At 36.7% G+C, this 72,089-nt stretch overlaps 3 protein-coding genes across 5 annotated transcripts in view; 1 reads left to right on the top strand and 2 right to left on the bottom strand.

The window, feature by feature from the left end:
* The first annotated feature begins 13,121 nt into the window (after positions 1 to 13,121).
* On the top strand, positions 13,122 to 20,065 carry fsta (follistatin a). The gene is made up of 6 exons (XM_046841995.1): positions 13,122 to 13,422; positions 15,087 to 15,278; positions 15,678 to 15,896; positions 16,423 to 16,647; positions 17,053 to 17,286; positions 18,882 to 20,065. Exons 1-6 carry the CDS (start codon positions 13,329 to 13,331, stop codon positions 19,010 to 19,012), a joined length of 1,095 nt encoding a protein of 364 aa, XP_046697951.1. The 5' UTR covers positions 13,122 to 13,328; the 3' UTR covers positions 19,013 to 20,065.
* Positions 20,066 to 21,955: 1,890 nt separating this feature from the next.
* On the bottom strand, positions 21,956 to 42,730 carry ndufs4 (NADH:ubiquinone oxidoreductase subunit S4). The gene is made up of 5 exons (XM_046841996.1): positions 42,610 to 42,730; positions 38,011 to 38,086; positions 22,867 to 23,039; positions 22,259 to 22,332; positions 21,956 to 22,159 (listed from the first exon to the last, which is right to left on the bottom strand). Exons 1-5 carry the CDS (start codon positions 42,684 to 42,686, stop codon positions 22,056 to 22,058), a joined length of 504 nt encoding a protein of 167 aa, XP_046697952.1. The 5' UTR covers positions 42,687 to 42,730; the 3' UTR covers positions 21,956 to 22,055.
* An 11,067-nt stretch (positions 42,731 to 53,797) lies between these two features.
* arl15a (ADP-ribosylation factor-like 15a) overlaps positions 53,798 to 72,089 on the bottom strand; it is a 72,309-nt gene continuing 54,017 nt past the window's right edge. The window contains exon 5 of one of the 3 annotated variants that reach the window (XM_046841352.1): positions 53,798 to 55,023. In XM_046841352.1, coding sequence (XP_046697308.1) covers positions 54,871 to 55,023 — 153 coding nt within the window. In that variant the 3' untranslated portion in view covers positions 53,798 to 54,870. The remainder of the gene's footprint in view (positions 55,024 to 72,089) is intronic. The other 2 variants (XM_046841351.1, XM_046841350.1) reach the window with 2 other exon arrangements.

The following is a 72,089-nucleotide window of genomic DNA, read 5'->3' as shown; positions in this document are numbered from 1 at the left end:
TCGCTCTTGCCACCCGTCGGACAACTTGGGTATTGCAGCTGTTCTGCCGCCCTCTTATTCAAGAGGAATCAATTTACTAATGAACATACAGTGCCAAGTCTCCATCCTGCTTTAGCCAAGCAACACTTAATTTCTTTAATTACACAGTTTATTCATTTTCTTTGCTTCAGCACATGCCCCACCATGGGTTGTTGCACAGAAATGTCAAGAATGGCGAACTTCAATCAGAGACATTTCAGTTCCATTAAATAATAACCACTGAAGCAGTCGGAGTTCTTAATGAGGAGCGTCACGCAGGGTGCCATGTGTGTGTTTTGTTCTTTAATTGTTTACTTTAGCCAGCAAGCTAATTATAGATTAGTGCTCTGTTTTTTTTCTGCTTTGCAGTGGGGATAGCAATTGTAGACAGGAGCTTGGCTGTGTCAACAAAGCCCTGAACTACATGTACACAAATAACCAGAGCCCAATGTCTGCAGCTATACACAGTATTAAGGTTTGCTCTCTCAAGAAGAATGTGATGCAAAGATTTTTATTCTGTCTGTAAAATCTATTCTGGATTCTTGTATTTCATTTTACAGAGATGCTAGTATCAGACTTGTGTAGTACCAATGCTACATTTAGTCAGGCAATGAATGAATTGTTGAGGGATATGTAACCTTTAGGGACCTTAAGCAACATCCTACTGGGGTCCCAAGCATCCACTTCAATCATCAAACAGACAACAATACTCTCACCACACACTATTAGAAACACCTGTACATCTGCTTATTCATGCAATTATTTAATCAGTTAATCATGCAGCAGCAGTGCAGTGTATAAACTCATGCAGATACAGGTCAAGAGCTTTAGTTATTATTTATATCAAGTAGAAGAAAAAGATAAAAAAAATCACCTTGCTGAGGAGACAGAACAGAGCAAAATGTCCCAGCTAGATCAAGATGATAGAAAGGCTACAGTAACCAAATAATCACCATTTATGAACATGGTGAGCAGAAATGCATCTCAAAACACACATGCTGAATTCAACAGCAGATGTCCTCATCAGGTCCCACTCCCATCAGTCAGGAACAAAGGCTAAAGTGGGCATATACTCCAAAAAACTGGACAGTTAAAATTTGGAATCTTAAAAATTGACATCTTGTTTGGTTTAATAATGTATGTACAAAATATTAGCATAGACTAGCTAATGTATTTCTAATACATATTTCCTAATTCTGTGTTTCCTAATTTCTCAAATGCAAGCTGGCATGATAATAAACCTGACCATTACAAACTAGCTGAACGTAAAAATGGAAACGGCTAGCTGTCACAATACAAACTGCCTCGATAAATACAAAGTGTACACAGCAGCAGATACATTACAACACTGTGTGCTAGGTCTCGTTTTCTCTGTCACATCAGTTTAAACTTTCCGATGTTTAAAAAAACAGAAGGCAGATTTAAAGATACTAAGATTTTATTACAGTGATAAAGTAATTAAGTTTGTTACCAGGAAGTTCAGAATATTTTAAGCTATGTTTGGAGATACGTTTCCACTCTGATGTTTTTTTTTAATTAATTAATGTTTATAAGTGGTGTATTGGTAGTATTTATGGTAAAAGATGAGTTTCCATTTTCAATTTTTTTATTCCTTTCACCTTTAAGTTTCGTTTTCTTGCCTCATTCCATGTATTAAAAAATGTTGACATTAAAAATTCTGGTCAAATTTCCTGGAATATGAACCTTCAATTTAGGAAAAATTCTCTTTGGTGACATCAAGAACGAATAAAATTATTTATGCCTGAGTGTATCTTATCATGTGGTATATCACAGTTCTGCTTCCAAATGCTAATTAGTAACCGTTTGGCTTTTGTAATAACCCTCTATAGCACTCCAGAGGTCTGTGCCACACCATTAGAGTGCATGCATTATGAATCAGAAACGTTATAGAACAAAACCATGTCCTGCTCCACCTGCCTCATCTTCCACTGAGAGTACAGTGCAACTTTCTGATAACAGTGTTTCAGTTGATGAGCGAAGGGAATAAAGAATTCATCTTGCCACAAGCCACACTGCTGATGATTTATTCATGAGAATGCCCAAGCTGGTGCCGCTGTTCTGTGTGTGATCATGTAGACTAGAACATCTCATACACTACTGCACTAAGTAGCTTTTCTCTTATAGATGGCTAAATCATCTCATCCTCGCTCATCACAGATCCCAGGCCTAAGCCCCTATTGATTGATTAATCACTTCGCCGATGAACTAACAAACACTGACCTTTTGAAGTCTGTGGGGCGTTTAGCTCCCCAAAACGAGAGGAAAGTCTGTTTACCACATTGATTATTTAATGGAACATCAAGCGTCCACTTTTGTCACATGGTGAAGATCAATAGGATCATACATTGACAATACATTGACCTTCTGAAAGATAAGCAAACATCAGCAGCTTATTGCACTCACTGACATGATTCCATCTTAAAATTTATGAAAGCTATTTTCTTGGCACTTCATATTGATCTACAAGCAAGACTAAAGAAATACAAATAAATAAAAACATGGTGCAAGATTCAAGATCTTATATTGGACTTATATTAAACAATAAAAACACTTGGAATTCAGAATGATTTATGAGTCGTAGTCTAGTCTTTGTGTAAACTCTAAAATTGGTTGGTTGCTTTTAAAATGCAGGGTACAGACATGATTCTCCTGAGAAAGTCAAAGAAGTGTGGAAAAATAAAAAAGGTGTAAGTGCAAGAAGTCTTTTATCACACTTTACTTTGGTAGAATTGAGGTAAAACTTCTGAAAACTTAAAAGGCTGTATATAAATGGCAGAAGTTTGCATACTATCAACATTACATTACCAAATTTTGTCATTCTAAATATGTATTAATGTTACCTCACATTATCATTAATTAATAATTACCTGTCATTTTCTGTAACATTATCGCACTGATCTAATCCGGCATCATATTAGCCATTTACTATTACAAAATGTACACATCATTGATAGGATTTTGTCAAATACAACTAAAATACCCTAATAATGTTGCAGTCTCCAGCAAATAAATATTATTTTTATTGCACATGCTGAATTAAAAAATGAAGTCAGCATGTTTGCTTAGCATCCTACCTCCACCTTGTTGATTTAATACAACCATGATAAGTTGATAGTGTGTAGAATTGAACTAGGTTGCAGCGATTCTATAACAATAATTTGAACGATCGGATATCGGATACACGACTTCCCCAAATCAGGCCACTGCCTAGAAAACATAAATTAGACTGTCCCATCTGGACAGCATGCAACACAAGGCCTCACTTTACATCATCATCTGAACTGAATGCACAAGAAAAGGGTAACAACAATATCGCCGATCCATACTTCTGTCAGTGTCTGAACACGAGGCAGCAGACTTCTGGAGCAGAACAGGCTTTCTCAATGGACGTCAGCTCTGTTCAGACAAATAGGAGATGACACAGAACATAATGCACCAACTAGCTCCGACAACCGGGCCTGAGTAATGGCTCGTAAATTCAGGAGCCCCGGAGCACGAGCTGTCAAAACTCTGCAGTGCACAAACGGCTAATGTTTTTCATCCATTTTCCCTTACAGCTAAACTCAGCCAGCCAGATCCCAGTCAGTTTCCTATACCCCCCTCTCTCTCCACTCCTTTTTTTATGTTCTCTCTCTTCTCTCTACCATTCCAGCCTGTAGTGCAAGTCAGCCAGCTGTGCTAAAAAACATTTGCTTTATAATTAATCACGGCAATACAGTGGCGGTCCAGCGCACCAACCTCCCACTCCCTCCCATCAAATTCAAATCAATGATACAACCCCGAGCTCCCTGTCGATATTTTCCAAAGTGCAAAAAAATGCTCACCCTGGTTTGACCCAATAATGCACCCTGAGGGGGAGTGACAGCGGTGGACCAACACAATAGCGACTTTGCCTCCTAGCACAAGCACAGCACAGATTAGGCCTCATTTTCAACTTTCTGTTATATTTGGTTTAAGCTTTATGCTGGAAGTGAAGCAAAACATAGAAGGCAACTGCTCAATACTAAGCAATGGATGTCCTATTGATTCTGCAATCACTTTCTTTATAGGCCAATTGTATTCATAGCATTTGATTATATTTTAAATTAGGGACTGTTAAAGAGAAACAAAAGGCCCTTCCTAAATTCTTCATAATTTTGCTACATATATAAGTAACCAAGAGAGGTGTTTTGCCATGTATATAAAAATATGGAATAAATATTTATAAAAATATGGAATAAATACTTTATTTCTTTGCAAATTTCACAAATATATTTGAAAACATGTAGACGGTACATCTGATCAGATTGAATCTAGCTTGCATTATCATGTTGACATGGCCTGCAAGACATAATGACCTTTATTCCGAACCATTCAATTCTATAGTTTGTTGTACAGCAGGAAATGGAGTTCTAAGTGTTGCTGAAGATGGCATTTGAATAAAAAAAAGGGTATATCTTAGATTATTAACTGTATTGTCTGTTATTACACAAAACACACTGCATAGAAAATTTTAGTTTACACCGTATGTGTCTCTAATTGTGATCTCATCGTTTTTACAATAATTTTTCATGAACAATAAATTCATTTGTCCAAAGCTTTCCTTTATTCTTGTTTATTGAATGTTGATTCAGCATTATATTTTAGTTAATGCACTTGTATCAGTTTGAGTCTGTCTAACAGTTATTTTTAGCTTTGTTCGGTCCCAGACGTGGGGAAATTTGGTGCATTAGAACAGAATAGCAGTATAGTTTATTAACAGAATGTATTGTTAGGATGGTCTAAGATTCGGATTGGCCAATGTGCCTCCGTGAGCAGGTATCGTTAGCCGAGCACAAGGCTCTAAGCGACTCCAGGACCATAATGAATGATTAATTGAAAAGACGGAATGCTTAGAATAATCTATTAAAATTAAAGAAGGAGTACAACCAATAAGGTGATCAGCTTTAATTAAAGATTTTCAAGTTAAATCTTTATTATAAATTGGAGTCAGATTAGAGGTTAAAATTGGATTAATATAACAAAGTGCAATCCACGCAAACAGTCACGCAAGAAGGATTAACACACAGCATACCTTCACCCACATCAGTGGATTCCATCATTGGGCCATTGGGTGGGCACCCTACAGTATTGCCAGTAAGCTATTTATGTAAATGTGATATAATGGATTTGTATGTGGAGTATGACATCAGAAAATAAACAAATTGTCGATCGTAATTATTTGATTATATGACACATTATTGATTAAATTATAGATTTGATAATACGACAACCAGAAGTCAGTAAAATGTATAATTGTGACCTTTTTTTAATAAATAAAAGCTAAAAAAATGCACTTGATCACTTTTTACAAATCTTGATGTCTCAGAGATTCTAATGTGTTCCCAGACCATTCTTATAAATCTGCAATTGTCATATGTTTTTTTATGAAGTAATAACTCATTGTATTTAAAAAGCCATGGTAATAAACCCAATAATCATAAGGTAATAGAGCAAAAGAATGCAGGGTTACAAATGTATTTAAATGTACAGTGACAATACTTGACAAATGAAATTATACATCTGTTGTTAGAGCAATGTGGGTTTTCTGTCCTAAAAACAAACAAACAAACAAACAAACCTTGGTGTGAGGAATGAATGAGAGAATAAAGAACTTCTGAAGACGTTGTTTCTAGTGGCAACATCCTCTTGTATTGACCGTGTCCAGCAAGCAGCTGACGGTGATTGATTTTAGCTTTCGTTTCCAGTGAAAGGGGATCCTTGTGGAGCGTTGTGGGAATGCTTTGGCTCACTGATCAATGCTGTGGGTAAGTCTAGTCGCAGAGCATCAGGCCGACACGGTGTCCAAATAGCCCCCGACCTGCTTCAGCTCATATTCCAACCAGAAAAACAGATCCACACAAGTAGAGGTTCAAGTCGATAAATCTGCTTCTTATTCCAATAGACAGACAGACAGACAGACAGACAGACAGACAGACAGACAGACAGACAGACAGACAGTAAATTTAAAATGAATTATATTAGTCACCTCCTGTTTATTCAGACAGATAGCACTTTTATAAAAAGTAGTGATGCTGTCATACATAAAATGCCAGAATGCAACAAATTGAATGCTACACACTTTTTTAAAGACTCTCAAATGAAAGACATTGTAATTGCGGTTTAATGCTGCCATCTACTGAGAGCCAGAAAACCTACAGATTTGCACATTTTTGGTGTCGAATTGATTCCAATGAGAAAAGAAAGCTGTAAATATCTAAGTGCAGGTCTGTAGAGAGCAATAACAAAGTGTTTAAAGTTGTATATTTCATATAAAAATTAAATTAGGAGTCAAACATAGTTATTAAACTTCGACCAATGCTGAAATGTCTTTAGAATGAAGAGTTTCAAGCTAATTTGTTTATTTGTTTGTTGGTTTGTTTGTTAGATTTATTGATTTATTGATAGATTGATTTAAAGAGAGAAACTTCCACAGTGCTGCAGAATTTTTTATTATAATTGATCAGATGTTGATTAAACAGTTGCTCTGAGAGCAGTTCCTGCAGCGAGACAAAGGAAAATGACAGGACATTTACATTACTAATACATTCTTAAGCGTATGGTAGCAAGAGAATTGTATGGCAGACACTTTATATAACTGTATTTTTTAATAATGGAAATGCTTTCTGTAGGAAGTCGTTTGTTTAATATAAATAAAAGGAGTGTCAGCTGATGATGAAGTTCCTTTACTTTTTTTTTGTTGAAATTTTGGGTCATTCTGCTATAAGAATATAATTAACTTGGTGTGGTAACATGCTTTATTCAGATTTGTGGAACATGTGCTTTTTCAACATTCCCTCCACATGTAGTCCCCATTTACTTTTATAATAAACTCACTCTTCTGGGAGGATTTTGTGCAGTCAGCATTCCAATTCATCCCAAAGATGTCCAATAGGGTTGAGGTTAAGTGAAGGTTCGATGTTCCCACATTAAAAGACATCCTAAACAATTGTGTGTCTCAAAACTTTGTGGTAACAGTTTTGGGAAGAACCATGTTTGGCTGGAAATATTAAGTGTCGTAACACTTTTGTCCATGGTTTATGGATGTGGTGAGGGAAGACATGCAGGTAGTTGGTGTGAAAGAGGCAGATGTAGAGGACAGGGTGGTATGGAGACGGATGATCCGCTGTGGCGACCCCTAATGGGAGCAGTCGAAAGAAGAAGAAGAAGAAGAAGTAACACTTTTGTCTATATGGTGTGTATTTGTTAGAAATCCAAAAATAATGTCTAATACATGGGATCATCAGTTTCAGTCTAACACATTCAGCTGGGTTGATGTTTTCTCTGCTCTAACACACATTAAAGCCATGTGAAAATAAAAGCATGTATTTGAATCCTATAGGTTTATGTACAAGAACATCTGACTCTTATTTTCTAAACACATCCTCAGATAAAAAAAAAATTTAAGAGGCTAAGTAGTAGTCAGGTGCTGCTTATCAAATGCCTTTTAGTAACTGATCGTCAGCAAATGTGACTAGTTCTATAGAACGCAATGTTTTAGCAGTTTGCTGCTCTGGAGCATTCATGCGTGTTAACACACTGTCAAGGAGGAAAGACATCAGTAATTACCTTAGAGATAAGCCATTATTGCTTCCTATCAAATTCTGAAGGTTAAAATGACCATTTTCAAACAATTTAAACTCCTCATTCTAAATTATTATTCAGAAGTGGAAAACATTCAAGACAGCTGCTAATCTTCCCAGGAGTGGACATCCAGGAAAATTCATTCCAAGGTCACAACACTCAAGGTGGTGCTTAGAGAAATTGCAAAGAACCCAAAGTTACTTCTCAGACTCTACAGGTCTTAGGTAGCATGTACAATGTTAAAGTCCATGCCAGTACAATTAGATAAAGAATAAAGAATTATGGTTTGTTTGGAAGGGTGGTTAGGAGGAAGGTCATTTGAAAGGGCTGTCTTTTGAAAGGTTGAGCAAGTTGGAGATGTTTTTCTATAATGCACAGCACCACTTATGGCTAAATCGAACCCTGCATTTTAGCACAAACACCTCAAACCAAATGTCAAGCATGGCAGTAAAGGGGTAAAGATTTGGGCTTGTTTTGTAGCCACAGGACCTGAGCATCTTGCACTGATCAAGTTGGCTATAAACTCCTCTGTATTCCAAAGTAATCTTAAGTCAAGTGTCTGATTTGCTGTAGCAAATGTGAACTTATTTTTTATTTTTACAAATAGTTTCTTGATTTTTGTCAAAATAAAGAAATGACATGGTATCAGGTGTTCTTCATTTCTAATGCTAAGACCTAATAAGAACCAGATTAATTTTATAATATCCTGATAGATAAAATCATAGAACTCAGAGGGTGTATTCTGGACAAGCTGATCAGGAGGGCCAGCTCAGTCCTGGGGATTTCTCTGGACAGTGTACAGGAGGTGGGAGAAAGGAGGATTGTAGCAAAACTATCAATATTTCTGCAGAATGACTCTCACCCCCTGTATGAAACAGTTTCATTGTTGAGCAGCTCCTTCAGTGACAGACTGTCTGAAGAAGCGATACAGAAGGTCTTTTCTCCCTGCTGCTATTAGACTTTACAATCAGAGCTGCTCCCAGTGAACCAGTCACCAAAATACACACTGTTATTATTGTTTAACTGTGCAATAATAACAATAACAAAGTATCTTAAACAACACGTGCAATAACAGAAATAAGAAAAATAATAAATACATTAAAAAACTTGTAATATTACCTGTGTGCAATATTACCTGCAATACATGCAATGTTACCTGTGTACCTGGTGGTCTCTTTTTTTCCTTATTTGTATTTACACATTGTGTTGTGTATATACTGTATAATATATTATGTGTCTATTCTTTTAGATATTTGCATTATTTTTTCTTTGCTGCTGTAACAGAGAAATTTCCCCTCTGTCTTATCTTATCTTATCTTATCTTATCTTATCTTATCTTATCTTATCTTATCTTATCTTATCTTAATCTTATTTAAATTTTTACAAGACTGGTGGGAAAAAAAAGTTACCAACCCAAATGTGCCACTAGATGTCAGTGCTGCATTACACCAATTTTTGCCACAGCCCCCTATGTTTTTCTTTTTTTATTTTGTACTTTAAGTAAAAAAAAAATCTTCTAAATTCTACCTCGTAATGAGATGTACTTGGTAAATCCTTTGTAATATATATATATATATATATATATATATATATATATATATATATATATATATATATATATATATATATATTTTTTTTTTTAAATATAAATGTACATGGATAAAGACCTGAGATCTATATTAACACGAGGACATTTTCACAACTCTTACACACACACACACACACACACACACACACACACACACACATACCAGCACAGTTTGAGCCCCAGGAAGTTAAAAATAACCAGACTATAAAGTGTAATATCTAGCATAGCAACTGATCACACTAAGCCAGTTGTTCTCATACTGGAAAGATTTTACATGTTAATTAATTTAGGCTGCTTAATGTAGTTCTGCCTACAAATACTTTCTTCTTTGAGTGTTAGTAATGTATGCATAGCTTAATTTAATACACAAGGCATTTTTAACATCACAAGAGACGTGATTTTACATTTCTTGTCATTGCTATTGCGTCAGAATGGCTCCTTTTGGAGGTGGTCATAATGTTATGCTCGATCAGTGAATATCTTTTTAATTATTTATTTTTCATTTTTAATCAGTATATGTTGTATAGACAACAGTTTAGAACTTCTCGTTCCATCATCTTTATCATCATCTTCATCCTATGCTATGATTTCCTGTACATTAAAATGAAGTTCTAGTAGGTCAGTTGTGCTTGCTGTTCACTTAAAGCACAGATGGGGGAGCAGCATGACTCCTGCACTTTCCCCACCTCTGCTCCTGCCCATATTATTGAGCATTTATAAAGCTGACACTGATTTTTACTCTGCAGCAAAACCAAATGTTTTTTGCTAGAACCAGGTTCTAATCATGTTCTAGTGGGCCACAGTGGTGCATCGTTTTTGTTTAGTGCTGGATCAGATATCCTGGGAGGAAGAGAGTCTGTTAACGTTGTGAATGAAGCCTTCAGGCTAAGTGGCTTTACAACTTTCCTCCAAAAACAAGGTGCTACAAAAAAGCAACACAGAACTCACTAAAATAAAGCAGTCCTGCCCATAGGACTACATAAAGTATGCATGTGGAAAAGTGTTCAAACAATGTAAAGGCACATTACAATAAATGCAAAAAAAAGACTATACAGCAGGTACAATGAGTTACTGCAGTGCTGAACAATGTGAAGTGTAAAAATAATATGAATATTTTTTAAAATACTTTGCAGCATTTTTACTGCCATTAGCTGCAGCTAAGGAATGTGCAAAGTTGCAAAGAAGTCAGAATGGTTTTGGGGGGTGTGTGTGTGTGTGTGTGTGTGTGTGTGTGTGTGTGTGTGTGTGTGTGTGTGTGTGTCCAGTCCCTGTACATTGATGAGTATGAGCCAGAGTTAATAATCCATGTTCTGAAGAATAGAATAAACTACGATAGTCACAGGAAAGTGGTTGCCTGTTGGTGCGTTTTCCTTCTGTAAAACACAAATATCACCACAATGTACAGGGACTCGACACTACTCTAAAGTTTTTAACATTACTCAAGCATTTGATTTGTGGGTACACATTGTTTGGTGGTGTGGATGGGAGAAAGATATTAAGATATTAATATTTTGTCCAGAACTGTAGGTAATCTTGTAGATAATTGTCATAAGACATTGTGATATTTATTGCAGAACTACATAGATCTTACATGTGCCATTACCAGAAAGCTTTAACACTACAAATGTTTTGCATTATACAGTATATAAGAATTCTTTTAATTATTATTTTTTTATTTGCTGAGGATATTTGGCTGTTCATGCGATTTTAATTGGAATACTTATTGCATAAATTGTATCAAGAATTAATTTCAAATCCAGATGTTTTAAGCAGAGACAAGCATGGAATTTGCTTAAAATTTGCTCTAACCTTGTAAACTTTACGCTGTAAGTGCAATCCAAATCATTCCGTCAAACAGGATGTTGTATTAAAATAATTAATCACCACTTTCATAATTGATGAAACTGACAATATTTGTTTGTATTCAGTTTCTGGATAAATATTTAGATGCAAGATTTTTAGGACTGCATGAGGATTTTCTTGCATCATGTTTATTGTTTCTTAAAAACTATTCTCAATTCATTGCCAACTTTCTCTTTTGTTGTTCTGGTTTATCTAGGCCAATTTTAATGTAGGACAGAAAGAGAAACTTTCTATGGCACAGAACAAGAACTAGGAAACCCTGCCCTAAGCAACTCATTTGGACCCTAATCGACTGCATTGCATTGTGGGATTTCAAGAGTGCACTAGATGTGTTCTTTTACACTTTCAGACAGAACATAACTTACCAAAGTTGTTTCTTAGGTACATGGTTATTAGGATAAAGAAATAGTTTTGGACATACAGGGACATAAAATACTGACTAGTTTCTCCAGCCTTTTTTTTATTGTTTCATTCATTCATTCACTCATTCATTCATTCATTTTTCCTTTTCTGCCTCTCACACCTTGCCCTTTGTCATTTCAGTTTTTGTTCTTGACAGATTTTCTTAGTCTCCCATTTTTTTATTCTGTTTTTTTTTGCCTCCCTTTCCTATTTTCCTATCTTTTCTCTTTGTTTCATCATTCCTTCATCTTAGATTAATGTGTCTTTAGTAATTTCTTAATCCTGGTTAATGATTGCAGTGGAACCAGTAGCATAAGTCCATTAAATATAGCGTCACACTAATAGATTCTTCATTCTCTGATTGATTTATTTACTTTTTTTTTATTTATTCAATTTATATCATTCCTATTTGCAATTCATTTTATATATCTTTCTTCTCTTTTTTTCATTTATTCATTTTGCCATGCTTTTAGTGCTTATTTTCTTTTTTTTTTTAAATAATAATAATACTGTTTTGGATACTGTTTATGGCTAATCAAGTGTTTATTATTATAGATATATTTGGGATCCTCTTCTTTCTTTGTGTGTGTCTGAACTTTTTATTAAATCACTGATATAACCTACTCTGTATTAAACATTATGCTGTATTATTGAACATGTTTGTCCGTACTATTAGACACTTTATTGAAGTAGTACTTGGTGTTGTAGTAGTGTTTATCATTCAGTAGAGGGCGCACTTTCTCCAGGAAAAGCGTCCTTTATTATAGGTTCTCGAGGCCAGACTGCAGAGCTGATAGGAGCTCATAGGAAATGAAGTGTAAAAGCTTTGCCAGGCGGCTGTAAGGAAATTGAACATGATCTTTAAGTCGAGTTAAATTTCATCAATTGTCACATGTATTATTATTACATTTCTTCAAATTTCAATCCCAGTGTTTTGTAAATTCAATGCTACACCTATGTAGAAACGTTATTTCCTGCATATGTTATTTTGCCAAAGGATATTTTGCTATAATTTATAGTTTTTGGGTCATGTGGGAAACTTTTTTCTCTTGAAAAATAAAACAACTTTTTTTTCTGAAATGTTTACAACATTTCTTATTGTATGTAGGCCAGTTTTATTTCTCTGAGCTTCTGCCTTCTGGATTGTTTTGCCCCACATGAGAACCCCAAAGTTCAAGTTGTAATAAGGTTTTAATGTTACTAACCTCAGGCTAGTATTAAAATAAAACTAGGTCGAAGTGATCAGATGCTTCAAAATGTCTCTTCTTTTTTTTTCTCTCTTTTTTTCAATCATTGCTTCAATATCCATTCAGATCACTATTCATGCTGTCTGCTTTAGACATTCACAGAAATCTCATCATTCTCCAGCCTCAGCATCATTATGGCTCATAACAACTTATTTTGTTATTTAAGTTATTGAGTTATTTGGAATATCTGCCTACGATTCACATCACTTCCGCATGTTTATCATCTAGTAGCTTTGATGTCAGACTTGGAGAAAGAAAAAAAAAGTTTCAAGCAGACGTCACCTGATTAGGTCTGAAGAGAGGAGAAAAAAAAACTTCAGGATTAAAAAAAAAAGAAGAAGAAAAAAAATTGTCCCCGCCCCCAAATGAGAACAACTCCGCCCACCAGCCAGTCGGCCCGAGACCCCCTTAAACACTTAAAAAGAGGTGGATCACACTGACGCTCACACACACATAGCCTACTCAAGACTTCATTCACTCCAGCACTACCTTCCTAAGAAGATTAGAGTGGGGTTTTTTTGGGCGCTGAAGAGATCAGCAAAGTCTATATTCTTCCATTACTTTTTTTTTCCTCCTCTCTCCTGATCATGTTGAGGATGCTAAAGCGCGTGCAGTTGCGCCCAGGCTCGTTTTTATTACTCCTGTGGCTCTGTCATTTCATTCAAGAGCAAAAAGTGCAAGGTGAGTACTAACTTCTGCATGTCATGCTTCAAGACATTACTGTCTGGCTCTTGTGTGTCTTGTTGAGATCATTGCTTTTGAGGAAAAAATTAATAAATAAAATAAAGAAATGTGCAGATTTCACCCCATGCAAAAGTTTTTGCCATGTTTTTGCTTTGCAATGCATTGCATTTCTGTGCTGGTTAGAAAGAGAGAAAGAGAGAGAGAGAGAGAGAGAGAGAGAGAGAGAGAGAGAGAGAGACAGGTGCGTCTCGTGGTGTGTCTGATGGTGTTCCCAGGAGAACAGAGATGTTTATATGTATATACAGGCTGTTTATTAGATACAATCTGACCTTAGGCCGGTGTGCACACAGTAAAGTTTTGTTTCATTTTTTTGAAAAACATTACATATAAATCACAACAGGGATAAAAGAACACACACACACACACACACACACACACACACACACACACACACACACACACACACACCATTGAAACAGCGCCGTTTGGAAATCCGAGGGAAATCATGTGGAAGAATGTCAGATTGGACTTGAAAATGATTTGCAGTTAGATCTGAGTATTTTTATTTTTGTAGTCTGATCTAACTGCCTATATATTTTTAGATCACTGTCCACCGAGACATCATTTCAAGATGATGATGATGATGATGATGATAAGGAGAAGATGTGTATTTTGTATATCATCTTATGCTCAGCTTGAATGCAGTCTCGATCCTGTACAGAAAAGTTTGATGAACCCTGCTGGGACTGAAGGCTTTAATTGGACTGTCTGGCGCATGGACTCCCCGAGGCACAGGATCTGCTTTATTAATAAATAAATGGGGCATTAGGGAAAAGCGTGTCTGGGCTGTAATAAGAACAGAACTCGGATTCTGATGGATTCGGACATTTCCGAGGAGGAATCGCTGTGATAGAGTGATGTATTTTTTTTTTTTGTCTGAACAATCTAACAGTCGGGAGAGCAGGAGAGCTGAGACAGCGGTGAGGAGAGCAGACAAGAGAGAGAGAGAGAGAGAGAGAGAGAGAGAGAGAGAGATTGAGGAACTGGAGTCTAGACTGGTGCTCACATTGTTTAAATGGGCGGCATTAACCTCATTAAACACAAATTACTGCTGTTTGATTATTCCGGGAAAAATCTGGGACGTTAAGAATCAGACTGGTCGAGTTTGTTTGGGGGGTAACGGTGTGTATTGTTTATAAAGAAATCAGAAAACATAAATTATGTGTATTTTTTTTTTTTTATAAATGAGAGGGGGAGGTGTGTTTTGTGGGTGTGTGTCAACTGAGTGTATTTTAATTATAGGATACAAGTTGGCTTTTGCTTAGGAAAAAAAAAATGTTTATTTTAATAATAATTGCTTGAAGGATATAATGTAGCCAAGTGAGAAAGGGTTTTTTTATTTTTAAGCGCGGCTGCAGGTGAGGTGCAAGTCGGACCAATCTGGCAACCCTGGAGAGTCAGTAGGCGGCGCGGCGGCTAATACAGACTGCACGTGTTGTGTCTGGGTCAGCGGCTTCAGACTTTAATGCGACTGGCTGTTTTTTTTTTCCCTCCCAACCCTCCCTCCCTCCTCCCCCATCTCTCTCTCTCTCTCTCTCTCTCTCTCTCTCTCTCTCACTCTCTCTCTCTCTCTCTCCCCCTCCTTCTATTTTTTCCTCCAGCTGGGAACTGCTGGCTCCAGCAAGGGAAGAACGGTCGCTGCCAGGTGCTCTACATGCCAGGCATGACCCGGGAGGAGTGCTGCAGAAGCGGGAGATTGGGCACCTACTGGACCGAGGAGGATGTCCCGAATAGCACTTTGTTCCGCTGGACCATCTTTAACGGAGGAGCGCCCAATTGCATGCCATGCAAAGGTGCGAGTGCCACTGAGAACACAATAAACACTCTAGGTATTATTCAGTCATTCAGGTTCAGGGCGGGTCTTGTTGAAACCATTCATGTTCGAGATTACCTCAGGCATTTCTGAAGATCTCCAAGATGTTCCAGGAATCTTTTAACGCACCTGGCTCACATGTTACTGTTACTGAGCTATATAATTCCCAAGTCGGTTTTGCATGCGTCTTAATTAATGATTTATTAACTGTCTAGACTTTGACCTAAGACTTGCTACTTTAAGCATTCAGAAGTACCTGCGTGACTCATTACCATGCATTAAATGATGGGTCACTTTCCAGTCACTGCCATCAGATCACACAATTACATCAACCCCATAATTAAGTCTGCTAAGTTCTTTTGCCCTTGTTGGATTTTAGAGACGTGTGAGAACGTGGACTGCGGACCAGGGAAGAAGTGTAAGATGAACAGAAGGAGTAAGCCACGCTGCGTCTGCGCCCCTGACTGTTCCAACATCACCTGGAAGGGACCAGTGTGCGGCTCGGATGGAAAAACGTACCGTGATGAGTGCGCGCTCCTGAAATCAAAGTGTAAAGGGCACCCCGATCTGGAGGTGCAGTACCAGGGCAAATGCAAAAGTGAGTGTGGCTTTATGACCAGGGTTACACCAATAACAACCAGTAAGCCATTAAAAACAAATTCTTAGGGAGGTGCAACAGGTAGCATTGCAGCTTCTTGGATTTAGGTGCCACAGTTTGATCCTCTGGTTGCTATCTGTGAGAAGTTTCCTCTGGACTCCCTGGTTTCTCTCTGGGAATTCTAAATTGGTATAGTTGTGTGAGGTTGTAGTGCATTGCAATGCTGCCACCTACAGTAGGATGTCTTCCTGACAGTGTTCCCCAGATTCACCAGGATCAAACACTTGCTAAAGTTAAATGAATGAATGAATAGGGAGCTCACAAATCATCAATGCTTCAGTTTCAGTCTGAAGGTCCTACTTTGAAAACAACAAAAAGAAGAAAATTCAATTCTCCCAGTTCTTTAAAGCAGTTCAAATCAGCACTGATATTCAAGAGAGATTTTCAAGATACTTGGCAGCTCGTGCACCAGGAAAAAAAAGCATCTATCCAAGTTTACCTTCTGTTCTTTTTTGTTTCCCTCCAGAGACGTGCCGTGATGTGCTTTGCCCTGGCAGTTCGACGTGCGTCGTGGACCAGACCAACAACGCCTACTGCGTCACGTGCAACCGCGTGTGTCCTGAGGTGACATCATCCGACCAGTACCTGTGCGGCAATGACGGCATCGTCTACGCCAGCGCCTGCCACTTAAGGAGAGCCACGTGCCTGCAGGGCAAATCCATCGGCGTGGCTTACGAGGGCAAATGCATCAGTAAGTGACATGGTGAAAAAATACTTTTTTATAAATAAAAAAAAAAAAAAGTTTTGGGAGCAGATACTAGCGCCAACATTCCAAACCAGTCCTGACCTTTCTTTCTCCCACGACGATGGCTCGCAATTATTATTTTGCAAAGAAAGGCCTGTGGGTGTCTAATTGCTTGCAGATGCTGGCCACATCAGCCTGTCTCTCTTATTACAAATCGAGTGTAACTTCTATTTTTTCTTTTTTTTTTTTTTGTGCAACCTCGACCTCCCGAGCGCTGTTAAACAAGCATGCTCGTCCCTTCTGCCTCATGTGATGTAGATCCAAAACAAAGCATCTGTTTTCTGTTTTTGCAGTTCCCGTGAGTCTAGTCGTCATCTGCATAAAAACCGTTTATATTCCCTTCTTTTCCAGAGGCCAAATCTTGTGATGATATCCAGTGCAGCGGAGGGAAGAAGTGTCTGTGGGATGAGCGATTGGGACGCGGCCGGTGCGCGGTCTGTCACGGCGAGCCGTGTCTCGAGAGTCGCGCGGACGAGGCCGTGTGCGCGAGCGACAACACCTCGTACCCGAGCGCGTGCGCCATGAAGCAGGCTGCATGCTCCATGGGCGTGCTGCTGGAGGTTAAGCATTCAGGATCATGCAACTGTAAGTAACCCCTAGCGAAAAAAAAAAAAAAGAAACAAAAAAACAAAAAAAAGACAATCCAATGCCACCATCACACCCTTCCAGCATCAACCCCCACCCCTTTGCTTTCTTCGTTAAAATGCATTGCAACTCAACCCGCTGTCCAGATCTAGGAGAGGACTCAGCATCGGAAGTGCATGACTGGCTTTATTCAGTTGCTCATTTATAAATATTGTGTAAAACCACTGAAGAGTAGCTACTAATTCATATGACTAACAATCATATATGAGCTGACTTTTTGATTATTTTTTTTTTTTTTGCCGAGATAACACACTGTAACGTTTGAGCCCTGCTCAAATTTGCCATCATTTACTCAAACAGGCTGCAATTTCAATGCTTTTTATTTGATTTGAGATTGTTCTTTTCAGTGTAGACGGTACAATATCAAATCACACCAGCTTGTAAATTCCATCATGCTAATTTCATGATAATCGTGTAATTGTTTTATTTTTAATACTGTCTGTTGTCCTTTGTTTTGTTTTTGCTTTGGCTGTAATCAATCATATCAAAATGCACTGTCATCACGACATATAACAGTTATGCCAATCTGTACGAGGGTCAGTACGAGCATCCAAGCATAAGGTGGTTGTAATATTGGTCCTTAAAGCTTCAATTCAGTGATTACTATTCAATTCAGTGACTTTTGCTATTATCAGATCAGGCCAGTGTAATATCTGTGACATTCCAGTTAAATAATAATAATAGGGAAACACAATCTAACACTCACAAAGGGACCAACTTTGCAATCACCTTATGAAACATGCAGCATTTTTTATTTGATTCGATTTAAAAACATTTTTGCAGAAAAAAGCAACTTTAGGAATATTTCTGTTTGAGTAGCTTTGTGGTGAACGTCTTGTCTTACTACCAGATACCAAGGGCTTGGAACACCAAACGAACTTCCAGTCTTCGCTAAAGATTCATTGTGTTCATTAAAAATGTCAGCAACGTCTTTCGAGACATCGCGTTTGGTTCCAAGTCCTTATCAAGGACTGCATTTTGTTTTGTTTTTGTTTGTTTTTTCCGTTGCTTTGTCTGTGTATTTTGTTGTTGTTTTTTTCCTTCCGATTTCCCAGTGTAAAGAATTCTGTAGAATGATATACCTCAAACGTGTGACTGGTTTTGCTGAGGTCAGTGTAGAGCATGGGATGAGCTTGGTGCACCGTGTCAGAAATGGAAAAAATAAGAAACCATAAGAGCCAATTCTATAACGCAAGAGCACTTTTTTTTTGTTTTTTTTTGTTTTGTCCTCTTACAGGAATCTGCGAAATTAGAGCTGAGTCCATGATGCCCCCCTTCCCCTCCCCACTCAATGATCAGAACGCTTTTGTACTGATTCCTATGATTATGTAAAGCTTGTTGTGTAATTAAGTGTGAGGGAGGAATTGCATTGTGGCCTAAACACACAAACCATACACATGCACGTACACACACACACACACACACAAATTTTTTGATGGCAATCACAGAAGAAAAAAAAAAACAAGCATTCACTTAGATTCTGCGCTGTTGTGGTCTTTATTCATACAACAGCTACCATATATTCTCCCATATAGCCATTACGGAAGACCAGGAGGAGGACAACGATGATGATGATGATGATGTTCATGATGATGATGATGATGAAGAAGTAGAAGACCAGGACTACATGGCTTTTGTCCATTTATCACCAATACTGGAAGGATAAACAGCCATCAGCCAGGGAGGGGTGGGGGGGGGTCGGGGGTCCTGTGGCAAGGAAAACCATGTCCACACTGTACAAATGTGTATGCTAATTTATTTTTCAACGAAAAAAAAAGGAAGTATACATACAGTTCAGTCTGATAGATGTTTATTTATGCAGTGTTTTCATAATTTATACCTTTACGATGTCTGACGTACTATCTTGATCATGTTATTTGTTTTCGTGTTCAGTTGGTTTTAATTTTTTATTATCTTATTCTTATGAAGAAGAACTATATTTGTCCAAAGAGAAGCAGTGTTATTTATTGTGAACGCTATTGAGTGTAAAGTGTGCAAGTCTTCTGCAAGTTGTAAATTGCATTCCCCTTTCGCTGTATAAAAAAAAAAAAAAAAAAAAAAAGAAAGAAAAATTCGCTTATGGCTATCCGTTCTACTATCATAGATGTTTATTTCCCACCTATCTGCATGTCAGCCTGTGTGTTTATTTATTGGGAAGAAAAAAGAAAACTGTCACTCTTTTAATGTAAATGACACATTTCAGGTTTTTGTTTACTCTTCAAATTGACCAAATGGATTTTCATTATATCGTGCAAAATTGTAATATTTCATCCATGAGCCAGTTCTCAAGATAACAAAAAAAAAAAGATTTGTCTTTCATGATTTTTTTTCTTTTTTTTCTGATTTTACTGTTGTGTCTTAGTCTTATATTCGGCTACTCAGCATTGTTACATTTCATTGTAAAGAAAAGAAACCGTGCCATCAATGCATTTGTAATTTTCATGGCCAACGTTTTGCTCTGTAACACCTGCGTCTGAGTCGATGTGATGATGTAGGACCGAGTATCAACATATTGAACATGATCACTTCTTATTGTTTTTTTTGTTTTGTTTTGTTTTTTTAAGTACATTTTTATTTTCTGACATCACAAGATAGTTATAAATATATAGTTTTGTATTTTTTTAATGTAAATGTCATATGTATATACAAAGTTTGATGGTATTTGTACAGATATGAAGAGTGAAACAATAAAAAAATTAATAAAATGAATGTGATTTTATCTTAGTGAGTTGGAGTTTATTTCGGTATATTTTAGGCCTCCACATAAACAGTGCAGAGATCCATAGTTAGGAACAGCATTTCATTCTGGTGTCCTTCAGTGAAGAGGTGACCTTCATAATTATGCAACTTAAAACTGAAATGGACTTTCAGTGTAATCCAGATAAAGATGGGTTCCCTTGGGTTTCTCAAGGTTTTTTTTTCCCTCATACCATCTCAGGGAGTTTTTCCTTAACAATGTCATTAGGAATAAATGTATAGAGACTAATTTATGATGCTAAAAATTATAAATCGGTAAAACTGCTTTGGCACGATGTCCATTGTTAAAAGCATTTTGCAAACAAATCTTATTGTAGGGTGGATTATAGCTACTTAAACTAAAATGGAATTGTAAGAATAATTTTATAATGAACGTAGCATATATTTAAAATATTATACTCAAGTAACGGCGGGGGGGGGCAGGGGGTTGTAAACTAATTACCATTTCTCCAACAACAACAAAAAAAACTTATTGAAAGAATTTGCTTAAAATTCAGTAAAAGCTATTTCTGGATCCAGAGATTATCCCAGGTGGGCACCAGTCCAACATGCATGCATTCATACACACCTAAAGGCAATCTAAAGTAGTTAGTTCAAAAACTGGCATGTTTCTTGGAGGTGAAAGGAAACCAGAGACTCCAGAGGGAACCCGGCAGAGAAAATTCACATGGACAGTAACCCAAACTCAGGATCGAAGCCAGGACTGTGGAACAGGAATTTGTGAAGAGGCAATGCTACACCAATCTGCCATCCTGCATAAGGGGACTTTCTGTTAGTAAGTATATGGATAAATGTCTGCTTAGTTCAAAGCTATGCATATTTAAATATAAAGATTCCAGAAAAAGTGTTGACCAAATCAGCACATGAAAACCTGCAAGCTTTCAAGCCATCCTCTTAAAGAGTCAAAAGTGTTGTCTGATGAAAGTTGGAAAAAAGAACAAACAAGTCCAAGACAACAAGTAAGAAGTTTGCTGATGGACACAGAAAAGCTTAAATATTAAATATAAAGCACACAGATATTTAGAGAGAATTAAACAAGCAATGCATTTTCTGAAAACTTTAGTTTAGTGATAAAAGACTGCTTACGGCATTCACAAATTCTTGTATAGTAATTCTTGTACACAGGGAAAGACAGGGTGCTTTTATTCTGTTCAGTTCCTATTTGTAGGGGTGCTAATAGTTTTGAAGTCAGTGCTTTTTCCAAAGGGTTAAGAAACAATAAATGCTGGATAAAATTTCAGGGTGGCACAAGGAGTGTTGCCTCCTCACAGCTCTAAGGTCGACAGAGTTCTGGGTTCTCTGGTTTCCTCTAACTTTCCAGAAATAAGACCAGGAGGTGTGTTGAGTACACTAAATCTTCCTCTGTGTGAATGTGATTCTTCCTGTCAAGAACTGGCATATGATCCAGTGTGTATTTCCACCTCACACACACTGATCCCTGAGATAGACTCCTTATGCACCTCAGTCATAATCGTACCACTCCCCAGAAAAAAAGCAAGTTAATGTATGTTGGGAAAAACCTTTAAAATGTAAAATAAATATATATGTCGTTTGTGCATAATTAATTTTTTAGACTCTTCTGGTCGATGCCAAGGTTCTACAGTGGTGCGTACACTGTGTACAAGTTAAAAGATGTTTCATATTTCCAATCGGTAAGACGTAATAAATCTTTGGAATTGTCTAGAACACGGGACTAGATTTTTTTTAACCACTTGTGTGGCATGTGTTCAGTGTGATTCAGCAGTTATGTCAAAATGATAACATTCCTATTTGTTTTATGTGTAAGTACCTTGTACATTAAGAAGACAAAAATCACCTCATAAATTTTAATCCACGATGAAATCTTCAAGTCTGAATTACTACAGGATGCTTTATTAGATTTCTCATCAAATGTACATTTTACAATAGAAACACAGAGATCAGGGACCGATCCAAACAATCTGACCGATCGTCTATTTGGCGGATCTCCGAGTCCTTTTGTCCCAGGAGAAGTTCGCGCCGTATGACTTGACTCTCGGTTTGGGGGTTTTCTTCTCGGTTATATCATAACTCCATCCTGTAGAAAACAAACAGATTGATGGCAGAGTGATCACATCTCTTTTACATTAGAACAAATAAAAGCAAATCTACATGTTTCTTCTTTCTCAGATCGTACCGTTCTTCTCGGCGAAAGCAATAGCGTCCTCCTTAGTGCTGAAGGTAAGGACCATGTTGGACAAAGGGTCAGCCCTGAAGAAAAATGAGAGCACACCTTAAATTAGTTCAATTGAAATAGGAATGCGTACTGGGCAACAGTCGAAATCAGCAGCACAAAGACAATTGAAAGGAGTGAGTTATTAGTTAAGATTCTCCACATCTGACTGTAATAAATTGTATGACAGTAAGATGCAGCTGGTGGGCTACAAATACTAACTGGAGGGGGGCTTTTAAAGAAAAAAAAAATGCTATATGCTATGTATCATATATGAAAAGGGTTGTACTTGGTTATAAAGGTAAATAAGGTTATTCAAGAATTTTTAAATAACTATTAATATCTTAACCTGCACTATTTTTATTAATGTATTTATTAATCTATTAAAGCTGTGACAGTGAAAAAACTAAATGTGTGGCTCCTAGTCCAAATTGTGTCTATTAGACAGGTGCACAAACCTTTAAACAACTTTATGCACAGGTATAGAAGTAGTATACAATGCAATTTAGAAAAGTCTTGAAATACAAGTAACGAGAGTAAACTGGATCTCAAACTTTGGGGTGTAAACGTACGTAGAGGACCAGCCCATCAGAGAATTCTCCCATCGCTCACGAGTATCAAAATCCATCTTCCACTTCTTGGTGTTCTGGACACCTGACTGCATGGCATTGCGAGGGGGCACAAAAATGTGCACTTTCCGAGTCTTGATGTGCTCCTCTGGAACACCGGTTATCGACGTGATGTCCTGAATTTAAAAAGAGGGGGAGAGAGAGAGATTTTTTTTTTTTTTGGATGGTCATTATGTTCAGTTTGTTTTTGTGTTTTTTGCAGATGGATGATCCGCTAATGGGAGAAGCCGAAATAATAAGATGATTATTGTTCAGTTTTTAGAAGGTAAACATATTTTTGGCGAAAACATCCCATAGTCTACATTTGGTGAAATGTGATTTGGAGCTCATGGTAGGCAGCCAAGAAGGAAAGAAAAAAAAAAAAAAAAGCATTAAAGAGCTTGGCAGGCCTCACACACTTACACCTAAAGAGCATAAAAGCCCAAATATTTCCTTTTGAATGTAGACGCGCACTTTGTCTAGACAAGCTAATTTCTCACACTTGAAATGCTGCGAGACGGCCTATTGTGATATATTTTTTTTTTCACCACAGGGTTCCAGTCACAGGCCAGAAACCTGGTTTTTAAAGGTGTTAAGAGTGAAAACACTTCCTGAAATAAAATAAACTTGGTCATGTTTATTAAAAAAATCCTTCTGCATAAACAATAAATTAAGCCTTTTGTCTTATTAAAAAAAAAATAAATAAAAGACCTTTGGAGTCCTTTAAGTCATTATTCAGTTATTTTGCTCAGAAAGCCTGAACATGGGTTACTTTATGACTAACCAAATTCTGCTGAAGGTTTTTGTGCTGAGTTTTCAAGGAATTAGGCAATGAGCTATTGGGAAGCTGGCCACACACACACACACACACACACACACACACACACACACACACACACCCACACACACACACACACGGTAGCCACCCAAGGTTCCAACTCTCAGAAGCAGCTCCCCTTTCAATTCTCCTTCACACATATCATTGGCTATTACAACTTCAAAGAATCAAAATTTTGATCAGCGTCCGTCATCCGCCCGTATGTTCACTGTAAAAGCGGCTCTCAGGCGAGATCTGTGGGTTGAATTGGTGTGTGGGGAGTTTCCGCATAACATTCAGATGTATAGAATAACATATGGTCAAATACAGTACCATAAGGACTTGTTTGTGCAGTTACAGGGGTGAGCCTAGATTTACAAAAATTCATGTTTTTGTTGTTAATGTCTCTGTTTGGGCTTGGACCCTATACATTTCTCAATAAAAGATATTTCAGAGTTTACAAACCTTAACAGAATTTTTTTTACTTTTGCAAAAGATGCTCAATACAAACTCATTTCCAATGCAAAATATAACACGCTACTGTGACCATTTTTGTTACAGCGATTCTCCAAACACATGGGACAGTATAGAATCCCATAAACATTTGATATGCCATTCCAAATATTGGTATAAGATCGATGGAATTAGCAAGATCGAAAGAAAAGAAAAAAATCTACGGAATTAACAGGACATATACGTTATTATAGCGTTGATATTTACAAACTGCTGGCGAGAGAAATAACGTACAGAACAACACACTCGTTCTCAGTGCACAAATTGAAAAACACACTCCACTGCCCCTGCAATGTAAAAAAAAAAAAAAAAAAAAAAAGTGTAGTCTAGACTTTTATGCCTGCATACATTAGAGCAACAAAAACTAGGAGGGTGATCCTTGCAACAGACGACAGCACAATGGTCTGTGCACAAAGCAGGAGACGGTGGCTTAAATATGGTGCTTCTTAAGAAAGAAAAAAAAGGGGGGGGAACAAAAATTTGGTGTGCAAAAATAAAAAAAAAAATAAGAGGAACCACAAAGGGGGGAAAAAACGCTGCACGTTTCTTCAGCCATGTACAGGAAGCAAAATGAGAACTATGAAGTTTGACACTATTCACGGGGCCCTACAATCCCTGGTATGCAGACAGAATGCCAGGCTTAAGAGCGAAGGGGGGGGAAGCTGGCAAAAGTGTTCGTCACATAAAAGCGTGTCTATATTTCTGACACCTCTTGCCGAATAAAGCGCATGGGAGCCCTTTCACACGGAGACCGAGGGGGCAAGTCAGTCAGGAGAAGGATGAGGGGACGAGCACGTCGGCTAACTCGAGAGAAGAAATTCAAAAGAGGGGGACGAGCCAAGCACCTGAAATCAGGTACAGACTGACTCTTGTTGGACGTCTAGACTTTTGAGATGCTCTGGGAAAGACATCAGAGCTCAACAACACTATCCAGCTACCTAAAATCCCAATACTAACATGACTGAATGGCAACAGTACTGATTAGTACACGGCCATAAAATCTGCTACAAGTTGCCGCTGGTGTATTTCCAAGCACTCGGCTCAAGCCACTTAAATACTATACATCCTGCAGTAACCCCATGTTTTACAGTATGAAGAAAAATATAGGGCTGAAAATATTCCTATGCTATCTAGAACCATATTAGGGCTATAATGATGCAACATAATGTATTGCATCATATCTAGGAAAAGTAAAGCTTTTCAGTAAATGGGATGCTGAAGCTCAATGAATGGCAGCTAAAATATGACTAACTTTTTTGTAAATGTTTGTAAACTGCATATTTCTGAACTGGTGCTCATGTGGGGGGGGTCTCACATACATTTTATGAACATGACCAATACGTGCTTTTTAAACATCCAATTCCACATTTAGTCCCCCAATTTGCTGCTATGATAACTTCCACTCTTCCATTTTAAGTCTGAGGTACAATCCGAAAGAGATTCACACCAATAACAGAACGCTGTTGCATGTTGGCCTCATTTGCAGTAATTATATTTGGACTTGCGAAAGAAAGAACTAAAACACTACGAAAACGAACAAACAAAAACGTTTCAAAGTGCTGCGGGAGCATTTCAATGAGCAGTAGAGGCAGCGTTACATGGACATCGAGAAAATTAAGACCTGTTTAAGACCTAGAACAGCAAACTTAAAACTTTTTAAGGCCTAAAATCTTGTGATTGTGGATTATTTTGTGCATTCAGTCATGAGGTCATTAGTAAAGTCAGGTACTGATGTAGAGTGAGGAGGCCTGGGGTGCAGCAGCATTCCATTTAATCTCTAAAATGTTCAGTAGGCAGTAGTGAACGAAGTACACAAACCATGAAGTTGAGTTCAAGTTGAAAACGTATTTGCCTTCAAATGTTTAAGCATCCAAAGTACTATGATTTATTATAATGCTCCTATTATCATTTGTCACAAGACTCTTACTTGAGCAACTCGGTTTATGTGAAAAGACTGTTACTCTTAGCACACTGATCTATTAATAGAATGATATTAATGACTCAAACACTGATTAAAATCTAATAAAATTATCATGAGCTTAAAACCTTCTTTTCAACTACTTCAAAGGATTTAAACAAATAAGGCCACGGGTGTGGTAGCAAGAGAGTCAGGAGTTTCTCCTATTATTTATTTCATTTAAGATGTTCTGCTTGTTGCTAAACTGTATGTTCGTGCTAAACAGATACCACTAAGTGCCAATTAAAACAAGTTTTGAAACAGAGCATGCGCTCTCCCGATTGTGGATTGTCCATCACTGTCAGCAGGGTTGTGGTCAGAGCTCTATAGCAGGCCACAAAAGATCTTCCACTACAATCCATGTAAACCATATCTTCATGGAGCTGGCTTTGTGCATGCAAACACGTCTCCAAGTTCAAGAGAAAGAAAAGAAGAACCACATATACTGCGCGTCATTATGATGGAGGAGACATCAACCCCTGAGTGTGCCCTGACTCCTAGTTATGAATTCATGTGACATTGTAAAAATTCAAACTCACAAGGCAGATTATACTTTGAGCTCCTACAAATAAGTTTGTTTTTTTCCCCCAAATATGGATAATAAGCAAAAAATCTGAAGGAACAGAAAAATAAATAAATAAATACACATGCACCACTAAGTCAAACTTACTTTGGGAATTTCCGAAGAGCACTAACAACATTTGTCTCAATCATTATGTAAAAAAAGTAACATTTTAAATAAGTACTGAAGTTAGACACAGCACTGGTGCATTACTTTCCAAAAAAATAGATTCAGTGAAGCATATGTTTTGCAGTTCAGAAGAGCTTTGTGTTTTGGACACGCTCGGTTGCTGTGGGAATCCCCCAGCGCAGGAGCTTCACTCATCCCCAACACTCAGGTAAATAGCTCCCTTGCCAATGAAGTTAGTGAAGTACAGTTTATACAGCTGCCTTCGAGACGAGCGCTCTGGAGCACCACACACGTGGCAGAAGCAGCAGCACGACTGTACGCCACTGATGGCAATCGCAGGCCCGAGTGCGCCCAAGAGGGAATCCGGACCTGTGAAGCAGCGTATGTGGCGGCGACCCGAGGCAAAAGTTCTGGGCCAGGCTGCAGAGTCGAAAATAATATATGAGAACGTAGATAGCAAGACATTCCCATCAGATTCAGGTGGAACCTTTCATGCCTTTCCCAGGTGTAATTTAATCAGCGTTCAGATGAATGATTTCACATAACTTAGTTGGAGAATACACCCCACTGACATTCTCTCTCTTTCTCTCTCTCTCACACACACACACAAACACACACACACATATATATATATATATATATATATATATATATATATATATATATAGAGAGAGAGAGAGAGAGAGAGAGAAAAAGATCTCAAATGTTAAATTCACCTTGAATGCAATTGTGGAAAAAAAGAAAATAATAAAAAACGAATAACATCTACACAAAAAAAATAAAATATCAATTGGAAATTTACTAAAAGACTCCAAAGAGGAGCAAATGAATGATCGCTAACTGATCCAGTTTGGCACGCAAGAGAACATCATCTGTGCGTTTTTTTAAGCATTTGTTTAATCTCTTGCCAGACTTTGGAAATAACACCTGCTTATTACATGAACACTTTGCTCACCTGGAGGAATTTGTTTCCTGTTATTAATCTAGGGGTGGGTTCTAATAAAAAAAAATAATTAAAAAAAAACTGCAAATGACTGGTTTAAAGAAAAAAAAAAAAAAGGTCATCAAACCAGAGTAAAAATCCTCACAATCATTTCCTAAATGTATTTAAAATCTCAGAAAATCACGTCCAGAGCGTGGCCATAACTAACCCGAGACACCCGAGGGGGTTGGGGGTGGTGGTGGTGGTGGAGTGGGAGGGACACGAGAAGAAACACTAAATAAAATATTAAGTCCTTTACAATCACACGCATTGTGTGCGCACTTGAAAAGTGAGCTTTCAGCACCAATGCAATCAGGATGTTATTGGATGGGGATTGACCTCTCTGGCACGCTGACAGATTTCATCACTAGGTCATATAATGTTAAGTCGACGTGCATCAGACTTCCAGAAAGGAAGCAAAACCTGACCCTTAACCTCGCCAGCCGAGTCGTGTCCGAGTCGGCTGTTGCGCAACGCGTCCTTGCTGGCCATCTTTGAAGTGAGAGGAGTGCGCTAATAACGGATCGTACGTACTGGGGGTCACTAATAGAAACAAACAACATGTACTACTTGTGTGAGTGAAAGGAGGGTGCAGTTGGCACTGAGGGTCAAATCTATTCTCACGTTACACTGAGCAGTCTGGGTGGGGCAGACTGTTTGTGTGTATGTGCGTGTGTGTGTGTGAGTGTGGGAAGAGGTATTTCCGCATGCTATTAACCACATGCCACCTGTTTGTATGGAGGCAACTTCGATGGAAAAAGGCTCACAAGACGTGTCTTGTTGAAACAGTGTTCCTTTTTTAAATGACACTTGCAAACCATCTGTCTGGTTTGTACTTTTCGGAACAGAACAGTCATTGCGACATTATGTGGCAAAACTGTACCATATGTGCGCATCAATATTTAGCAAAGAGCATGAAAATTACCTCACATGCCAGGAGTGACGCAGCTTTCAGATAAGGGCGATAATGACTGAGGACGTGAGAAAAAAAATATCATTTTACACTGGTTAAAAAAATACAAGAAAATAAATAAATAAAAACCCCTCAGTAGTTGACGTTCTAAAGTGAAATGGTGTGGAGGAAGTAACTTCTTTAAGAACATTAGGTGAAATGAAAGGAGAAATGGTAAGGATGTGTGTGCTGAAGATGTTTAAAAAAAATAATAAAAAATGGTACTTTCTATTTCAGTAATTCGAAACAACTGGAAATAAACAGATTTGGTGAAACATTTTCAAGGGAAGTTTTACATGTTTTAAATAGAAAAACATACATATCAGGAAATCAGTTCAGCTACTAATGCGAACATCCCATCAAGACAGAGTAAATCAGGATTTTATTTACATCTCGTTACTAATATAAAACACACGTAAATAACAACTAACCGTTTCTGATGAACTGTCAACTTCTGGCAACATTGTTGAGCTGAAAAGTCACGCGTGAGAGAAATATAACCCGAACAGGTGCGCTACAAAAAATATATATATATATATATTGCGTGCAGGCAAGAATTATAACTGTGTACGTTCCACACATGCGAGAGCAGTACAATTCAAAGTGGGTGCCTACTGATTAGTGCCTGAGCAAAACAAATCTGTCAAAATAAGATCAATTCCAGTGCCCACATGACTTTTTTCCTTCTGAAAAATGTGAAAGAATAAATCTGTTCTATTCATATCTTCATATATTCAACAAAGCTTTTCAAACTAAATAGCAAATTTGGAAAACTTTCGTGAGCTTTGCAATATTTCTAGATCCCTATTGAAAATGAAAGCAATCATCATGCACCAAAGGTTTGTGTACAAACATATGGAGTCCAGGTCAGCTGAAGTGTACACTGTCACATGAGCTGGAGTTGAAGATCTTGATTGGCCTGCTATAGAGCTTTGACCTCAACCCTATTGAACACCTTTGGGATGAATTGGATGCTGACTGCACCCCAGATCTCCTCACCCTGCATCAGTACCTGACATCCTTGCAGCACAAATGTCCACAAGCACACACCAATCTTCTGGTTAGGTGTCCACAAATTTGACAAACAAATCAAGACCAGTATTTTGCAAAAAAAATTTATAAAATGCTAGGAGGTTAAAAAGAGTATGAAGTATGAAAGTGCGCAGGTCGGACCAGGTTCCGTTTCTCGGCCACACAAAGTTGACCTGCGCTGAAGGGTGCTTTAATGGTCACTTTCTCTTGAGTGCAAGTAAATGAAATACTATTTAACGGCTAATGCACAAAGCCTCTTGTAAGGTCCTCTTCAAAGAGACATATCCTTTGACCTAGTTGTCCAGCCTTGAAATGTTCGCACGAGCACCTGGTAGGAGTAACGACTTAGACAAAACAGACACTTGAGATGTGCGTGAGTGTGTTGTGTAGGGAGTGAAGGGAGTCTACAGGTCAATGTAGACAAAATTCTTCCAAGCTGAAGCCAGTAAATCCACAGACATCTCTGCAATATGGAATTCACATTTCTCCTTGTCATGACTCAAGACACCCATAAAGAACAGTTTGTTCCTGAATCTTTTAAAGTCTATGACAAAGAGGGACAAATCACTGGCCATGCTAACAGAAATCATCTTTGGACTAGCAAGCCGATGCAACAGGCAGAAAAATAAATCCTCTGTTGGCGAAAAACAATGCTTTCCTTTGAAGTGAAGCATGAGTTTAAACTTCACATGCGTCACGAGTTATGTGATCGAGCCCTGTAGGTTCTCAGAAGAGCGTGAGGCAACAACGAAACCTACATTGAGTTAATTAAACTCTGTCAGGGGTTACTGGCACAAACACACTGACTGTCACCAATGGTCAATTGTTCGCTTAATGAGACAAGCACAGGACAAATCACTGCAACCCAATCACTAGGCTGGCACAAACCAGCATCTAGTTTTCACTGTCTGTCTCAATAAGAGATACATGCTCATTTTTCAAGGCTCTTAAGATTTCAAAGTGAGTTGAAAGCTGGTTGAAAGTCTTCAAGATCCTGTAGGAAGGCCTTACGAGAGATTTTCTACAAGCTCAATGACTAAGAATTTGCAGCTCGATTCAGTGGACAGTGCTCTGTGATCAGCATGTTGTGAGTTTAAGCAAGCCACTGTTACATGTTTAAACCTCTCCACCTCTGAGACAATGGAACACAGGCTTTCTACAAATGGAGTTGGAGATCTGCTCAGGATGAATGGTGCCCTCAATACTGAGAAATACAGGCAGATACTTACCCATCATGTATTACCATCAGGAAGGTGTCTGATAGACCCCTAAATTTATTCTGCAGCAGGACAATGACCCCAAACACACAGCTAATGTAATTAAGAACTATCTTCAGTGTAGAGAACAACAAGGAGTCCTGAAAGTAAACGTTTTGGCCCCCCACAGAGAACTGATCTCATCATGGAGTCTGGGATTATATGAAGAGACATTAAGGCAGCCTACATCCACAAAAGATCTGTGATTTAATTCTCCAAGATGTTTGGAACAACTTACCTGCTGAGTTTGTTCAAAAACTGTGTGCAAATATACCAAGCAGAATTTATGCAATTTCGAAGACAAAGGGTGGTCACTCAAGTTTGATTTGATTTGGGTTTTTCTTCTGTTATTTTACTTTCCATTTTGTTACTGTAATTTCCGGACTATAAAGCGCACCCATATATAAGCCACTGAATTTTACAAATATTTTTATATTGAACATAAATAAGCCACACCTGTCTATAAGCCTCAGTGTCTACACTAAAACTAATGAACTTTATACAGGCTTTAACGAAAGACACGTTACACACGGTGTAACGGGTGAAATATGTTGCGCTTCCTTTAGGAGCATAGCGGTATTTTGGGAATAGCCTGGCACTGCATTTTTCCGGTATTACTGCGTGTGTGCAAGACGAGGATTGTGTCATTATTTTCTGATGCTCATTTCTAAGTTTCTTTGGAAAGTTTTCTTTGGAAAGTTTTGGAAACCTGCCTGTGCTTATATGATTTCTGTTGTAACTGGAGTTAGCGAGCTCTCCCTTCACCCAGACTCAACACGTTACAACAGCTTGTATCTAAACAGTAGCCTACCAAGAAAGTAATTGTTCACTGTCTTCCTCCTTCCTTTCACAACTATTTCTCTCTGAGTTTATCTTTCGGCATCGTCGTGCGTTTAAAAAAAAAAAGTTTTTTCTCCCGATGCCGTGCAGCTCAGAACACAGGTGAGGTGCGTTTTTTCGTTTCCGTTCGGAAATTTCATTGGTCTAATGTTATGGGGTTCAGTTTTTTGGCTTGAAGTTTGTGAAACCGGGAAAAACCCAGGAAAAATTCATAAATAAGTTTCAAATAAGGGTTCAAAACGTGGGAAAAAAGTAGCGGCTTATAGTCTGAAAATACGGTAATTGATCAAAATGAAATAACTCTTCGATTTTTAAAAGCATTTTATGTTACAGCTGTTTTTTTTTGTTTTTTTTTTTACAAATGCCTAAAACTTTTAGTCTATAGCTACTTAAAAAAATAAAAAATAAATACTCAAAGAACAGTCATATGCATTTGTGCCTTAAAGCCCTGTTTAGTGTTTTGTATCCTGAAACAGCAGGTAATAAAGTGTCAGAAGTCACAGGCCATTTTTCAGCTGTTCAGAAATCTACTTTCTCAGACACAAAGTATGTGACGAAACTTGCTTTGGGACGTTAGGTGCGTATTGTTAACTGATCAGACATTCCGTGTAAAGCTGCGTATCGGTGGCCAGCCATGCGGTTTGTCTCACAGCACAGCATGCTTAATCAAACAGTAATTATGAACAAAAGCAAGCCAGGGCAGGCACTAGAGCGAGAGAGTGCCAGGACTTAGCCACAATCACGCAGGTCTTTAATTGCCATCATTTGATATGCCACACGTTTCAAACTGCTCACAGAGCTCTCCATATGTAAGCATTTTCACACGAGCGCATGGCAACGGCTTTGCACGTTTTTTTTAGTCCGTTGTGAAATTCCACTTTCATGTGTTTTGGTCAGACAAAGACGTGGAGTCTACTTACATTTCTTTGGAAAGGTTGCAGATAGCTGTTCAAGTTCTAAGACGTTGCCAAAGCTGTTTACATTCTTTTAGAAGCAAGCAAAAGAGAGAGAGGCCATGAAAGTACGTCTAAGGGAAACCTCAACTCTCCTCGATTCTGATTGGTCAGAAGGTGTTGATTTATTTTCTTTAAGAAAGGTTCTGACAATAGAAGCTGCAAGGCAAATCCCAAGATAATATTAATGCGCTCTTTCCTACACGGTGGCATTTCCACAGAAAGAGCTTGAATAGAAACTTGCACAGTTGACACTTTGCAATTGATTTATGTGCGAACATGTGAGATTGCTGATAAAGATGTTTTCTATAATGAGAAGTATATTTAGAATTTTTTGGAAGTTTCATTCATTTCCAATAATAGCATGCCCTGTGGGCCTTTTCATTATTTAAATAATCCACTTAAGATATTGCCTACCACCTGTTTTACAGGTCCTTGGTTACACATTATAATAGAGTAACCGTCTAGACGTTAAAAATGTTTTGCGAATCATCTGTTGTTTTTTTCATGAAAATTGTGCTTTCAAAAAGGAATCTGTGAACCTACACTATATAGATAAAGTTTCTAGACCTGAGCATAAGATTAGTACGTGTTTTTTTAACATCCCAATCCACATTGAGTCCTTATTTGCTGTTATAATAACCTCTACTCCTCTGGGAAGATGGAGTTTCCACTAGAGCGTGGTTGTGGAGAGTTGTGCTCATTCATTAGGGGCATAAGAAAGTCAGGTACTGATGTTGGGTGAGGAGACCTGGGGTGCGGCCTGTGTTTCAGTTTATCCCAAAGGTGTTCAGTAGGGTTAAGCTAATTTTCATGGAGTTCGCTTAATGCACAGGGTCCTGCTGGAACAGGTTTGGGTCTCCTTGATCAAGGGAGGGGAAATTGTAATGCTAGCACATCCAAAGACATCCTGTACAATTGTGTCTCTCCAACAATTTCTGGTAACAGCTTGGGAAAAAACCATGTGCGGCTGGAAAAGTCCCAATACTTTTTTCCATATTGTGTATACTACTGTTCATGCTTTGGTATTAAAAAAAACTAAATATTTCGACTCGGAACAGTCCATCAAAGAAGTTGAGTCCTTGTGATGTGTGTCAGGTGCAGAACCATGAGTGCTGCCAGCACTGCTTTAGAGTTTGCAGAAGCGGAACGTCTGCTTGTCAGTCTCAGACCGTATGCTGCACACTGCAACAAGTCGGTTTGCATGGCCATCGTGATTCTGGTTTACAAGAAAGCCTGCAAACAGTTTGCTGAAAACAACCTTTCCAAGAGCATGAATTACTGGAGTAATGTCCTGTGGTCTGATGAGACCAAGATAAACTTTGGCTTGGCTCAGATGGTGTCCAGCATGTGTAGCGACATCCGGGTAAAAAGTACCAAGAAAATTGTGTCTTTCCCACAGTCAAGCATGGTGGTGGTAGCATCATGGTCTGGGGCTGCTTGAGTGCTGCTGGTACTGGGGAGCTGCGGTTCATTGAGGAAAACCTGGATTCCAACATGTACTGTGACATTCTGAAGCAGAACATGATGCTCTTACTTTAGAAAATGGGCCAGACGGCTGTTTTCCAACATAATGACAACCCCAAACACACCGTCAAGATGACCCTGCCTTGCTGAAGCTGAAAGTGAAGGTGAAGAAGTGACAAAGTGCTCCAGTACATTTGATCACATGGACATTATCAACTTGTGCTTGTTAATATTATGAACAGCAGCTACACTAATTCCTTTACACTGCTTCTCTTTCTCTACCTATCCAAAGGCACCCTGAGGTTGTGCCAGCCCCAGTCACGTCCCACCTTATGAAGATTGTGGTCCTTTAAAGAAGTAGATGCTGACCCCGCAAACATCCTGAACCATCTAGAGATGTACCAGTGGCAATTGGATCCCACTTCATGTGGAGTTTGGACATTGGACCTCTTTGAGTGTGCAAACGCTCTGGCACGGAGAATCTGGTGTAGGATCTATAATGATCGCAAATGTTGAGCTAATTTATGAGTTGCTCAGTAGCTCCTGGTTCCATAACCTCAAATGACTGTAAAAGATGGGTTCCCCTTTTAAGTCTGGTTCCTCTCAAGGTTTCTTCCTCATAACATCTAAGTGAGTTTTTCCTTGCAAGAGTCGCCATGGCTGCTCATCAGGGGTAAATGCACATCGTTTACCTTCAAAAACTTGACTTGACCAAGTGTGCCTCCAGACCTGAACGTTATTGAGCACCTGTTGGGCATCCTCAAGCGGAAGGTGAAGAAGCGCCATGTGTCGAACATCAGGCATCTCTGTGATGTCATTATGGAGGAGTGGAAGAGGAACCCAGCAACAACCTGTGCAGCTGTGGTGAATTCTATGTCCAGGGGGATTAAGGCAGCGCTGGACAACAATGGTGTTTGCACCAAATACTGACACTTTGGACACAGTTTTGACATGTTCAATTAGGGTGTGGTCACTTTTGTTGCTAGTTATTTAGACAATAATGGTTGTGTGTTGAATTAGAGGACAATAAATCTGTACTGCTATACAAGCTGCACATTGTCTATTCTAAAATATATCCAAGTTTCATTTCTATAGTATTGTCCCTTGAGAAGATATACTACAATGGTTGCTGAAATGTGACGGGTGTACTCACTTTTGTGAGATACTGTATATTGTAACATAAAACTCTCCCAAGTATTGTGATTGTTTTCCCTTATCCCAGTAATGGTGCTCGTGGTAGTTTTCTCTTTCCAGTGTTTTGTATTGTTTTTATGATTTACATCACACTCTTGATATCATCCAGATGAGGATGGTTCCCTTTTTGAGTCTGGTCCCTTTCAAGGTTTCTTCCTCATACCATCTAAGGGTTTTTTCCTTGACACAGTTGCTCCAGGTTTGCTTATCACTAATTTACTAATATTTAAAACATTTTCGTTCGACAATTCTTACATCCTTAAAAGCGCTTTAGAAATTATCTTGAACTTGAAACTTGAACATTCACAACCTACATTGCCTTCACATCTCTCTTCCTTTGAATCAAAGTAAAAATGCACATACTTCCTGTGTTTGTTCAACAGTTTCATAGCCGTTAATGATGCATTAACTCACTACGCAATCCTTTTTCATTCATAACCTGGGGTAAATGACTGTCTAAATACTTGCTACTATAATAGTTAAGTGTCAAGTATGAAACGTAACATCATGAAACGTTAAAGTGAAACAGTACTACATAATCCCAGGTATATGGGGTAATTAAATGTATAAATAGAAGGTATATGGGCAAATTAGTCAATTTGAACAATTTTACACAATTTTCATTAATAAAAAAAATATATATAATAAATAAAAAATAAATTATATTATATATTTTCTTTTTCTTTTTTTCTTCACTAATGTAATATATATATATATATATATATATATATATATATATATAAATGACATTAATGCCATTGGTTTATAGGTTAACATTATAATGGTGACTTCTATAAAAATCATTGTTGCAAAATAAATAATAGTGTATTCAGGCATGTCAGGAAATGTTTGTATGCACCATACACATGTCTGAGACACCCATTCTTCAATCCATCCTTAGTACAATGCGTATGAAAGCTCAGCGACCAACAGGAAAAAGACGGCCTTTTCCTACCAGACGAAGCCGCTACTGTCTGTACCGTCTTTTTTTTCCCCTCCTCGCTTTCTCTTTTCACTCCATTCTTTTCGGGGAACCCTTAATCGGCTTTAAATCTGAGTGGCCCCAAGCTTGAAGTGAGAGCCCTCATCCTGGCAGCCTCAGACACGATAAGAGACTCAAAATGCACCTACCAAAATACCCACTACAGGAGGGTTATTTTTCCTCAGTTACACAAATGATAAAGTAATCAACAAACGGTATTTGAAGACTGTTCACTAAACTGTTTCTGTTCACATTACTGTGAATTAAAGGCTTTCAAATGATTAGACACTGTATACAAGTTCATCATAACTTTTTATGCAAATTAATTAAAAAAAAATACATTAAATGTGCATATATCACTACACTGCTATATTTATCAAAAATGTAATAAGTGTCAATGGAAAGCTGTCCAGCTGTGGATTTTTATTTATTTAATTTTTCGTTACTTAATTTACATTTATTTATCAGTCGACTCACAGCTCTTTAATTAATCCTTTTTTAATTAATTACTAAATCATTTACAAAACTGGCCAAAGAACAAAAACATAAAAATACAAAATAATGAGAATAATGGCAGACACTACTATTAAACCAGAAAAGCACATCCCATGATAAAGGTGAGGCAAGGTAACCTCATGACCTCTTACAAAACAACAGTGGCACAAGCCACAGGGTGAAGATCTGCAGAATTCCCCATTTACTCAATGTACCAGAATCAAATGTACTGCAAGTTTATTTCCAAGAATGAGTGGGGAAATAAAGGAAAAGAAGTCAATGCAAAATAATGGAAACATTAAAGTTCATGCGCAAATGGCAAACAGCATGTTTGTGTTGAAAGCGTGCAGAAGTATTTTTTGTAATTATTTCTAATTTTATTTACCAGAAAATCTGAACTTTGTTTTGATTTTCTTCGATCTTAAAAAAAGGTTCATTTTCTTGGATGGATAATTCCTATTTTTTTTGTTTTTTTGTGTTTTTTAAAGAAGGGGGGGAAAAAAAACATTCTGAATCAACACTTCCATTAAGAACAACATGAACATGGGTGGGTTTGTGTTAATAATGGATCAGGAAAGAGATGAAATACTGATTTAATTGAGCAAACATTCTGGAATGAGGCTTTAGAACAGTTTGTTAATTTATTAATAGTTTAACCCAAAAAAACAAAACAAAACAAAAAAAAAAAAACGTACTAGAAACTCGTTTTTTTAATTGTTCATAAATGAATGAAACAATGAAAAAAGTGTCCCAATGGAAATATGGAAAGTAGGATAGTCAGCGTGGTGTAAGTTTGACACCACAAATTTTACAATTTTCTATTTAGCTATTTCTATCTACTTTGACATAACTGACTCCCAAAGTTGCTGATTCTACCTGTAGTGTCGTGCCTAAAGACATTTGTTTTAAATAAACTTGACACACAATGAAACCCGAGCTGAACACCCCCCCAATCAACACAGCATGTTCACTCTTACCAGTTTCTCATCCACTGTGATGAGCTGCGACTCTTGGCCTTGTTTCTGCGCCAGACATCCTGATGTGCTAACTGACCTGCAAGACAGGAAGTTTGAAAGGGGGAAAATGAGACTGAAATGAAAAATAATCACTAAAGTAAACAAAGGAGACCACAATGCTGCGGCAGAATAGGGAGAGGGAAGCGCATGCTGAATCTCTCCTATTACTTCTGTCTGCTGGTTTTCTGGCACGCTCCCATTAGCCAGTTAGCAACAGACGGCACTTTATGTCAGCTCACCGACCCACGGTTACCACCGGAGCGTTTTGGAGCAAGAGTCTCCTAGAACAGCTGCATGAGAAAAACGTGTGGTAGACGGTTTGTCACGAAACAGAAGCTAATGCCAGCAAAGCCTCGGTGACCTTTCTCACATCTCTCCTGGCAGAAACAGATCTTTCTGGCAGCAGGAACATGCGAGCTTCCATTATTTGGTTTAGTGAGGCAGAGATGTGGTCTTTAGATTGCAATTACACAGTGAACTTTTGCCATTTCATCCCACAAAAAAGTATTTAAAATAGTGTTTGACGAATATTAAAAAAAAAAGCGTAGAGGCAGAAGTTTAAACACATTGAGTTTAAGAATGTGGAACTCTGTTTTTAGAAATGATCAGAAACTCTTAGGTCCTTGCTTTACCTTAACCCATTTGCCAGTGGAAGCGGTAGCTAATGCCAGACATGTTATTGGAAGATTTAGAGTTGCCACCAAAATGCCAATGCTGGGCCCCTGAGCAAGGCCCTTAACGGGCCTCAACAGCACAGTTGTAAAAATGGCACAATTGTCATTCACAAATTACCATGGTAATGGGCATCTGCCTAATCTGATCAATGTAAACAAATTAATCTGCAGATCTTTATAATAATAATAATAATAATAATAATAATAATAATTAGCATTAAATTCTGACTTCACTTGAGACTCACACTTGTTCCAGCATATCAATGCCCCTGTGCACAAAGGCAGCTCCATGAACATATAGTTTGCATGAGTTGGAGTGGAAGATCTTGAGTGGCCTGCTATAGAGTTCTGACCTCACCCCTACTGAACACCTTTGGGATGAATTGCAACAGTGACTGCACCCCAGGCCTCCTCACCTCACCTACATCAGTACCTGTCTTTACTAACAACATTGATGCTGAATGGGCACAAATCCACATCCACACTCCAAATAAATCTAGTGGAACATCTTCTCTGAAGGGTGGATGTTATTATAACAGCAAAATATAAAACAGGCTATTTTTTACATTAAAATGTGCTTGAAAATTAGTGACAGCATATAAGAAAAAGCGCAAAATCTGTGAAGCGTTCATGTGCTTATTAATTAGTTTGAAAAACATATCTATATATAGTTTTTAAATAAGGTACTAGAATATTTCCTGTCCTTCTATTATAATTGCTGAACTTGTAGTTAAACTATGCCTGTGTTATTATACTTATTCAGGTTAATCTCTCCCTGTGGTCACCCTGAACTCTCACACTCTATGCTTATCTGAATGTAACTACATCGTGCATATTAACAGGAAAGTGTGTAGTGTAAATTCTAAATACTACAAATAAGTAAATACTTTTGTTTAAAAAAAATAATAATAAAATAAATAAATAAATTGTGATGCACCAGTGTATTAGTCCATTAGTCTGTCGCGATATCGTACATCATTATTCTTACATTCAAACAGTTCAGGTTCCAAAGCTTCAACTTTCTTGCTGAAACCACAATCACCATCCTGTAATTAACCATATAGCTGCACTGCATTCTGGGACTTTGAGGCCAACTGTTGGTGTCTCCACCACTTCTGCACTGGATCGCATTATTGTGACTTCAAATGCTGGAAAATGGTGAGAAATAAAAAGGCTGGGTTTGTTTTGAGTGAATAAATGGAATCTATGTTAACCTAAAAATGCTGGTGGTAGAAATGAATGACAAAGAAATAACCAAAATATGTAGTTTTTTTATAATAACTTAACCACACTGTGGTTTGTGTAGTAAACACAAACAGTGAGAGCACTGCAACATGTAGCACATTACACTCCCAAAGGGTTTTCAGTGGAGTTCACACAGCCTGAGTTTTATAGAGCATGGTTTAGAGCAGGGGTCCCAAACCACTGGGGCTCCATAGAAAGAATGAAACCTTTTCTATTCTTATTTTATTATGTTACTGATTTTCGCAATCTGTGGGGTTTGAAAAATGACCACCTCTGCGTAGGCCAGTTTCCTGTAATTGTTTCACTCGCAGTGTTTCAAGAACCCACTGATTCTGCATTATCATGAGTTAAGTAACATTTTCATTATATATGTAATAATTGAATCACATAATATGTATCATTGCAATATAACGCACATTATTGTGGTTAGTTATGAGTGTAACAACCCAAAAGATTAGGCACACATTGGATGAGAATCACTAGAGTACAGCATTAATCAGGTTAAAACAATAAACAGTGATAGATGAAAAACTATCCTATACCGATCAATGTATCAACAGAGATGATAATTTGAAAAAAGTAAATTGGAAGATAGCTGTCTTATCATACACTGTGACTAACCATGCAACCATGACCTCATAACAACCCTACACCAGACCGTTATCACTTATGAAAGAGACTCATAATGAGCAGAAGACAACTGCTTATATATAACTCAGTTACTAAAGTTACTTAAGACATAACAGCTATTTGTCTACATAAGCATATTTAAGCATATGTTTACGGATAAAGATATCCTTTAACATACAAATTTAATATAACTAACTACATTTCTACTGTACTGTGTTCTACTGTACATTAACAGGATTTCTGATGAATAAGTACAAATAGAAAAAAAAAGAACCCATAATGTCATTCATAGTAACATTGATGCAGAACGGTTAGTCTATTTTAGCCCACATTACTAATTATAATAAAGAGCCAAGTGACAGCAACCCACAGAAGTGGTAGACCAGTGGATAAAACGTTGGACCGCTAATCAAAAGGCGGCAAATTCATATGCCAGTATAATCTAGCTACCACTGCCGGGCGCTTGAGAAACTGCCGGGCTCTTGAGAAACTGCCGGGCTCTTGAGAAAGGCACTTAACTGCTTTGTTGTATAAAAGAGATAATGTAAATGGCTCTGAATAATGGAATCTGCCGAATGCTGTACATCTTCATGTAATGTAAATCTGCATTTTTGATTGTCCTGTACGGGATACGACTCTCCGGCTCAGCGCAGAGCTGCCAGGTATATGACTTCATAGCGCATGTTTGGTCGACTCACCACTAGTGTATAAAGCCTAATTGCATTTGTATGAGCCGAGTGTTTCCAATCACTGATCATCATTGTTTCCAACAACCAATCACTGATCATTGTTTCCAACAACCAATCACTGATCATCATTGCTTCCAACGACTAATCACTAATAGCCGTTGTTTCCAACAACCAATCAATAACCACTGTTCCCAACCACCAATCACTGATCACCATTGCTTCCAACAACCAATCACTGATCATCATTGCTTCCAACAACCAATCACTGATCATCATTGTTTCCAACAACCAATCACTGATCATTGTTTCCAACAACCAATCACTGATCATTGTTTCCAACAACCAATCAATAACCACTGTTCCAACCACCAATCACTGATCACCATTGTTTCCAACAACCAATCACTGATCATCATTGTTCCAACAACCAATCACTGATCAGCATTGCTTCCAACAACCAATCACTGATCATCATTGCTTCCAACAACCAATCACTGATCATCATTGCTTCCAACAACCAATCACTGATCATCATTGCTTCCAACGACTAATCACATATAGCCGTTGTTTCCAACAACCAATCAATAACCACTGTTCCCAACCACCAATCACTGATCATCATTGTTTCCAATTACGAATAGCTGATCACCATCGTATGTCCCATGTGCACACAGTTTAGTTTAAACTCTCTTTCACTATATGGATTATCTTGTATTTTTGTCATCTCTCTCTCTCTTTTTTTTTATAAACAAACACGTTTTGATATGCATATATACCAGGCTATGATGGAATCTGGTGTCTTTTTGACAACGTATTTATCTACATACCCCTGAAAAGAATGTGCAACACTGATCATCACTGTGTACATCGGTTTTATGTGTCTGTCCCTATAATGATCAATTTCATTCTGAGTCTAGTACAGCCAAGATGTCACTCCTGGGCCCTTGAGCAAGGCCCTTTACCCTCTGTCATATATTTACCGTAAATACTGTAAAAGTAAACGCAGTAAAGCATATCCTTTACACTGTTGTTCAAAGGCTTTTAGCTTGATAGCGTGTTCAGCTAGTCAGAACTGTTTAATACGTTATTAACTTAACAGACACAAATACTAATCTTGCTAAATTACCAAATTGGACAGATTGAAAACTTAAACTTTGTAAAAAATAAAAAATAAATGAATTTAAAATACGATCAGGAATGCATTATAAAGCAGCAGTACATAATGCTAACCGAAGCTTAGTATCTTGCTAAAATCAATAAACAATAACTTAATAATCACATTAAACATACATCATACAATCATTAAAAACGCTCGTTATTACCTTAATGGTGTTTTTGCAATTGAATGGCGAAAACAAATTCGGCCCAAGCCAGACAAGAGTGACATTGAGGACGCCATGTTGACGGTTTGGGAAACAACTCTACGGCGTCCAGTCGAGGACAAAAAAAAATATAGCAAACGCGATTTGTTTAAGCAATGACTCTCTCCTAAAATGAGAAAGAACTCTAACCGCATATTAAAAAGTGGGATAATAAAGTTGTATTTTTAGAGTTTTTTGATCTCAAACACCTCAATAAAAAAATTCAAGAAGCATCAAATAAACCACTGGAGAAGTATGAGCATAGTTTCATGAGCATGAACATTACTTTCAGTCCATTATCTCAATCAATTACAAAAAAAAAACAAAAAACAACAAAAAAATTTTTTTGCAGTTCTTTAGAGTTATGTGATGTCTAATATAGTTTAATATTAAAGGCTATAAATTCAATCCAGGATGGAAAACACTTGTACAATGTATATACTATGTATATTGTACCTTGTTACTATGTATGTACTAGAATAGTGGTATTTATACTTTATTATATTTTCCAAACAATAAATCTTTTTGCTTCTTAGATTTTTTTATTTTACACAAATACGTGTTATAGCCCAAAAGGTATATACCGTATATATTTATATATCTTACGCCTTGGGTATAAATGTTCCTAATCCTACCTCAGTTAAATCTTTTATTTTCCTAAAGTAAGTCTTCAAAAATAGTTTAATAATAAAAAATCTTTAAAACTAAAAACAATTATTCAATTTTGGAATGGAGACATCCACAATCTCAAAATTGTTTTAGCCCAGAGGTACCCACACCTTTTTTCTATTAATGGCCTATTTTCTATTAATTTTCTATTAATCTAACTTGATTGAGGACCGTGGGCAAAAAGTATATTTGAAAGTTGCATTATATCAAACTGTATTATATTCAGATTAATGTTGCTATGGTTCCTCTCATTTGTGATTTAATATTATTTAGAAATGAATAAATACATACTGTACATAGAAAACATTACTTTGTAATCTGTTACAATGAGTAACAATGAGAAAGTTCAGTACAATGAGAAATTAATTTAATAATCAAATTAAAATCTTCCCTTTTCATATGTGGCATCGCAGGCCAAATCAAAAGTCATTTATGGCCAACTCTGGCCTGCTAGCCCTAGTTTGGGCATCTCTGTGTTAAACCGTGTCAGACAATGATGCATGTTTGTTGCTCTAAATTACAGTAGGACTGAAAATAACATGGTTTATTTTTTTAGCATATAACAACCCATTTTTTAATTTGTTCTCCTGCCTTCTTCTTCTTGTTTCCTTGTGAAGAAGTCATTTGTTGAATATTCCAACTTCTTCATTTGAGTTGTGCACAGTAATGTACATATTTTCATAAACAATAACAAACGAGTCATAAAAAAGATCATTTCAAATATTAGATTCGAAATCTTATTACAAAAATCAGATTTCAATATAATTATGTTATATTATATATTATATTATATATACTGGTCATTATAGTGAGATAGACATAGATTTTAATGTGTCACACCTCATTTTCTATATGTATACAGACTCATTTGTAAATTTTGAAACACAATTGCAGAACATTTAAATAGAGGGCTGTGGAGACTTGTGCACACTCGTTTTTTTTTATATTTCAATTTAAAACACAATTTTTTTTCCAAATGTTTAATTTGTAGAATTTATTTAATTACTTCTGAATTATTGCGTCAGTGACAAAAATCTAATTTCAAACTGCTTCTATTTGTCCAACAAAAAAATGTAAATGTTACAGGAGCATGTTTGTATGGCAGTAAGGAAAGCAACACATTACATCATAAACCACTTTCAGACAAAAGGGATTATTAGTCTAACTAATTTTATGTGCAAATGGGAAAGTATTTGTCCTACTATTATATTTGGGGAAAAGTGTATACGTTTTAAAAGTATTTATTTAGAAGTAAAATGTCATTATGTATTATTGAAAGTAAAATACAAAAAAAAATAATAATAATTTTTAAATAAAAAAATCACAACATATTTGCATGACTCAGTATTTTCGAATAATCTTAATAAAGCTAATGGGCAAATTGTCTTTTGTGCAGAAATGATTGTGGCTTGGATTTGACTGAGTGTTTTAAATGTAGTGAATAAAAATGTTTGGATGCACTGAAGCAGAACTGATTGGATTGTCATTTGGGTATTTGAGCACAAATATTTGAGTTATGATGTTTGAAATGTTTGGTAAAAATACTGTGAATGAAATTTGAGTGGAAATTTAAGCAGGAAAAATGTGACATGGAAATGTATTTAAAACAGGTCTCTTAAAATAAATAGTACAATTACAGAAATATCGGATCACTAATACAAACCACAAAAATTCCAAAGCAGGAGCCGGGATTTGTACTGTGTTTGTAATGTACTGTGTTGCACTGCTCGTAATCACAACCCATTATTTTCATAGGTTGAATTTATTATTCAATTCTTCTCATTATTAGTCTGGTCAATTATATTAAACAATAAATATAATAAAAGTGGTTAAAAATGTCAGCTTTATATTTCCTGTCAGTGGGAATTTAAAGTTAAGTGGCTCCAATAAACTGAAATGTTAATTTATAAAAAAAAGAAAATAGAAGAAATAGTAGTTTACACATCTAAATAATGTCTCTACTGTTTGAACAGTAGGATTGTGACTGTAAAAGATCACAACCTCAGATTACTCAGAAATATTTTGTTTAATTTAAATGACTGTCTCAGGCACTAGACATTATTTTCAGGGAATTCTGTAGACCTGTGTGGCTGCTCATTTTTATAGCAATCACACCATCTTGTAACTGATCTATTGATAATGTCTTTCTGAAATATTTTGTCATTACGTCTATCATTTGTTTTTGTAGAGGCATGGTATCTTAGTAAAAGAAGTAATGAATAAATAAAAAAATAAAAAGCAATTGTGCCTTTTTGTATGGCCTTGCTTTCAGGTGTGTATTCATGTATAAATTAATTGACATAAGCCCATCGTTAAAAATACGTTTTAAAGAAATCAGTCTAATGCATATTTAAGAAATGTTGTTTTAAGCTTCCCATGTTGTTTCCTATAACACGGTCCATCACTAATTTGTCAAATTGCTATTATTGCCATGGCGCCTGAGCTTGACAAATATATGGTTCCTCTTACCCCCTAAACAGAGGAAAAAAGGGGTCCTTGCAAAGAAAAAAACAGAAGAAAGCATCCAAGGCCACTTAATCTGAGTCCGGGTCTCTTCAAAGGGCTCACTTTTAGATGGCTGGTTTCCTTCTTGGTTCTCAGGGATGGAGTGAAGCAAGAAAGCCCCCCCTTGGGACTGAAGGCATGCCATGTCATAACACACTCATTTTCCGCTATTTATCAGTCCCCAGGATTCTTCCTCCTCCATTTTACCATTCATTGGAATAAGGTTGTATGCGTCTGGCCCCTAAAAGTGCTGGAGGATGAGATCAAAGTTTCTATTGATCAGTGAAAGAGCTGAAGGGTCTAAGGGACTTTCCTGCACTTCAGTTGCCGGAATCTCAATTTAGCTTTAATGAGACCTCATTCATCAACACTTACCCATAGAGGAAGTGAGGGTGTAATTGACTGGTCTCTCAGTCTCTTGGATGGAAATGCATTTGGGTTTGATTTCCATCATACAATGTAAATTTTAGAATGGAATATTTATGACATTCAGATATATATACATATATATATATATATATATATATATATATATATATATATATATATATATATATATATATGTATATATATGAATTACTGTGTTGGTGAGTGTAAATCTAAACTCCTAGCTATTAGTTTTTGTGTTTTATTTAGTTTAAAAAAAAAAATATATATATATATATATATATATATATATATATATATATATATATATATATATATATATATATATATATATATCAACAAGTTGTATCTGCAAAAATATAGATGCAGTGCTTTACATCATTTCTATAGAAGCAGGATGTTTCTGAGAAAAAGTCTTTAATCTTTTTTCTTATGTCAAATTCTGAATTTCTGCACCACCACACTGAAACAAAGCTACCAGTTGGTAACCCATTATCCCTTAAAGAGTTAATCTATGGGTGTTCGAAAGGAAAAAAACAGAATTGCTTCCCCTCTCTTGCGCTCGCTCTTTGTCGCTCTCTTCCTCTCTCTTTTTCCCCCCTCTGCCCCATGTTGCATTTTGAAGGAGATGCGAGTTGGCAGCACGGGAGAGGATTGAAGATTAATGGTGTAAAGGGGGGGCTCTGACAGCCTTTCCGCTGGTCGCTGTTCTCCTGGGTGGCCCGATTGGTCTTGGATGTCACGTTTGCTACTTAATCTTGCGTGTGTGGAACAGTCTTGAAGATGTGCTTGAAGATCTTGTGGCCTGTTCACGTCTCTGTAGTCATTAACGTATTTGTGAGACCCTTTAGAGAAATTCCTAAGACTAAGAAAAATCGTATTATAGAACTATTTCAGGTTCAGTGAACTAATACAGTGAAATGGCATAGGTGTTATGAGTCTGATACATTTTAAACGCTTGAGAAACAGTGTCAATTTTGTAGAAAAAGTTTCTTAATTTCTATAGTTTCTTTAGTTAACTTTTCGCTTGTCTGTAAACCAGGTTTTGTTGGTGCAACAGACATCTCAAAATTCAAATCCTTTCTGTAATTGTTCCCATAGTACACCAGTATCTTCGAGGTACTTAAAAATACTTCAAATTCTCAGAACAACAATTTTTTTTTATCATGCATAAAAGGTACTTAAAGGGACCAAAATAGTCTTATGAAGGCGCTGCTTTAAAAAAAAACAAAAAAACAAAAAAAAACATAGGGTGGTATAGAAAGACTTTGCAGGTCAAAGAAAGTAGATATATACAGAAATGTATGTCAAATCAAATTGAGAATTGAGATGAATAAATAAATAAACTGGATGCCTAAATACAAGGTAACCTAACTGTCTAACCCAATACAGCTATAACTTAGATAATATATAAACTTTTTTAGACGGTATGGTGTCTCAACCTGCTGTATCTGATTCGCTCAGCTGTTTAACAACATTTGATTTCTTTTTAAATAAAACTGTAGCACAGGGCATGTTTGATTGGATGACTTGATGCTCTGTGAAGCTCAATTATTCCCACCATTTGTCCATCAGGCTCAATGACACACAGCTGTAAATCCACAACAATGAACTGGACAGAAAGTAATAACTCTGTATACTGTATTTGATTAGGTGGCTTTAAAATGATAATTGAGGGGATGTGTTATAGAAAGCATAATGTATTTTCGATTGCACATGATGGGAACACACTGGAAATAAGAAAATTATTAAGTGATCTTCATCTCACACATGGACTCATGACATAGTAGCATATCACTATGTTTCTACTTTATCTTTGGCTTCAGTTGTGAAATTTGTGTGAGATCCTTTATAGCCGGCCAATATTACCCATATGGCTTTAGTTTTTTCAGAGTATGTGCTATTAAAAAAGTTTGTTTTGTCACATAAAAGCAACAGATGTACAAAGAAATCTGACCAGTTACATGACAATGCTTGATCATGTGGTCCAACTGTAAATCGCTTTTTGTCCCAAAACTCAGGTCACTGATTACATGTTTACACCGTGTCTGCATGAGTTTCCCAAAATGAGTAGGAGAACTGGTGACTTTAAAAATTTCAACCAGGTGTGAATGAATGTGCGAATTTTGCCATGTAATGGACTGACGTCCAAACAAGGATGTATTTTTTTTTCACCTTACCCCCTCGCCTTCCCTGGAACATTAATGGTTTTTATTTTCCTCCATCAATCTCAGTAGCTGCTTCTGATTTGCACATGCACTATGACACGATGAGTAAAATATCTAGTTTTTGTGTATTTGGTATTTTAGTAAGTTGTACTAAAAAACAAGAAAACAAGCCAAAATGCAATAAAAATAAGAAATGCAAGCTTTTTTCAATTTGGCACATTCACCAAAGCAAGCTGTGAATGTAAACTGCTTCCTGGTTTGACCTTTGCAAGGTTTAACCCTAATCCTTGCCCCACTAAACCCCCTTTTTGTCTGCCACACTAAGTCTATTCTCTAACCACAGTTGTCTCATGTCTGCAATGGTAAATCATCACTTTACCTTGGCTCGTTCCAGAAATAAAAAAACAACTCTCTGCAAAGAATTTCATATAATCTACACTCAAGTCGTATTTGTGAGGATGTCTGTCACTTCATTTGTCTTTTTCATAATATTTCTAATGAGGATGCTTTTTTCTGGATGACTTACTTCATTCAAATTCATTATAAGTTTAGATGAAACCGTTTTGGTTTGTTGGGGTCAGAGCAAGTTTTGAAAATTTTTTTTTTTAACAAAGGTGCAGGTGTTTTCTGTCCTGAGAGACTTTCAGTGTTTACCAGACAGTGACGATGAAAAAGTTACTTTTTTTCTGCCATCTGCTACGTTTGTATTCGTGAGCAACAAGCTCCCCACACACTGTTATAAGAGAGGCTGCTTTCTGGTATAAACTGTTTGGATTTAATGAAATAATCCACCTACAGATCTTGGAACAGAGCCCTAGCAGACCTCAAACGAACAATTTTTTGAAGGGTAATCAAATATTTACAACACTATTGCAGCTGATTAATTAAGTGTCCTCTAGTACAGTCCACATTTTCTGTAGCCAGTCGCTTTGTTCAATGCACTTCTTTGAAAACAGCAAGTCTTAATCACAAGTATTTTCAGAAACATTTTTTCCAGCATGTAAAAATCTATTAGGTTGTATTAATATATTCTAGGGTATGTGTATATGTCAAGTAAACTGCTTTAAGTAAAATATATGAATATTAAAAATCCAAACATTATAAAAATGTTTCGGAAAACTTCTAGTCTCATCAGGTTAAAATTGGTACAAATTGGTTTCCCTGCCATTTTAATAATTTCATTATGAATTAATGTTAGATTTAATGTCAATTTCCCCCTAAGGTAAGCTGTAAAAGGAATGTAACCAAGTTTAAAAATGTACTTGACAATGTCTATATGTTATAGCATAATACAGTAGCCCATAGTTTTAAAGTTATGAAGTGCTTATTGGGAAAACTGGTCAAAAGATCACAAAGAAGTCTCAGTAACCCATGTTTATGTTATTAAGTGATTTAGGTTTACCTCAAAACACAAACTTAAAAAATTCAATAGTATTTGCAAAATAAAAGTACAATTTCAGAACCATGGCGCTGTCCACTACACTTTTAAAATTATAATCGAAACCAAATGGCAGACAATTCTGAAAAATTTTATAAATAGGAAGAAACTATTGAAATCACGTCACTATTTGAACCAAAACTTTATAAATTCTATTTCACTGGTATGCTGCTTTATAAAAAATTCATCTGGGAGGTAATTTCAAACATATGCTGCAGGCCTTCTTCAAACAAACCCTCTTTCGTCATGTTTGTCTTTGCCTTTATTAAGTGTTTATCGTTAGTATTTAATATCTAACTTTATATGTGTAACTCTTGAAATTTCTTTTTCTAGAAACACACAAACACAGTTAGCATTAAAACACAAGCCAAACATGCATTAAAAAACCTAGTCCTTCAAAATCTTTGCACATTATTATGATTCATGTCCTATATATACTGTATTATTTTTAAAGGAGCTGTGATTATTGAAATGTAATTTGTAATGTAAAATAAAAATATATATATTTAAATTTAAACTATGTATATTTGGGTTTTTTCTGATGATGTGCAACATTTCATTTACATGATCAATCAAACAAATACAATAAATAATATATTCAAGTGTTTTAGTATATTCTGAAAACTATGATATGGATTGTAAGTTCATGTACATTAAAACTAAGTTTTATATTGTATTTTATATACATTTTTATATTACTTCTGCTGGGTAAATACATATTTTTTTCACTTTAGTATTTAATTAGCCCCCCCCCCCCCTTATTTTTTGTGCTATGTTACATTTTTATGACAATATAATTACGATTATTGCACTTTCTACACACTTTTTAATATTTATTTCAAGTAACCTTTTAAAAATATTTCTTTATTTGCATTACATTTTTTATAGAATATAAAAGTTATATTTTAGAATATAGAAAATTGTAGAATATATACAACCTTTTTGTTTCTTTATTATTACTTTTTAAAACCTGCACTCCTTGAACTCCATTTAACTGTACAAAAGGTGTTATTTAAATTATATACATAAAGTTTGTTGCTATTGCAATATTGACAACATTTCTGCAAACTTTGGTTTATAAAACAAGTGATTTATAGCATTGGGTCATATGAAGTATTTTTTATTACACACTTAAACAGTGATGTTAGGAAAAACAATAAAAAATGTAAAATACAAATAGAAAAAAATTTTGATAAAGGTCATACTTTATCAAAGGAAATGCTATGGTCTAAACATTTCATTCATTTGTTTGTTGATTAAAACACTTTCGGAAAGTTATTTCCCACTGTGTCTGGACATCAGCCTACAGTCATCTGAGTATCTTTCACCATGCGTAAGTGATATACAATGGCAGTAATGACCACTACTGGACAGTCTGTTTCAACAGACCTCACACCCTCTTGACTGATAGATCTCTGTGACGGCAGGAGGCACAGACCAGTTTTTGGTAGGTGACGCGGGAAGATCAATTCTCTCGGGACAAATGCTTGCCGCATATTTTCCTTTGGCAAACAAAGAGAGTGAGTGATGTTTGCTCGAAATAAGAAGTCAAATCTCTTGTGTTTTGATGAGGAGGCCACCTGGGATGCACAACTCCATCATCATGTCGTATGATGAGGGGAAAAGGAAGAGACAGGAAAGACGGAAAATCTACAAAGCAGCCGCAAAAATCAGACACACACCTTCTGTAACTGGTTGTATGTAGCAAACTTCGCAATGTGGTGCCATAATAAATTTACTGAAAGTTTTTAATATACATGACACATTTCTTGCTTTTGTGTATTGCTTCACTCATACAAACTTAGCCAGACACAATGAATTAACACTTGAATTAGCTTTGATGTTGTGTTAATGCACTGCGAAGCAAATACATTTCATAAATTAATTTACGCAAGTTACAGTATTGAATGCCAGTTTCTGTGATGCACAGTCTCATTTCATTAAACTTCTGTATCTTACTATTTTACCATTATGATTAACAAAGGGCATAAGGTGTCGCAGCATAAGACGCCGTAAACAACTAATGTTATTATGGTATCATATACAATTTAATCCATTGGTGCCTAAAGTTTACATTTTACCTTATCAGTGCTTCCCCCTGCAGCAGATACCTCCCAAATGTTGTTTGGTTTCCCCAGAGGGGGGGATGCCATGCTGAGGAACCCTGGCATGCTTAGAAAAACGGTTTTAAATGAACCCCGGTCACATGTAAATACACCCCTATGCATCACAACAAAAATATGTGAACACAAACAAGAGCTTACTGGCTGGCTTTTGTTCTAAAACATCTTGTCACGATCATCTTGGGTGAGAAGGTCTTATTTGCTTATTTTTAATCCTGTGATTCAAAGGACACTCACTGTATAAAGAATCAAAAACTCAACACGGCCAAGCATCTTAGGAAACTGTAAACAAACAAAAAACAAAGATGGAAAAGAACAGGATCTCACACAAAAAAAGGAAGAAAAAGGATCACAAGGACCAGATGGATGTCAGGGGAACATCTGTTGCATTTCCACCAGGGTGAGTCCCATCAACAGGTTGTGAAAGCTGGGGATTACAGCACTGATGGAAGAAGGGAGAGCAAAAACATCCACCATTTCTTCAAAAAGGCCATTTTTGTTTTTCTTGTAAACAAAGAAAGATTCCCTCAAGAGTCATACATTACCATTTCAGATAGCCACATTTGGGAAGAGGAGGAGGTGGAAAGGGGGATAACCTTGCCTTTGGGTAAACACAACTGGGAAAAGAGCCTAAGTCTTTAAATTGGCATCAAAGCGAAATGCCTATCCCTTATTTCCACAGGTCCTAATGAGAGAAAAATCACTGCGCTGGTGCTGCTGAATTCAGATGCAAAGTGACTGCTAAAAATAAGTTCTGTCTAGACCAAGCTGGTGCCAGCGATAAAATGAAATGCAAATACAATTAAAGCAAGTCATGCTCATCGTGAAAGGCGTTTTAATGCTACTCTTTAGTGTGAATAATAATATTAAATAAATATTTTACATATTATTCTGCTCTAAAATTATATTGGTGTAATTATTTATTATTATATACAAATTATGGAATTTGTATAGACATTTTACATAATACAGTGTGTGAATTCTTCAAGCTGAAGTTGTAGATATATTGGTTAAAATGCAAATGACTCGGTGTGACACTGGTGTAAAATTAGCATTTTAATGTTTTTTAAGCCAGTGATTTTGCTACGATCTTTTCTACACTCTGATGATTTCCCTGTTGTCTAGTTTAGTTTTTTTCAAACCTGTAATTATAGTCGTATTTTGTATTTTTAAAGAAAGTAAGCATTCCTGTCAGTTGAGAGGAATCAAAAATGATGGTGTAGTGGTGTAAGGGTCTCACGATCCTGTTTACATGGTCACACTGTGCCTCACTGGGGAAGAAAAGAGCCCTCGTGTGTTCTCTCTAGCAGGTTGAGGCTGTCGCACCTCCTCCGCTTTGAGGGTGGGCTTTTCGGCGTGACCAAAGGGAAGCAGACCGAAAGAGAGAGCGAAAGAGGGAAAGGGGCACAGGTCTTTCTCAGGCAGCAGACTGGAGAGGCACATCAGCCACAGACGTAGGGGAGGGCGAAAAACTGGATCAAAGAGTCGCTAGGGCAACCTGTGTGACACACATTGTATTAAAGCAACATGGGCAATTTGAAAAGGGAGGGAAAAGGAAGAAAAAAGAAAAATGCAGCGGAGGTAGTGTAGATCAGTAGTTTCTTATCTGTCCAGGTCCATGAAATTTTGGTTCAATCAGGATGGGAAGGCGATTGGAGGAAAGGAGTTCCAAAGAGTAAATAGCGTAGCGGTTTACTTTTATGAAGTTCCTATTGAATTTATTAATATATAATATATATATATATATATATATATATATATAACTATTATTGGTGATTAAAGGATCCACACTATGAAGGAACGCAGTATTGAATGTTGTAGATTAAAAAAAAGAAAACCTGTTAGAAAAGCAAGGCATGTGCAAGACAGATTTTCAAGAAAGATATTTTTTTCTAAAATCATGACAAACAAATCAACCTTAAATACACCAAAAAAGTATTCATTGAAACAAAGCTATGTGGCCATAACTGTTTGTCATTAAGCCATCTTTATTCAACATGATGGGTTAAAGTAAGTATCAAAATCATAATGTCTTGCATTAATCACATAGTTAGAGCTATAAATAGCTCAGTATGCAGAATGTCTGTGCTGAAATGAAGACTCACAGGTCTAAAAAACTCTGATGCAGATCTTTAAAGAGGTCTCATGAGACACCTGTGAGTAAATAAAACAGCACACAGTGGAAAGTCAGTAATCTAAATTTACAGAGAGTCATTAGTATAATACTGTTGGGAAGCATCGGGTTAGGGTGCTCAGGAAACGAGGTGGCAGACGGGGAGGGGTCCACATAGACAGTTGGAAGGCATTAGACAAGTGGACAGGGACTTGTCAAATGCAGCTGTTGTAGCCACTGATTGATAGAGTTTGTATTCCAGACCAAACCTGAAACAGCCGAGGCTTTTCTCTAGTAAAGGGGTGTGTCGTCTTTGGAAACAACAAAATGAACAGTATAACCAAGGCATCTGTGTTTGAGTAACTTAGAACTTATTACACCAATATACATATGTACTAATGGTGAACACAACAGTAACTAATTTAATATACTTTCAAATATGCATGAAACAGGTGACAAAAATAAGCACTTGCATCTTGTGGTACATTAAACTTTACATTACATAATGATTCACATTACAGATGCTTCACTGCATTCTGATTACATACAATTTGGCTACTGACAGAAAGATTATTGAAATATTTTAGAATTGTGTATTACAAAAAATATATACCTGATTCCAGACCTAAAGTTTGTGATAACTCATATGGCTGGAGTTTCAGGGTCAATGTCTGTCTTTTCTGTTCAATGATTTAAACATCTTCTGAAGAAGAGTTAAGATAAAACACTCCCCAGATGCACAAATTCATTGTTTTGTCTATCTGGACAATTGTTTTGTTTTTATGTTTTTAGTTTTCTTCTTTGAACTTGTGTCCTGAATTATATCCTGACACTCTGCAGCTCCTTCTCTTCCAAAAGGCCGATAAGCCGAATGAAGCTCTCCCTCACAGCCTCCATGCTGTTTATTGAGCTTCCTTCAAGGATCCATCTCTTTCCTCTTGCCAGTGGCTCCAATTCAAAATATTTCTTTATCTGGAAGAAATGAGATACACTCATTCAGTCATGGCTGTGTTTTAATAATGGCATGTAGCTTTAGGCTGGTCCATCAAAAATAGCATCAACCAAAGCATTATCTCTATGACAATTTATTTGGGGACATGTTTGGTCTTGCTCAGTATGCCATGTCTGGCAGCCTAAGGAAGAAAATCTTTTCCAGGAGAATTGAAATGGAAATGACAGAGCCTGAAATGTTCTAACTGGGGAAGTGGTGACTCTGTTAGATGCCTTTAATTAGTTTTCCATGTTCTTTAGATAATCTTCACTTCTAAAGAGAAAGTGGGAAAATATGCTGTCCGGAAACTATTAAGAAAACCTCAGTAGCAGCAATAGAAATGTAAATGCTGACAGCTGTAATGCCAAGGCTATAGACCTCATGCATGCAATGAATTGACCTATTTGATTAATATGGTAACATTTGATTATAAGGATCCTGTGTTAGGACTGTACTTTATCCATAATTTACCTTCATATGTCAACACTTCATTACACTGAGAATAAACCAAAACCATCTGTTATACGGAACATTTTCAACAGAGAAGGAAGGATATTTTGGTTCACTGCCCCAAAGAATGTGCAAGAGCCATTTAGTCATTTAACAATAATAATCTACTGGGAGTCTTCACTCACTTTACAGATTATAAATATTATAAAGGGCACTAAATGAATTATGACAATGAATAACATTTCCAAATCATTTCCAATAACATCAATTTAACATTATTTGATATGACATGATCTCTGGGATGTGGATCCACCATGACCCTGACCAGGATAAAACACTTACTGATGAAGAATGACTGATTCTCTGACTAACTAAACTATAAATAAACATATGAATGGATGATTAGATGATGTGACATGAGGTAAAAACCAAATTCTTTTTAAAACATACTGATAAAAGCTGATGAAGGCTGATGAAAGCTTATCAGTTAGCCACTTTAAAAAACCCCTGATGGTTAGCATCTGATTTCCTCACGTAAATTAGATAACTTGCTAAAACAATGTTGCCTTTTGAATGTTCAAAGCTTAGAAGAAGGAAGTTGAACCCATGGATCAGATTGTTTATCATATTGTAAGAGCCACTATCACTGTTTATTTTAAAAATGAAATAGCTGTATGACTGAAAATAAACTGATAAAAATCAACTCATTCTTTAAGCATTCTAAATTGTAACAATTAATCTATGGCAACTATTTGTTAGTTTATATATGACATTAATATTAAATAACAAAAGTAATCATAAACAGTATGGTAGTGTATATGAAAATTACAAAATTTAATTGTAGCTCCATGTGTTGTATATATTCCTTTCGTCTGCATTTTCCACTTAAGAGGGCTTTGTGTCAGTGCCACACTGGGAATTTGTCTGCCTCTTCCATGATGGCCCATTGCAACAAGTCAGAAGATTGCGTCTCGTCTTTCTTCCTGGAGAGTCTTTAGGGCGTATTGAGCTGTGGCTCAGTCGTAGTGTAATAGGAGTTTAATGACAGATTAAGTCACTTCAGCAAGCGTGAGCCCTGGGGCCTGGCTGACCCAAACAGTGTTAACAAATCCATCCTGGTAACAGAAGCCGCCTCAGATCAACAGACCAACATGAAGCAGTTCATCTGCTTTTCCTGACAGTCTGTGTGTCTGTGGCAGGGTGACCTGTGTAAGATATATCATTTTCAAACCAACGTTCACTCCCTGCACTGATGTAGACATTGTAGAATGAATGTCAGACGGACACAGTGTATTTCTTACATTACAAATTGTGTATTTGTCTAGATTAAAAGAAGAAAGACATGTTACACAGCTGAAAGATAAAAGTACATTCCCTTTTTCCTATTTATTCTCAGGCATTCTAAAAGTATAAGAAGAAACACATTTGATCTGAATAAAATTTGTAAACATCATCTTATAAGAAAAAGTCATGATAAACTTATATGCATGCACAATTAAACGTTTGCACAATAATAACAGATGTCTTCTGGCATGTCCATGGATTACCCAGTCTAGCTTCCTTTGATATCAGTGCATGACCTATCTGAGCAGAAAAAGCAGATTACATCTGTGAGGTTTTCTCATTATCAGTGTATCAACAAAAGCAGTATAGATAGTGAAACTTACATTACAATCCTTACAGTTCATTCATCAATCTTCAGTGACCCCTTTATTAGGGTCACAGAGGATGCAGAGCCATTTCTGGGAACACTGAGTGCAAGGTGGGTGAATTTTTCCCAGATTAGAGTCCAGTATAAAGCAGGACTGCAGTCCAATGATAATACACTCATTCACTTTGCATGAATGGTTTTATATACAAACCAGAGATGCTTTTTTTCTTTTTTAACATAACTAAATTTCAACACATTTGCACTTATTCATATACATATACATATACACCAGTCAAAGCAAAACCCATCTAAATAAGTACTTCCGAGTTAAATATTCTTGCTCCACTAAATCTCAGGATTAAGTAATGAATGAAAATGAATGAATGTATAAGAACTGCATAAAATTCAGTTTTATTGACAATATAATATCTAAAACTATTAAGGATTCTCCAGTGTGTCCCCTTTAAAAGATCTATGGCAATCCCAGAACAGAGGATTTCCCATTCAAAATGGGTTTCAAGTATAACTGCTTTAGAAAGTGAAGAACACAAAGAATTGTCAAAAGAATCCTTAAGCAACCCTTGAGGAACCTTAAGATATCCTTGAGGAACCATTTAGTTTGGCTGACCTAAGAACCCTTGAGGAAGGCTTCTGCACCTAAACAGCACCATCTATTATAGATTTTAAATAGTCTTCCATCAAATTATACAAAATGCTATGGTTAGCATGTTCCAGCTATAGGTGAAACCAGTATAAGAAACAAACTGATAGCAACAGTCAAGGACGAGGCAAGTGTATGGGAGGAGATGCTAAGAATCCTCAATAATAAAGGAAAGTTGGATAAATCCTATTCAATTAAGGCATATTTTGAGGTATTCCCAATTCCCCAAAAAATATTGCAAGATTACAACATATACCTTGCAGCTCTTTGACCTGTATAGACTACTATTGCTTCTAATGATTTACAAAGTGTGGTCTGCAGGATCAGTGAAGGTCAATAGAATAAATGTTTGATCTCAGAGTTGTTTCTGATTGCATAACTTGCTAAAGGGTTCCTAAATGGGGTGAATACAAATAATTATCAAAGTATATGTACAAAGCCAAAGTGTTAAATGTTTTAAAATACTAATTTTTTGCAAAAATGCTTATCCATGCTTTATCTGTGGTGTAGTCCATCAGGCCTGTAAGAGATGGTCCTTCATTGCATGAGTTGAATGAGGAGGACTGCACCAGTGGGCCAGTTGCCAGCAACAGCTCTAATATCTCCACAGTCATCTGGCCAAGAGAACTACACTAAATCCTACTTGACCTACTAATCCTGAACTCACGCTAACTGCAAATTTTATCCACACCATTACAACATGTTAACCACTGAATACTTAACTGCAGGCATACATATTTTGTTGAAAACTTCACTATTGAGAAAGATAATCTCCTGGGTGCAACAGTGAAACTTCATACAGGTTTGCGGACCTGGTTACCTGCCCAGACAAACAGTCAGGAGTTCATGTTGTAGAACAAGTCAGACTTAAATGAGCAAAACTGGGATCATGTTACTGTTTGTGAATATTACAAAACTTTGCGTGACCACACTAAGCTAACACTATTATCAGATAAAAGCAAAAATAGATTTCTGCTTAATATTCAAGCCAAACTATTATTATTTACTTAGTGATCTTGGGGTAACCACTTAATAATATTTGATCAGAGGAATCATTTACATCATTGCTTCATGGGTATTGATTCTTCCTTGTGGACCTTAGAAATGAGAGGTCTTATAAATAAATGCAAGATGTTCTATTATTAAATGTGCTTTCATCCACGTACCAGACTCTGCACTTGTTACTGTACACATGCAAGTTTGCTGCTGAAAAGCAATTTGCTTTAAAGGAGACCATGATCAAATATCAGAGACAATCCATTACTAATGCTGACAAGCTACACCCCAAAGATATCAGTGACCTGTGAAATGGCATGCACTGTAAAAGAATGTGAATCAATAACACCAGACGCACTTACCATGAAACTGAGCTGTCTTGGTCATTTCCTCTATGCTTAAAGTACCCCTTTTCATGTGCTTAGCAGTAGTCTTAATTTTAAATCACATACCTTAAAGAAACAGAAAATGCTTTCTGAAAATACAGCCTAAATAGCACCAAGATGGAGAGATGGAGAGTGGTTTAATTTGAGCTGCAGTCACATAAAGTTTCATAGGGTTTCATGATAACTGATGTTAACATACTTTTTTACCTGCTTATTAAGCATAAGCAGCATGTGACATTGATTTCAAGCCCAAAGTTAATACGAGCACAAGAAGCATTAAGCGAGTGAAAGATAGGAAGAAAAAACATCAAGTGAAGAAAGGATCTAAAAATTCCTGCATCCTCAGGTAGGTTCCTAATATTCCTATGAGGAGAACAAGCAGTCATAGCCAAGATCAATAAACCCCTGTGTTGTGCTGGAGGCTTGCCAAAGTCTCAGTGGGCAGTAAATGAAGACTTTAGGCTGAAGATTTATTCTGGCTGAAGATTTACTGTCGTCATTGCTCTGATGGTAGAGTAAGAAATGGTTCAAAGAGATCTGTCTCAACACTCACTCTCGGCTCAAAGCTGGCTGACCAGTGCCAGATCAGAACCAACCTCCAGGGCACCATAAATCTAATTCAGCAGGCACAGGGATGCTCATAGAGGCCCTTCCAAGTCTTCAGAACAATGCTATTGCACTTAAGGTCTGAGGACCGTGATAATGTACTTTCCATATTGGCAGGGGCTTTAAATGTGCATAAAAGATGTCCTAAAGATATTCCCATTTGGACAGTGAGGATTTTGACCTCTCTTTCTTTATTTTTTACAACCCCTAAGGATTTCATTTATTTTTTCTCTCTTTCTTTTGACAAGATCAAATGACTTGCAAAGCCACTGACTGCTTACAGGTTTTTGCTGCCTCTTTAAATACAACTGAGGTCACACCATGAGCAAGGATGAAAAAAAAAAATTGAGCAAAAAAATGAGGAGTGTGTCAGGTAGTGTGAACCTGCCAGGAAAAGATGAGCGCACGAGAACATTCTGTCTAAGTCCTTGAAACAAAATGGCAAAAAACACTATGTGGTGACCACATGCGTGGAAGCAGCTTTACGAAATGCAAAGGTAAATATATTTCCAGATATGAATCATGCAGATGTCTGCATTTGGTGAAAATAACCAAAGCTAAGTCAGTGATGCTCATCTCTGTCAATCCATAAATAAACCACTTGGGCATTGACTCGTTCACACTTCTAGCATAACAGTGACCATGCGGTGGTTTTTAGACCATCCCTGCTTCGACACCGTCCAGGAACCAATGCAGAAGCACCTTCTTTGGATTGGCTGCCTGCTCCTTTCAAAAGGCAAAGCTTGTGTCATGGTGCCTTCTCACAGTGAAGCAAGCCATACAGTAAGGCCCAGTAGTCTCAGTATGTCAAGAAAGGAATTCTCTAATTTGGCAATCCCAAGCACTACATTTTTACTCTTCCAGAACGAACAGATTATCTATTGAAATGTGAGCCTCCAAAATAAATTGTGTACCTCAACACAGTCTACAGATGAAGTTCTTTTACCTTCAAGTTCGGGTACAATGACTTCAATTCAAGGTTCATTTGAACAGCGTGTTGTGCCTCGTTGACTGTGTTAGTTCTGTTCTTGTGCTTTACGTGACAACATTTTGGACACAAAAAATTGGAAGAAAGAGACAGGAAGGAAGGAAGGAGAGAGAGAGAGAATGGAGACGGTTTTCAGTAAATTAAAAACAGAGGTTCAAGTGCATGAATGTTGATGGAGCAGAGAATTAGAGCAGGAGAAAAATCAGCTGCCTGTATTAGAAAATGTCATACTAAACAAGTCTGTACAACTTGGGTCAAGTTTCTCCGAAGCGTTATAGCATTAACTTAAAGTCTTAATTCTTTCATTTAGGCATTTGTGAGAAACAGATAACTCATTATCTTTAAAACACACAACATAAATGGTACTATTTTCTTTTAGTGCAGGGTTACAATACATGTGTTGGAACAACTGAAATTCTTATATTCATACAAAGGCCTCACCAGCCATGTTTTTATACACTGTCATTAATTTGTGTGCACATGGTCCATATGAGACTCATTTCAAAATCTTTTTACACCTTTTTAAACAGCCATTTGGATTGGTTTCCTTTGGAAGCAAAAGAACAAATGGTAATTATTAAGTGTACACTATAAAAAGTGCAGTTTTTAGTTTGTACAGCTTTTCTATAGAATATTTTGCATTCAAGTGTAACTTGAGTGTCTGGGTGTGTGACAGCTGGCACCTGGTTTCAGAAGTATATTTATACTTCAAAATATGCTTCTCTTTTATTAATACAAAGATGATTCTCTAAGATTTATAATCACAAAATACTGTATAATCTTCTAAATAATAAAAGTTATGTGGCCATTTTATTACATTACATTTTATTGTTTTTTCCTCTCAAATGAGCAGAGCTATGCAGCTAGGAGAATTTAGAACCAATCAAGGACTTACCTAAATAACTGGATATAGCTGCCCATTTTGACAGTTATTGCACTTTTACTGTTAATTCCATGATTCTTTTTTTTTTTTATTCTGTTTTATTTTTGCTGAAAAAGAAAAAATTGGCAGACATGATGTGAACCAAAATGTCTATGTTTTACACCAAAAAAATCCTTAGTGTATTAAACCTGTGCTAGCTAATGTAAATAATGCTAAATCCGTGTTCAGTTTGTAATTAGAATTTTCATATTTCAAATGTCAAAATCTTATAATATCTTTGAAGGTCTTTTATTTGTCATAAATGATATTGATTGCACATTTTTATTGCATGCCATCAAAGTAACTTTTTCTTTAAAGCACTAAATCGCTTGATGTTTGTTGCAGGCTCCTGTCATGTGCTAGAATGCTTTAGGTCCTTTGCAAAGATCAAAGAACCTAAGCATCAGTTCTAATAAAGCAGACTAATTTAATCAAGTGTTATGAAATCTAATGAAACGTTGAAAGTTGGCTTTTTTTTTTTTTTTTGGCAATTAGGCACATTGAGCTCTCAAACTTTAAAAGGTATGAAAATCAAGTAATTCAGAGGCTCACATGTCAAATAACATGCATCAAATAAATTACAAAGGCTCCTGAAACAGAGCAACAGCAGACCAGTGTGGACATATTATATTCCTATGTTGTTTGAGTTGAAAAATTTGTGCTTCGATACAGTTTGAAATCCAAAACTGTTTCCATGGGGAATCAGACACTGATCACCCCTGATTCCTTCTACTTGGTAGAAATGGGTAATGGGTAAACCAGAAACACTTCTAGTTTGTGCTCAATTACAAATAAATCAAATAAATGCAACAATGAACTAGTTGTTCCCAGCATTCTTGTTAAAGGCCATGAGCAAGATGGATGAAAACAGGAAAGCAGATGGACAATGAGGTGTCGAAGCACAAGAAAACTTTGGAGGAAAACTGATCAGAGAAATAGATGATTGAGAAGCATGATCAGAGAGAAAGGGGAGACATTTATGTTGAAGAACAAATAGCATTTCTAAGGGCAGTGATGATATGCAATGTCATTGGCACAACAAGATTTTCTCATTTGTCTGACACTTCATTAACTTTTTAGCTTTATATTCCACCAGTCGCTAAAGGGATTGTACTAAAACAACAAAGATGGAAAGGATGCAGAGGGAAATTTCATTGCATTCCAGGACGGATCCAATGGCTAGTCTGATTCCAGACTCTTTAGCAAGCTGAATCTGGACGTCCACCGTGTCCCTAAAGATATTCAGCAATCTATCAGAAACAATTGGATTTGACAACCGTTAACTGGGTTTGGACCTGTGTGTCAGGGATCAGATATGTCTTGGACAAATGGGTGCATTTGCCTAAGATGTACAACAACTGTCCTGTGGTCACTGTGGATGAGCCACTTGTTCCAGTCATAATGAAATGAGTGCACTGTTATTCAATACTAGATGTAAATACAAAAAAATTGATTTTAAAGAAACATTTCCTTTTTTTTTCTTTTCTAGAGGTTGCTGTCTTTTGCAAAATTGTCTATGTCTGGTAAACCAGGAAAATACTTCTTCTTTGTGTTTTGAATTAAGGTCTATTTTTTAAAGATGCTTTTTGAAAGTTGTGGGTGTTGGAAGATATGTCTTATTTCACAATTAGGAACAATAATTGTACAGTGAAAGAAGTCCAAAATACCATTTCTTCTAAATTATGATGGTTTTGACCTTATAGAAATCGTTAGCAAAAAAACGACCCAACATGAAAACAATTGTTCTTGTACATATTGGTGGTCCTTTTCAATTGTGTTATCTACTCTTGTAGTGGTTATACTGTGCATTTACTGAGTAAACTGGACAGACAGAGTAGACAGGAATAGCCTGGCAAAAATAGACTGAGGCTTATACGTGCATATGGCCTCAACTACACCATAGGTCCCTTTTAATTGAAAGAATAACTAAAGAGAGGAGACAGACCGGCTTCCCAGCATTTGATTCTTATGACTCAGCAGTGGAATTGGGAGGTCAGGTCAGATGTGAATGAGCTTTAAGAAGTCTCATCTTGGCCTGTAGCGGCTCTGTCTTCTGACCTTGCCTGCTGGCTAGACAATAGAGAGGATGGACACAATGTGAGCCCGGTTTTTAAATGGAGGCACGGCACTGAAAAGAAACTGCCGACTGAATGGTGTCTCATCCTGTGATGGTGAGGACTCATAGGGGTCAAGGTTCACCTACATCTGACAGAGACGTGTGGGAAAAGCCAGGCAGGATGCCCACACATCTTGCCCACTGCCCCTCACCCAAGTAGATCTAATCCTTAGTCCAGCTAACAAGTGGTTCTGTGTTACAAAGGGTGGGGACATTGTTTGCAAAGGGGAAGACCTAGGAAAAAAAAGACAATGACAAAGACATTGGAGTAACTTCACATATCATGCTTTCAGTTGTCAAATGGGCAATCAATACATACTGGCTGAATGTGCTACAACTCCTGAAAGGGCAAAAGAGGTTCAGTTTAGGGCAAACGTATTTCTCATTTGGTTTCTTATTCGATCTGAAGTGGTGACTGAAGTGGTGGGGGGGATCTCTTTCGCTCTTCACTCCCAGGTTGTCTGGCGTATCATTATAAACCTGCCTAATAAACTATGCAGCATGTCATGGGACAGAAATTATAGCTATAATTGATAACATCTTAATGTAGCACTAGGTGTATGGCCATGTGGCAGTGACGGAAAGGCCTAAACCCGTGACCTTGCTTCCCAGTCTCCTTATGTGATAACTGAAAAACAGAAGAGCCAAGGGCTTTCCGGGTTCACCCGTCTTACAATGGAACTTCTCCCGCCACTTCCCTTTTGAAGTCCTTCCAAAGAGGAATGTGATAGCTAGACAAAGCCCAGATCCATCAAACCACATGCAAAATGCATGTTCTCTCAACCAGATAGGCTAGAGATCATGGCATGCTCAAGCAAGGTCTGCCTGTCCTCCAGGAGTGTAGAGGTGATGCCTACAACATAGACATTCGCATATTACAGGTTTTATTTATGAAACTTTTCTAATCTATGATGCATTTTGCATCTGTTTTTACATGCTTAGGAAGATGTGCAAATTGGCAATAACCAGCAATTCTTGCTCAATGTCAATTTTATAATAAATATGATCATATGCTGTCATTTCTATATATGATAGTGTACAGTGTTCACCACATCTTGAAAAAAAGTAAATAAATAGTGCTATTTTGTATTGCTGTTATAGTAAAATTATAAACAATGGTGTGGTATAACAGTAAGTTCCTGTTACCACCTCAGAGTTGATTATATTCCCATAAAAAGATCTCCCAAAGTGTTTTATTCCGGTTATACAACAGAAATTTGTCAATTCCTATACTTTTTTATTAATAAAAAAATGAATAATTGCACTTTATACGCACATTTAAAGTTGCGTGCACTAGCCAAACTAGTTTTATCTCAGATTTGTTCAAATTTGTTCAGAAGGAAGAAAAAATCATCTTACTTTTGTGTTTTGAAAGTGAAAAAGTTAATAACATCAAACTCCAGCAGAAATCCTAAATGACCAGTTTTGTCACTCTTTCAAAAATGAAGAACATTCACAGAAAAGCTTCACCAAATAAACAATTTAAAAAAGTATTCTTTATTTAAAGTTTCTGCCATAATGTCTTGTGTGTATTGTAACTACAGGCTGTCTTAGGAAATTATACACCTTGTGACCAAAGAGATTGAAGAATTCAGCAGTGCTCTGCAGTGCAGATAGCTAATTATGACCAGCATGAAAAAAGCAAGCAATACTTTTTATTGGAGAATTTGCCATGGAGTTGTGCTTATACAATGCTTAGTGCTTTCATTTAAAGCCAAAAAATGTCCAAAAATAAAACTTACATAAACGGTTTGGATTGCTATAACGGTACGAATTAAGAAAATGGACAATATGATATTCTGAATTGCACTGAGTATGAAAACATTTGGTTATAAAGTACTTGGATAAACCAAATGTTAGTGTTATTCAAAAGACAATTTACTCTTGAGTCTTCGTTAGACACAGAGCAGCCTCTAGACAATCTATTTCCAAAAAACTAGCTATTGGAAGCATATTTAAGTACAAATACTTGACTCAAAACCAGTGCAAGTGCTGATGGATTTATTTATGGCAAAAATAATATAAACACATACACAGAAGCAAGATTTTTGAAAAGGTTTGGAAAAGGTTTGGTAATGTATAACTGCGACATATCACAGCTGATGAAAATAGTATCAAAGATTAAAGCATATTTCAGGAGAAACATAACCCAAGCTCAGAGTCCCTGGATTAAACTTGTCGTACAGCTAGCGCTGCTAAATATATAAAACAAAAATTATGTAACAAAATTTATAAATGAAATCCAGATTTGGAAATTCCCTGAGTCTTATCTACAATTCAGTCCTATTGCACAACCTTTTTTTATTGACTAACTAATAGCATGTACAACATGATTGACTGGATTAAATCCTTCTTTATTTCCAGAATTCCCATTGGCTGTTAAGTTCCGCATGAAGGAGTATTTCGTTATTCAGCAATGACCTCATTTTAAAATGGCTGCCAAAAGACCTTTTTGTAAAATATCTTAATTACAGAAAAGGACTCACTTGGCCATGGGCTCATCTTTGTGCATGGCTCAGTGTAACCTCACATTGTATGGTACTCCTCTACAGCACACTGACATCTGTTGAATTACTTGATGGAAATTGGCAGCATGCTTGAGCACTCTGAAATACTGACTGGATAACACTGGTTAAATAATGTCAATTCAGGCTTCATAATAACCTTCATGCTATTCACCGTTTTCAAGGCAAGGAGGTGCACATAAAACAAAACGGATTGTCAGATAAAGTGTAAAAGCATAAATCCTGAGCATAGTATTTATGACACACCAAAGCTGTCCAAGTGCTAGTCCCAAAGCACCCCAAAAACACTGCACATTACCTCCATGACAACATAGAAAAAATAAAACAAAAACATTTATGTTATGCATGTACAAAATTCAGTTCAATCTTCCAGTCATTAGAGTACTGTGGTACTTTGAACATACATTTATTATAGAAAAAACTCTGAAATGATAGCAACAAACATGTGCACGTACAGACACAGTCTGCATCTAAGTTTGGTTATTGTTTGAATGTGAGGGACTCCATCTGTCAGAGCACAGAAGAACAGTCATCAGTCAGCTCCACACACATGGGCCCCAGTTGCAGGCAAACATTCGCTCTGAGCAATACCCAATACGTTACTTGACAAATTTATTGGTGCCATGTCAGTCATTAATCAGAACAAAAAACATGGATTTTGTCCATATTTCCCTTTGGAGAGCTGCTCTAGTAAAGTACATAAAGTACTTTAGGTGATTTACTTTACTTTAGATAAGTGATTTACTTTAAACTTTAAAGTAAGTGGCTTAAGTTTGGCTTAAGAAAAAAAGCTAGTTCGTAGATTATCATCATAAGTGATGATTTACTAAATCTTTTTACATGATGCCATGATAAACACATCAAAAATGTCTTGCACAATCAGATTCAAATGTATTGTTCAAGTCAGACATGTCCAGACCTTTAAACCGTCAATCGATCAATCAGTCAATTGATCGATTGATTTGTTTGTTTTCAGAATCATATTTATATTTCCATCGCCGGCCACCTTATTAATAACTTCTGCCCCCACCATATGCATGCGCTTCCAACAGCCAATCATGTGGCATCAGTGCATTGAATCAATACAGGTACAGGTCATGAGCTTCAGTAAATGTTTACGTCAAGCATCAGTATGAGGAAAAATGTGATCTCATTGACTGACCATGGTATGGTTGTTGGTGCCAGATGTGCCGAAACTGCTGATCAGAGATTTTCACATCTGTGGAGTTTATACAAAATTGGGCAAAAAACAAAAAACATCCAGTGATCAGCAGTTTTGCAGTCAGAAATGCCTTAGTTAGTGAGAGAGCCCAGAGGAATGGCCAGACGTGTCTGAGGTGACAGGAAGTCAATAGTAACATAAAAATACTTATTAAAGCTTGGTGAGCAGTAAAGCATCCCAGATTGTACAACCCATCAAACCTTGAGGCAGATGGGCTACAAGAGCAGAAAACCACATAAGGTTCCAATTCTACTAGCAATGAATAGGAATCAGAGGCTACAGTGGGCAAAGACTAACCAAATACACATCATATATTACAGTGAATTATATTAAGTAACGTTTATAGGTATCGCCCCATTATTTCCTTTCATTTATTCATCAATGCAAGAAGAAAAAAATCTTTTTTACACACGCCATGCTTTGGGCTGGCCCGTTCCTACAGGTGGGAGGGATGTGTTAAAATCAATGAGGTGAACTAGCGTCACAGCTGACAATGACACGCAATGTGCCAGACGGCTGCCAGAACTTTTAACACTTTTTTTAATTGTGGTACAGGATGAGTAATTGCTATTGCCACCTCATGCTCGGAAGTTCAGAATGTGCCAAGCTGAAAAAGGACATTCATTAACAATCAGCATATGAATCAACAAGCCGTCTTTGGAGTAAATTGAGCAATTATGCATATCAGCTGTCCGCCTTGCAGACGTAGTGAGATTGTGAGGTGGAAACACCGTACACTGAGAAAGGTCATGTTGCATACTATTAACTGATACAAAACCTTGGGTGGCTTGTGTGTGTGTGTGTGTGTGTGTGTGTGTGTGTGTGTGTGTATGGGAATGCTTTTATATCTTTTTGAGTACCGTCTAAATGCTTTAAATGTAAATAACTAAGAAAATAAACTTGCCCCTACAATGATTTACACTGAAATCCCCCATGTTTTCTTAAACTGTAATCACATTTACTGTACATTCACAATCCCAGCATATAGCTGAGAGAAAGCCTTGCTCAAAATCCCAACAGTGGCTGTCTGCTGGGTTTGGGATTAGACATTTGGGTCTTAACCATTACTGCCTCAAATTATCATTTATTATAATAAAATATAATTAACTATTTAAATGCATTATGTATAATAGACTAAATAATGATGTGTTTGGGAACAGCTGCAACAAATGGTAACTCTGTGGTTAAGGCCCTGGAATAATGAACACAAGCTAGTTAGTTCAAATCCCAGCACTTTTTTGACTGCCACTGATGGACCCAAGTCATTTAAGATAAAAGTATGAGTCTGAAAATGGACAGACAATTTCATGGAAGGACAACAATATGAGGGTACAATTCATATGAGGGTTAATAGAGCCACCTGCCACAATCCTGTTTAAAATGAGCTTGTTTTACACTTACCTGTAATGTGGAAATGATAACTTGTGATTCCCAAAATGCATAAGATTAAGCTACATTCAGCTTCAAAAAAAGTATTATTCCCTTCCTGAAGGCTCCATTTAGCACTGGCTGCATATTCATATGTGGCAGGATTAACACTTTTTGTGCAAGATATAAAATAGAACTGTCTCTCTGTTTTAGAGAAATATTTAAACAGGCAAAGCGAAAAAATTACCTAAATGCAAATTTTGAGACAATTTCAATGAAGGGCTCATTCTTAATGTTCATATTTTAACCAAATGCATCTATAAAAAGAAAAGAATCTAGAATTGTTTAGACTTATAGAAGATGCTAAAATAGGGTTTCAAATGTTGTATATGCTACTGCATCTACTACTATAGAAGCTGTGAGACACTATCGATTGTATTTTTTAACATAATTGTAATTTCATTTGATAGAAAATGCATTTTTATTGAAGGAAATCCAAAACATAGTATTTTTACCCTGAGTATAATTAGAATTAAGGCTGCACTGCTTTTCCAATAAGAGCCACAAACAAGATGTTTTTCCTCCAAACATTTTCACAGCTCTTCCGCTCTCTTCAGACATGTTGAGGCTGATTTAATTGCAGGATCGGATTGAAGGAGCTCCGAGTCTTGACTATAATATATATGAATGTGAGAAAGGGGCACAAACTGACAGATCTGATACTCTAGCTAACTGCAGTCGGTTGCAGTAGCCCACTCTAATACAATGCCATTGGAAGATGTTTGTGGGAATAGCTATCTGATATGTTTTTTAGACTCGAACTATAGTCGCTTCAGGCCAATAAATTTATAGCTCAGATTTGATCGCTCTTATGTTCCACGGGGCCTAAATTACAAACGATCATAACATCCAAATAAAAATACCAGGATATATAAAGTTTCACTCGATGTCATGATAAAGAAACACACATTTTTTTGAAGATTTAACAAAGCTTTTTGTTCAGATTAAGGAAGTGTTATTTTCAAGTATCAAAATCAGAATGTTGGTTTTAGAAAGTGAATAGTGATCATATTGTGTTAGGGTCACTACTCTATGAAGAGTTTGTTGCTGTTGGTCCAATGATATATATTTTTATAAGGATTTATTTTCTTTTGATGGATTGAGGGGTATCAGCAAAACAGCACCAACCATAGAAACCTGGTTTGACTTTGACTTGAAATGCTTATTAAGTTTTATTCCTCACACTAGATTTAAACAGTATGCAACACAGCTTGGGGATTTTTGTGGCTATGTGTTAAGGTTAATAAAACATTTTTTAACATAGCAAAAATATTTTTTATCCTCCAGCTCAAGAAGGATTATCAATTTTTTCTGAATGTTTTTTTAGATACTTAAGGATGGCTTTAAATATTAAAGTTGCATCCATGACCATTAAAATTAAAGTAATCATTTATTCATTTATTTTTTTATTAAGTGATATATATTCTCATGGAATCTCATAACCTCATGATTATGCATTGAATAGATTGTTATATTTATTTATATGAGTATAATATCTTTATGTTCCTCTTATCACAACAATTTGGCAACTGTAACAATTTTGAATGTATTATGAAAGTATGTTACTCATAATTTAATTTTATTATTTATTACAGTTTCTATTAATGATGTGTAATATACATGAAAAAAGCTTGTCAAGTTGCCAAGAAACCACAAATCATACATGTAAAAGACTATTCCAATGAAAACATGGCCATGATTTAACATTGACTGTTACACAGTGCTGACACAAAAATGCTAAATGCATAAATGCAAATTTTTCTTTTTACTATGCATGAATTTAATGGTCTACTTCATACTCAGATAACAGCATATTCCCCCTGAAGTGAGGATGTGTTCTAGTAATCACATTTGCTGTTTAAGTTAATTGGATGGCATTTTAATGGTAATATGTTGTAGGAATGGCAGTGTTCGATGTGAGGCCCTGACCTATCATTCTTCACACACATTTCATCTAAACCCAAATCACTCCCTCTCATTTCACTTAGCTTACTCATGACCTCTTTTGTTTGACACTAAACGTATTTACTCCTTCTGCTGGTTCCTGTCTGCTGTGTTGTGACTCAGGTTTCCACCTGACCCTTGTGTGCTTCATTAAATCCTATGTACATTTAAATCCAGTCATAAGCCTCTTCTTTACAAAACCAAAATGGAGCTTTTATGGATTTAAGGCGTAACAATGAATGCCTGTGATATGGAAACAACTCATAAAACCTGCTGATGTTACTGACAGTAAACAGTAATTTGGAAAATCCTCAAAGGGTGTGGAGATTGCACTGATCAGTTAAGGAACTAAAGAATTTTCACTTACATGTAAGGGCCTTACTCAAAATGACCAAAAACAGTCGTTTTACCAACATCTATCTCTCAAATCAAATTTGAGAGACGGCTCTCTCTCTCTCGCTATATATATATATATATATATATATATATATATATATATATATATATATATATATATATATATATATATATACGAGGAACAGACACATAAATCCTTTATACCGATGTACAAAAGATTACAAGTTTGTGCAAACACAGCACACAAAAGCCCTCATGATAAAGAAAAAACCCTTCACTTTCCAAAAGGATCAACATTGTTTCTCAACTCACAGGAACATCTGTCTCAACATCCTTACTGTACAGCAGCACACTTACTCCTTTGTTGTTAAAAACCAAAAACGATGAAAGGAAGAGAATAGTGTTTGAACAGTACTAAGCACCTAGCAAGTACAATTTACTCGAGCAAAAGGGTGGTCCCTCTAGGACCCCAAAGGTCTGGACTTTTCACCGCACCACCAAGAGAGCTTTCTGGTATATTATGCAAGAACATCTCCAACAGGAATGCACATGTCCTTGAATAATCTGGAGAATAAAATAGTTACTTTGGTAGACACACGGAATGGGTTTAGTGAAACAGCTTTGAAAAGTTAATCTAAATATCACCTTTTGTCCAAAGTAAGGTTGTATTTGTGTAATGCAATGTGTGGTGATTCAGGTGCGGGCCCTCAGGCACTTACTTATCCTGCTAAGAGGCCTTTCGCATATAATCTGGTATCTGCCATGAGACAGGCTTACTAATGCTGCCTGTTTACC

The sequence above is a fragment of the Silurus meridionalis genome, chromosome 27 (assembly GCF_014805685.1).
Source record: "Silurus meridionalis isolate SWU-2019-XX chromosome 27, ASM1480568v1, whole genome shotgun sequence".
Classification (NCBI taxonomy): domain Eukaryota; kingdom Metazoa; phylum Chordata; class Actinopteri; order Siluriformes; family Siluridae; genus Silurus; species Silurus meridionalis.
Note: the sequence above shows the minus strand (reverse complement) of the source record. Positions and strands in the feature narration are given on the sequence as shown.

Coding starts and splice junctions, on each gene's coding strand:
- fsta (XM_046841995.1), top strand. CDS start 13,329: ATGTTGAGGATGCTAAAGCGCGTGCAGTTGCGCCCAGGCTCGTTTTTA. Junction 15,897..16,422: donor GTACCAGGGCAAATGCAAAA/GTGAGTGTGGCT, acceptor GTTTCCCTCCAG/AGACGTGCCGTGATGTGCTT. Junction 17,287..18,881: donor GCATTCAGGATCATGCAACT/GTAAGTAACCCC, acceptor TCTCCCATATAG/CCATTACGGAAGACCAGGAG.
- ndufs4 (XM_046841996.1), bottom strand. CDS start 42,686: ATGGCGTCCTCAATGTCACTCTTGTCTGGCTTGGGCCGAATTTGTTTT. Junction 38,087..42,609: donor ATTGCAAAAACACCATTAAG/GTAATAACGAGC, acceptor CCTGTCTTGCAG/GTCAGTTAGCACATCAGGAT. Junction 22,160..22,258: donor TGCTTTCGCCGAGAAGAACG/GTACGATCTGAG, acceptor TGTTTTCTACAG/GATGGAGTTATGATATAACC.